General features: G+C 38.2%; 1 protein-coding gene across 11 annotated transcripts; it reads left to right on the forward strand.

Moving 5' to 3' along the window:
• Positions 1–12,445: 12,445 nt before the first annotated feature.
• Positions 12,446–41,124, forward strand: LOC115986797 (pantothenate kinase 1-like). 11 transcript variants are annotated; one of them, XM_031110110.1, is made up of 9 exons: positions 12,446–12,720; positions 13,866–13,985; positions 14,106–14,200; positions 14,299–14,392; positions 14,571–14,620; positions 14,873–14,909; positions 36,781–36,886; positions 37,263–37,297; positions 37,595–37,639. In XM_031110110.1, exons 2-9 carry the CDS (start codon positions 13,893–13,895, stop codon positions 37,622–37,624), a joined length of 540 nt encoding a protein of 179 aa, XP_030965970.1. In that variant the 5' UTR covers positions 12,446–12,720; positions 13,866–13,892; the 3' UTR covers positions 37,625–37,639. The 11 variants fall into 11 exon arrangements, 10 of the variants coding, with proteins under 10 accessions (XP_030965970.1, XP_030965971.1, XP_030965973.1 ...); XR_004090885.1 differs by lacking the exons at positions 37,263–37,297; positions 37,595–37,639 and adding exons at positions 37,672–37,736; positions 38,482–38,499 and having other exon boundaries at positions 12,448–12,720; XM_031110111.1 differs by lacking the exons at positions 36,781–36,886; positions 37,263–37,297; positions 37,595–37,639 and adding exons at positions 37,672–37,736; positions 40,857–41,124 and having other exon boundaries at positions 12,447–12,720.
• The last annotated feature ends 13,760 nt before the right edge of the window (positions 41,125–54,884 follow it).

The following is a 54,884-nucleotide window of genomic DNA, read 5'->3' on the forward strand; positions in this document are numbered from 1 at the left end:
TAAGATTTGGGCTGAGCGTGCTGTGATTTTAGATGAGATTGATCTTGCCATTAGGGCTAACTTTGAGTCTAGAGGTTGGTTGTCTCTCTTAGAGATAGATCATCCACCCCCAACTGCCTTAATTAGAGAGTTCTTGTCGAATCTCTCTTGCCACGTCTATGATTCCAACACCCTTGTTAGGAGTTGGATACGAGGTGTTGAGTTCACCATTACTCCTTGGGTAGTGGCTGAAACTCTTGGGGTTCCGGTTGTTCGGGAGTTTGACTATCCCTATGATGAGTCTCTTCCCTTAGATGTTGTCATGTCATACATCACTGGGTCTTCTATCCAATGGGGTTCTGATTCTCGAATCACGACCGCTAAGCTTACCGAGACTGCCTATCTTTTCTTTAGGATAGCGTGTCATTCGTTGTGGCCTATTTCTCATCTCCACACCATCCCTCTAGAGAGATGTGTGTTTTTGTATGCGTTTGTTTCTGGTGCGTCTATCAGTTTCCCACATCTGTTCCTTTGTTCTTTGAATGAGGTTCATAGGAGTTCTGCCGTAGGGCATGCGCTTATTCATCCTATTTTCATTCATAGGATTCTGTTGTTTCTGGGTCTAGATGGTTTTCCTTCCAGTGAGCCTGTTCATGTTGTTGCTTCCATAGGTGCCACCTTTCTTAGGTAAAGGGCTGCTCACTTGAGAGTTGCTCCTTCGCGTCCTAGAGGTGTGTCATCTGGTGTTGTTCCTCCTCCTCCCTCTTCTACAGGTGCTAATGTTGCTAAGATATTTGGTGGTGCTGCTGCTGATGCTGATGTTCCTCTACCGACAACTACGGATGATTCAGACATTCGACGTACGTTGGATCATGTCTTGACCGTTCAGGCGACTCATGGACAGATTTTGGTGGACGTGCTCGATGAGATCCGTGCTTTGCGTGCGGAGTTGGCACAGTTTCGACGATCTTCACCACCACCTCCCTTTTGATGATGGATTTTGTTTGCCCTTTGGCATTAAGTCACAAAAAGGGGGAGTACATATTTTAGCTTGTAGAGTTTTGTCTTCAGGGGGAGAGTATTTTTGTTAGTTGGAGCTTGTGGAGTTTAGATTATATCTAGGTGCTTCACATTGTTTTTTTTTTTTTTTTTTTTTTTTTTTAATCTTTTTAGCTTTTGCCATATTTTTGTTGGGATATTCATGTTAGGGGGATTTACTTTTATTGCTTTATATGTTTCTTGTTTTCAACTGTTTATTGATTTATATTTATGAGTTTTTCATTGATATATGTCTTTATTGTGTGTTGTTTGAAATCAAGAATTTATTTTGTTTACTTGCATTTTTCCACACATGCAGTTATGCATTTTGTTTAATGTTTCAGGAAATATACAGGTTGATTCAATTGAGTTGCTGTCTACACTTGCAACTGATGGATAGTAGTTAGGATTGAGTTTGTTTTATGAGCATTATTTGTGTAAAGGGCTTTTCTTTGTAAACTTTGAGTTTCTAGTTGTGTTTTGTCACAGATTGCCAAAGAGGGATTTTGTTAGGTTCTAAAAACTTTGGTTTTTATGTATTTAGAACTCTAATGTGTATTGTTGGCAAACCATGATCAAAACAATGTGTTTAGAAGTGTTTTAGTCTTGATCAAAGTTGTATATTTTATGTAAAGTTGGAATCGAGCTAATGTAGAAGTTACTATGCATTTCTGCCTGGCTCGATCGATCGAAGCTTAGGCTCGATAGATCGAATCTCGGACAGAATGCGTTTTTCTGTAGATTTCCAACTCAGCCCTAGTTGTTTAAAACGTTTAGGGTTTTCTAATTTGTCCCAAGTATAAAAGGCAAACCCTAGCCACGTTTTAGTGTTACTCATATTGCTGTTTGTGTAAATCTCTTATGAGATCTAGAGGAGCTTTCCTTTACACAAACTTAGGGTTTTCAAGGAGGAGATTTTATCTGCACCTTGATGATCAACTCGATTGCTGCCATTGGAGCCTAAAGAACACAAGCGGGTGTGCTTGTATCTGGTGGTGATTCCAAGAAAGAAGGAGTCCGTGGATTCGGGGCTTGCACGTGGTCGTGTCAATAAGTTCTACTTGTGGGTAGCAATAAGAAGTCGAGCGTGGGGGCTTGTAAGTCTTATTGTATGAACTTCGATTCTTTCAAGATAGTGGATTCAAGTTTAGCTTGAGGATAGTTAGGTCAAATCCTCCCTAGGTTTTTATCGATTTGGTTTCCTGGGTGATCATATCTTTGTGTTATTTGTCTTTTCGCTGCTTTGCATGATGTGATTGTTTTGATTGTGATAACCTAGTTTTGATAAATTGGACTAAGTAACAACTTGGCTAATTACCTAGGTTAATCCAATTGTGTTTTTAAGGAGTCTAAAAATTATCATACCTATTAATCTTTGATCACCTTGAAATGTTGTAAGTATGAAAAATATATGAAGATAATGTAATTTAACAGTAGATTTATCAAAATTCACATCGAATTAAGAAATATAGGGCTGAGTTCATGTTACACCTGATGTAACTCTAAAAAATGTTACACTAACCAATAACTTATTATTGAATTCATATTTTGAAAATCCAACCATTGGATTACAGTTTCTATATGTTCGTAACATGTATGCCAACTTTCATGCCAATCAAGTGTAATTTACCATTTGAACTATAAACTCATCTTTTATGCATTATTTTAAACTACAAAAATTTGAATTTAAACAATTGATTGATGACATGACTATTAATCTTTGATCACCTTGAAATTTTGTAAGCATAAAAAATATATGAAGATAATGTAATCTAACAATAGATTTGTCAAAATTCACATTGAATTAAGAAATATAGGGTTGAGTTTACGTTACACCTAATATAACTCTAAAAAATGTTACACCAACCAATAACTTGTTCTTGAATTCATATTTTGAAAATCCAACCGTTGGAGTACATGTTTTATATGTTCTTAACATGCATGCCAATTTTCATGCCAATTAGATGTAATTTACCATTTGATCTTTAAACTCATCTTTTATGCATTATTTTAAACTACAAAAACTTGAATTTAAACAATTAATTGATGACGTAACTATTAATCTTTGATCACCTTGATATTTTGTAAGTATGAAAAATATATGAAGATAATGTAATCTAACAGTAGATTTGTCAAAATTCAGATTGAATTAAGAAATATAGGGTTGGGTTTAACTTACATCTAATGTAACTCTAAAAAATGTTACACCAACCAATAACTTATTATTGAATTCATATTTTGAAAATTCAACCGTTGGATTACATGTTTTATATGTTCTTAACATGCATGCCAATTTTCATGCCAATTGGGTGTAATTTACCATTTGATCCTTAAGTGGGAAGGTGAAAAAAAACAGAGGAAAATTTTGGGGCTAGGAAATTCAAAGGTCTATAGCAGCGGTCTAACCCACCGCTATAACTAAGTAAAAATGCCGCAAAAATGAGTCCCTATTGCGGCGGTCATACAAAACGCTACTACAGCTCTCATATTGAGGCGTTTTTCTCTACGTCGCTATAGCATCTGTGCAAGATGATGTATTTATTGCGACGGGTTTCAGGAGCACTGCTATATCTACGTTACCACCGTTAAAACATATATATGGTGGTGGTTTTATGTCCTACCGCTGTATGACGCTGCAAAAGATAATACCTATAGTAGCGGTACCAAAAAATGCCGCAATAGACCCTATGTACAGCGACGGTCCCAAAAAACGCCGCAATAGGCGACATATAGTGGTGTTTTTTGCACCTGCCACAAAAAAACCACAACAATAGTACAGATTTCTTGTAGTGTGCTCAAATCCAAATTACCTTAGAAATCCACTTTTACTGGTTCTCAAAAGTATATTCATCCTTTTTTTTCCACACACTTAACTTTGGATGTATATATATATTTTTTCTAAAATTCTTATTTGTATCAGCGCATTGCAAACTTGAAGACAAATGAAACAGACCAGTCTCCTTTCAATTTAGTTTGCAATGCAATTTCTACCTTGACATTTGTGTGTGTCTATATATATATATATATTAAGTGTGTAAAAAAAAAAAAAAAGGATGAATATGTGTATATATATATATATATATATATTTAAAGGAATCATTGAGTATATCCAGATTGTTCCAATTGATGGTTATGATCTTTTTTTTTTTTTTTTTTTTTTTTTTTTTTTTTTTTTTTTTTGAGAAACAAACACACACAAGGGAGAGGGAAAGATCTTTGGTTCATGGGTTTTGTTTATTATCATATAGCAGTATAATAGGTGCTAGTGTATTAGAACATGTTTTATGTTTAATTTCTAGATGGATTATGATACTTTTAAATAAGATTGATATCATCGATCATGTCACTGTGAAATAAAGTTCATCTAAAGAGTACATTCAGATTGTTCCAATTGATGGTTATGATTTTTGGTACATGGGTTTTGTTTATTATCATAAAACGGTATAATAGGTGCTAGTGTATTAGAAGAGTGACAATAATTGTTAAATTTTTGTTTACCTTTATCTTTAAGTATTAGTATATATCAAAATTCTTTGTTTCTTCTTATTATATTTATTTTTTTGCTTTCCATTTTTAGAGGAATTTTATTCTTTAAAAATAAGCATCATTAACCTTTTCTTTTCTTTCTCTTATTTTTTTTTTTAAAATTTATAATAAGGACATAACTCTATTTCCATTGTTATTTTTCTTTCAAATCAAAACTTCCCGTATTAGATTGATAACAAATCTATGATTAATTGGGAAAGATTTTATTAAAATAAAAAATGGTAAAGAAATTAAAAAGGAATTGATTTTTTTTTTACGTAAAAAGAAACAACCGTTTTGCTTCACTTCATTATAATTTTTTTTAATAGAGACTATAATTTCTTTTAGTTATTACCAAAAAGGTTAAAAAAAAAAAAAAATATATCGTACAATGCACAGACCAATAGCTAGTTCAAGTATTAAATTACGACACTTTTATTATGTCATGTGTAGTTATTTCTCACTTCTAACGGCTTTTTTTTTTTTTTTTTTTTTTAAGTTTCAACTTATGGCGTTCACTCTTAATAATAGCTATTTTTTATCAGACCAAGATATTAGTCAGTTTTTGGTGTAGGCGAGGATTGAACCCTAAATTTTTTATTCAATTATCAGAGACTTTACTTTACTAGTTGAGTTAACTGAAACCCATAATTCACTTTTAAAAGCTATTTAGCAATTTAGTTACCAAAATGAGGATAACAAATGCAATGCATTTCATCATTATAGTTTGTCAAACACTAACGACAAAACATTTTTGTTAATTAAAGCTCATTATCACAAAAGCTTTCATTCCAATCCGATAGTTTCTTCCACTTGGATTTCTATCTTTCATTGGAACCTTAAAAAATTTATATTTTTACATGTATTAACAGACTCTAGAACTCTACTGTTTATTTATTTTTGCTAAAGAAAAACACAATAAACGCCCAAAACACCAACAAATAGAGAGAAACAAAGACAACAGATCACATAGGGACTGAACAAGAGATTCCATTTGTAGAACCCTATTGTTGAAGTATTACTTTTTTGGGAGAGTTACACTCTCCTCCTTTGTGGTTTGGAGGAATAACACTCCACTCCAAACCTTAAGGGAATAAACACTTCCTTCCTTTGAGGTTTGAAAAAATTAACACTTTGCTCATTTTATTTATATTAGTAACAAAATATTCTAAATTTCTATAAGAATCTATTTACTAAAATTTAACCAGGGTTAATAAAAAAACTAATTAATTTAGAATAAACATGTAAAATTATTAAGTACCAAAACACTTGCAAAGTCAAATCTCTCAATAACCTATTGAAAAAAGAAAAAAGAAATAATAAGAAAAAGTCATACTTAATACTTTTAAAATACAATTTAATTAAAAGTTTAAATCAATTAATTTTAATTATGAAATGAAGGATAAATTTTTTGAAATCTTCCCTTAAACAAATGGTAGGTGTAGTTGCACGATTTTCCTGGCCCAAATTCGATTGATCAGACCCTGGCCCAAAGCGCAACCCACAATAAATATTTGTAGAGGATGGGTCAAAGAACTTGGTCTCAGTGAGTCTATTCGGTCTGATACATGGACAACATTGTTGCAGCAAATAAAAACACCAGAATGGATCTCTCATGTATAAGTTTATTTCTTTAGTTCCTCATACAGAATTTTCCGTCCCCTTCTTTGTGGGACTCCACTACATTATATAGTTCCTCTCCTCTCATCCTAACCTTACATTTGTTGATCATCCAAGCATCTACTTGAGTACCTGTCCCATCAGACGCTCTCATCTTTCCCTTTGTGAGTTGCAGAGGCCAAGGCGGTACTGTTCAGGGGTCATTTCCTCATTAATGCGGCCAAGAGGGTGGTTGGGGCGCAATTAATGTGGTGGCAGCTCCCCATGAGATATTTTGGATTTTATTCATTTTATATGTTGGGAGGATGAACTGAAGTGGCTGGGAGAGCTCCTCGTCTGGGTTTCGTGATGTCCGAGGAGGAATTACTCCTCGGACAGGCTTCCTTGGCGTCTATTGGGGTTGAGTAATGTTTTATACGTGGTTTCTCTTCGGACAGGACGCTCCTCGGACGGGCCTGAATTTGGATTTGGCCCATTATTTCTAGGCCGGGCCCCACAGTAGGTTAGCACAAAACATTTTTAATATTATTAATTTAATAAAATTTGATTAAGTGGATGTCAAGGAAGGAAAGTGTTTTTCTCTGTCAAGTTTGGAGTGAAGTATCATTATTTCCTCAAACCTGAAGAAAGGAAGTTTAATTACCCCATATTAATTTAACAAATTTTAGTCAATTGAGATGTCAAAGGAGGGGATGAAGTGTTTTTTTTCTCTCAATTTTAGAGTGAAGTGTCATTTTCCTAAACTTCAAGAGAGGAAAGAATAATTATTTCAACGAATAAAATGTTTTAGCATCAAATAATGGATTCCTTTCAAATCTTGCCAACAAGGAAGCGTGAGAATGTTTCTCAAAAAAAAAGGAAGCGTGAGAATACTACTAATTCATAGAAAAGAAAGCCATGTCCTGTCCTGTCTGCCCCCCAATTTGACAGAATTCTCTACAGTTTGTGAAAATAAGAGGAGAGGTGAAAGCCACCATCCATTTGTGCAGAATATTTTGACCGTTGAACTTCAAACTATGAAGGACCTAGAAGAATTGTTTACCAAAAAAAAAAAAAAAAGGACCTAGAAGAATGGTCAGATATATGTCACATGGGAAATGAGTAAAGCAAGAAGGAATAATAGAAAAATCTTTTAATTTAAATTACCAAAGAGACAGTAGCACCTTTTCAAATTTAAATATTTTAGATAATATCAGAGCATTTCCATTAGCTCTCTCATAAAAAATGTCATTTTAACACATCAAAAACTTACTTTATCATTTTAACACATCATTTTACAACATGTCATTTATCAGATGTTCTATACTTCAATTCTATACATTAAAATAATATTTACTATACGTTAAAATAATATATTAATTACTCCCTATCATCCTCATCCTCATCGTCAACAACAACGGCACAACCACCACTGCTGCAACAACACTGACAACCACTACCGGCACAAACCCACATCCACCAACACCACCTCAATTAAAAAAAAAAAAAAAAAAAAAAAAAGACCACACACACACAACCAAAGAGATCGGCACAACAAATCCCACATCAAACACAACCAGAGAGATGAAAAAAACACAACCAAATCAAAAAAACCCACATCCCAAATCAAACAAACCCAAAAGCAAAACCCCCCACTGCAGGCTGATTAAGAGAAATCCGATGGTGGGAGGTTCTGATGACGTGTGGATGGCACGACAAGCTCGGCGGCGTGGTGTGGCGTGGTGATCAGGCCATGGGTTGTTATGGATGTGGTGGGTCGGGTTTGTGTGGCTCTGTTGGTGGACGGCGATCTGAGAGTGTAGATCGGGTTTGTGTGGCTGTGTTGGTGGACGGTGATTTGAGAGTGTAGATCAGGTTCGTGTGGCGTGGCGTGGCGTGGCTTGATGCTCCGGCCTAGGTTTCGTCGGAGAGGGAGGCAGTGACGTGGAGTAGAGAGAGAGAGAGAGAGAGAGAGAGAGAGAGAGAGAGAGAGAGCAAAGAAATGAAGTGAGAGAGAGAGCAGATACATTTCAGTGAAGGAATAAGGAGACAGAGGGAAGAAAAAGGAATGAGGAGACAGAGGCAGTGGGCCCAGCGAGAATAAAAAGTAATATAAATTATAGTAAAGGTAAATAGTACGCTCTCAAATTTGAGAGCGTACTGTAGCATGTTCTAAAAAAAATGGCATGTATAGAACACCTGATGAAGCTCATATTTTGGAGTTTGATGTGTCAAATGCCAAATATTATAGCATTTAACACATTTAGCACACCTGATGAGAGTGCTCTCATAATGTCATCACTTACATTTTTTGTTTCTTAGTTTTCTTCTGTGAGCTAGTTAAACATTGGTGTGGAACGAAAACAAATGACACCAGAGTGTCCCATGATCAAAAGAATAACTTAATAAAAAACCTTAGCATTTTTAATTCATTTTCTAAATTAATTCTAGAATTATCACAAAACATTACCCGACAAGTTATATACCATTGAAAATTTTTATGTCTCTAGTTTGCAATGCATCTAAATGTGTGCAATTTAAAATATCTAGAAGAAGCTAGTTATGGTCATTTTACTATAGATTATCAGGACTAATTAAATGCACTCAAGAAATAGTGATGGATTCTATTACATGGAATCGCCACTTGTAAATGGAAATATTAAGAACCACGTTACATATTTCTTTGTTTACAAAATACTATATCAATTACAAGAAAATATGTTACAAGCTCTTTATGACCTATTGACAATCTCCGAGGATGAAAGTTACATAGAATAGACTACATAGCTTATAGTCCCAAATTTAAGTTAGGAGGTGTTAAGCACCCCCTAGCACTATTTAAAGATTTGTCTCTTAATGCATATTGTCCAATAACAATTCACCATACACTTATCAAATGAAATTACAACGAGCAATTACTCAAAATATACATTTTCAATGCTCACCATGTGTTAAAAAATAATTTAAAACCAACTATTATAAAATTATATTTGAGGTTAAAACCTACATCGTATATAGATTAAACCTACATGTGTCACAATTTAGGGATTCAAGTGAGGGAGATTGTGATGCATTTGATTGATTGAATATTATTCGAGTGTATGTTGTGGGATGTGTGCTTGAGTACCCACATTAGGCATATATATATATATATATATATATATATATATATTGGGGTGATCTTAGTTTTTTTAACTACATTAGATTTTAATTGTGACTAAACTAGTCATTTTGAGATATAGCACATATGTGACTAGAGTTTTGTTTTGTTTTTTTTTTTTTTGGGTCATTAATTAAACATACAATCTTTGTCTTAGGCAAATACATGTTTTCCACATATGGAGCCAAATGATGATTCAGATGATTATAGGTCCAAACTCGATGAAGGCACCTACACAGTGTGAAAGGAAGAAAGTCTAAAACAGAAGCTTCTGTTTCCAAGGTTTCATTTTGGGCGAACTAAAATATTGGGCCCAATATGACAGATAGAACATGTCGTATTTCGGTGGCCTGCTCAGCCCATCCCTCACGAAATCCATCAAATATTTCTCTTTTCTTTCTTTCTTTATTTTTTTTCCCCGTGACAAAAAGAGTTCTCTTTTACCAAATCTATTGAGTCTATCTTGATGACTACTAAAGATAAAAAAAAGTAAAAGAGAAACGGGCCCTGGCCCTGGGAGAAACCCTCCTCCCTAACATTTTGGGAGTGCTCGTTAGTTTTTTTTTTTTTTTTATTTGAGGGAAGTAAAAGGGGACTCGTGTGTAGCAGTTATTGTCCCACATCCCACAGTACAGTTGGGTAAACTCATGGGTACCACCAGCTCGAACTGGAACTTGAAAACTCCGAACCCACACATACTCCAGGTTCTATTGGTTTCTAGGACTTCCAAAAATTATAATTACAGTCCTCGTGAGAACTCAAATCTAAGATGTGGTGAAACCCTCAACAGTCACCTACCAGTTCTACCATACCTACTGGTGGTAATGCTCGTTAGTTGTTACTATAAAGGAATGTCCAAATACATGCAAAGCAAGCTGTATGACCCTAACATTTTGGAAGTGCTAGTTAGTTGTTAGCTTTTCTTCATTTATTTCTTAATTCAATCCTTAGATCTTTCCAATTACAAATAAAATGTATTTTGTCAAAGCATATACCAACACATGAAAAATATGGCCCTAACAAAGAAAATTGCTTTAAGGAAAAAGAAATAGCTTACTCGACTTAATCTTCCAGAAAATAAACAATCCTTTCATAGGATCAGGTTAATTAGCTGGTCCTCCAAATCAATGAGTATATTTTCATTAAAAAAAAAAATGAATAAGTATAATGTAATCACCAAAAACATAAACTCTTGCAGCACTCTATCTATATGTTGTACATTCACTCATTCACATTTTTAAAGCCTTTTGACATGATGGAAAATAAAATAAAATTCTTCACATTCATATTAAACATTTTTTTTTCCTTGGGCATGAATCACGCCAGTTGACAGCAAATGATTCGTGACAAAGGTGGCATGGTCTCAAGGGAAGTCCAAATTTGATCTGCCGCTGTAAAACCGTACTTAGGAATATTTGCCTGCCTATTTTCAAATTCATGTATGTATTGAATGTTAGTTTAAGAACAATTTATTTAGGGTTTTTTTTTTTTTTTTTGATGAAAACTTTAGGAACAATTTATTTAATTTTTTGTTGAAAACTTTTTGCTCAAAATATTATAGATAAATGTTAAAAGCTAAATAAAATAAAGTGATATACATATTTTTGAAAGTATTATAGTAAGATAAAAGTAAAGCGAAATCCGTAATAGACAAAAAGCACCTTTGTAAAAAAAATCGCAAACAGTTACTTTCCCTAACATTTTTGACAAAAAAGTTATTCCGACTACTAGTTAAGTTTGAATGGGATCTTTGTAAGACTCGCAAATAATACATAATTTAAGCAATAAGCCAGCTGATAACTGCTAGCTCCTAAACACACATTAATGATTCATGCAAGGGATAGAGACAAATTGCTTTCTTGCATAAATTCAATATCCAATTAATCTAGCCCCTAGGAAGTGCCACGGCACACATGCTACTCGTACGAACACCAAAAACAAAGTCATGAGTCACATTTATACAAAAACAATAATTAATTAAGAACAAAATTGCCAAAGACTCTGATAATCATTCTCCCTTAATTTCTTTATACTTTTTTTTTTTTTTTTAAACTTTCCTATTCTTAGAATCCCACCTTCTTTTTCTCCACTATCTAACTAAATAATAATATTAAAAAAGAAAAAAAAATATTAAACGGTTTTTTTTTAAAATTTAATTTTTTTTAATAAACAATTCAAAAAAACTGCTGTTATACAATCAAGTATAATCAATCGACACATTCAATTCATCCGGTAAAGCAGACAAAAACATCCAAACGCAGCCATAATGTCACAAAAAACAGAACCACATAACACAGGTTTTGTTCAAGAATTTTTTTGTTTATTTATATAAAATTTTAATCATGAAATGAAACTCTTTGAAACGGAGAACATCCTATGTTGTAAGAGTCATCACCGACTCTAACAGGAGATCGATGTTTTATATGTTCTTGAAGTAACTTGCAAATGTGCCATACTGTGTGTTTGCATATATTTAGGATGACTATGAATTAAGACAAAGATAACATCTCACTTTAGCTTTGGATTTTAATTCTCATACATCCACTATTTTTCATTTCTTTTTTCACATTTACTTTTATATGTTAAAATAAGGACATTATATATATATATATATGTGGTTGGGTTCAAGTTACATTTGATGTAACTCTAAACAATGTTACACCGTCCAATAACATGTTATTGAATTAATATTTTGAAAATCCAACCGTTGAATTATATGTTCTATATGTCACTACAAAAAACGCGAGCTGTAGCTGCTTTTTTTTAAACAGCGTTTAAAAAAATGCGGCTATAAGGGTACTTTTGAGCCGCATTTGGAAAAAACGCAGCTACACCAGCCGCGTTTAGCGAACGCAGTCCAAAGATCAGCTCTGAGCTGCGTTTTTTGATGTTTGAGCTGCGTTTTTGTGGGTTGGACTTAGGCCACATTTTAAAAACGCGGCTATAGACCAATCCTTTTTTTTTTTTAAAAAAAATATATTTCCTAAAGCCGCGTTTAAGAAACACGGCCTAAGTCCTACCTAGTGCTGCATTTTTTATAAATGCGGCTACAACTATATACCTAAGCCGCGTTTTATATAAACGCAGTTTAAAGCATGTCTGTAGCTGCGTTTGTTTAAACACGGCTACAGGTTTGATATAAATTAAAGAAAAAAAAAAAAAAACCCCTAAACTACTCTCTGATCTCTAGCCCGATCTCTCACCTTCTCCCTCTCTCTCTCCCTTGAACTCCCAAACCCTCACCTTCAACCCACCCCTCTCTGATCTCATTTTTGAGCTATGGAAAATTTTGTGATCCATAGCTCAACCCTTCCTACTCTCTTTCACCACCGATCCTTGTGCCTCTTACGCCACTGATCAAGCTCGATGTGCCGCCACTGACGAAGTCTGTCCTGCCGCCGATCTACTAACTATTCAAGGTATATCTCTCTCAATGTTTCCTTCTCTTCTCTCTCACTCTGGTCGATGGTTTTAGGGTGGTCTGTGATGGTGGGGTTGATCTGGGTTTTTGACGGTTTGTGGTGTGGGTTGATCTAGGTTGTGTGGTGGTCTTTGATGTGGTTTGGTGGTGTGGGTGTGGGGTTTTGATTTGTGTGGGAGTGGGTTTTAGGTTGGTGGGTTGCGGTGGGTCTGGGTCGTGGTGGGTTGTGGTGGCATGGGGGTTTTGGTTGTGGAGGTGCAGTGATGGCATAGGGCCGTAGTTGTGCCTGGGTTCCGATGGGTTTGGGTTGGATTTTTGGAATGGGTTTGATTTTGGGTGGGTTCTGATGATGTTGCCGTGGTGGTAGGGTGGGTTGTTGCTGTGATGGTGTCTAGTGGTTGCGAGATCTGCGTGGGTCTGGTGGTTGCTGATTCGGCGTGATTCTGGTTGTGAGATCAGTGCTGGGTTTTGTTGGCTGTGTCTGGTGGTTCTCTTTATACTATAATCTTTAAAGCATTTTTGTTATGGGATTTGTTAAAGATTTTTTTTTTTTTTTTTTTATTTAAACTTTGAAAGTTGTATTTGATTAGATCTGTTTAGAATTTATTATTTGGTGGTTCTGCTTTGATTTTTACTTTATTGGATTGCTTGAGTTGGTTGGGATTTATGTGGATAAAATAATGGTAGTCAGTTTGTGTTATGAACTGTACTGAGAAAATTGAATTGGTATTCATTTTTGTGTCTTGAATGTTTAGGTGGGGTAGCTTGGTAGTGGATGCCAATTATGTCATGCCAATTAAATTGAAAGATGGAATAAAATTTTCATATTTTGGTTGAAGATCGTGCTTCTGAGAGATCGAAATGTTATTGCGTGGTTTTCATTGTTGCTTCCAAAACATTTGCATGAAAATGAACAAAAATAAATAATTTTTTTATGCTTTGTAGAAAAGTTACTTTTGTGCTCAAGATTTGCTGTTAGTAGTTATATCTTAATCCCATTGTAGCCGAATAAGTAATAACAATGATGATGCATGTGAAGAGAATACTTACTTACCAAAAGGTTCATTATTTGTTGTTCTTTTCCTCCATTACTTGGTGCTTCTTAAAATAGTTAACTAGATCTTTTACCATGTTTTTTAGTAGGCGATTTGCCATGAAGCTTTCATACACATGGAGGGTCAGAAAGAATTTGTGCAAATTGACCACAATGATTTGTTTCCTTATCTTCTTGTCAATATTGGATCTGGTGGTAGTATGATCAAGGTACCTTTGTCTTTTTTGTTTTTGTTTTTTCCTCTGCAGTTTATTAACTGATAATTGCCAAGCTAAACAATGGTAATAACTTTCTAAATTAATCTATGCTTTTGATTCGAGTTGTGGTAGGTTGATGGGGATGGGAAATTTCAGTGGGTTAGTGGGACAAATGTTGGTGGTGGTACTTACTGGGGCTTGGGAAGGCTGTTAACAAAATGCAAGAGGTCATTGTGATTTCTATTCAATTTTGTAGTGTTTTTATGTCTCCATTTGTGTCTAAAGTTTTTGATGAAGTTCTTGCATTACTTAATTCCATTTTCAGTTTTGATGAGTTGCTAGAGCTGAGTCAAAGGGGAGATAATAGGACCATAGACATGCTTGTTGGAGATATTTACAGTGGTATGGATTACTCTAAGGTATATGTTAATCTTAATTTCCATTCCTTCTATTCTGGGATATATAATCTGTACGTGCCATAGAAAATCCTTAGGTTCTTTGAATTGATCTAGATATTTATTTATAGATTATATTAGCCAGAGTTTTTTTTTTTTAATAATCCATTACTAAGTATTTTCCAACCTTAAATCTTTATAGATTGGTCTCTCTGCATCAACTATTGCTTCTAGTTTTGGCAAGGCTATAAGGTATATTACTAACCATTATATCTTGGTACTTTTTACATTTTCAGTTTTTTAAAATTTTTAACAATATATTAGTTTTCTTGTTTATCTGTCTCTCTCTATTGAGTAATCTATGGTATCAAAGTGTGTTTTTTTGCATGTAAACAAGAGAGCTATCATGTGTAGAAGAGCTGTAAGAGTAAATTCACAATTAAAATCCCATAAGAGATTTGCAAATGCATTTCTAACATACTGCCAATTGGTTGATAATGCCAGGTTATATTGCACGAATGCTTTGGAAGGCCCACCTAAGGTACACCTAGCATACCTCCTCTTTCTTTGTGTAGTGACAAGAACCTTAGTTAAAGCCAAAGCTTCTTGTCTTTATGCAGCCTACAAGCTTTAGACAGTAAGAGCCTAAAGATATGGAATGTTGCATATGTAGTTGAATTAGTTTATTAAAACTTCTATTGAAAACCTTTATTTATATATAGAATTAAAAAATCAAGCATCATGTTGACATCAAAGATATGTTTGCGAAAAAAGAGAGATCTGTGCTATAGAATATTGTTTATTCCATAATGCGAAACTTTGTCTTCTTCTAGTAGTATAGAGCAATTGAATATATGCTTATTTTTTTCTTACAAAGTGTGGATGGTTTCACGTAAGGAAGGGATGGTGCCAGCCTTTTTGATGGGGATGCCAAATAGTTCAGTGTCTTTTTGAGTTGAGGCATTTGTAGGGCAGTTTTATGTAGAAAGTGAGAAAGGGGTGCCTTTGCCACATGCCTTTTTTCCTTGCTCATCAGTTTGTAGATATGCAGGCTTGTAGAAAGTGAGAAAGTGAGAAAGTGGGTAGTCTGTTTTTCAACTGTCAATAATTAGGAAATTACATTTTCTTGTGGGTGACCTTCTTATGGTGGTGTTGTTGAAGAGGTTTTGTTTGCATTCTGATTATGGAGTTGTATACTTTAATTTTGAAAATTATTATCAATACTAGCATTATCAATTTAACTAGGAACAATATTAAGGCAAAGTTAGTCATTGTAGTGAAGGTGGATGCAGTTAGTAATGGTTGATGTATAATATGTTTCTGTGGTTGGCTTGGTTGTAGAGGTTTGCCATATTAAAAAATTTTATATAGATGGAGTTTAGATGGGAGATAAAGCAAATAGTTGATGATACTGTGTGGATGTTAGCTTTATTTTTTTTCATGTTTAATTTAATTTTAAGTTTTAGTATATTTTATTATTTTTGAATGGTAAAAAATTTAGGTTCATGTTTGGAAGTGTTGGTTGGGATGTAATAAGTTTTGAAAGCAGGGAGTTGTGAAGGTGATTCACTTGTATATATAGCAGGAAGTTGTGATAGCAGGGGAAAAAAATTTAAAAAAAAAAACATGCAGCCGCGTTTAAAGCGCAGCTCAAACCGGTCCAGTAGCCGCGTCTTTAAAAACACGGCTACAGGACAGCTTTGAGCTGCGTTTTAAACGCAGCTATAAACTCTTATTCAGCGACATTGGAACAACCTGAAGCCGCATTTTTAAAACGCGGCTATAGGTCCGAAGCCTTAGCCGCGTTGCCAAACGCAGCTCAAAGCTGTCCTGTAGCCGCGTTTCTCAGAAACACGGCTATAGGTCAGGGTCTATTGCTGCGTTTCTCAGAACGCAGCTACAGGACTGAATCCTATAGCCGCAGTTAGAAAACGCGGCTAGAGGGCAGACCTTTAGCTGCGGTTACAAAAACACGGCTATAGGCTTTGTGCTGCGCTGTTTGAACCGCGTTTGCAAACGCAACTATAGGAAATGCGGCTCTATCCTATAGCCGCGTTTTTGGGGTCTATAGCTGCGTTTTTTAAACGCGACTATAGACCCTTTTTTTTTGTAGTGTGTTTTTAACATACATGCCAATTTTTATATCAATCGGATGTTATTTACTATTTAATCTATAAACTCATCTTTTATATATTATTTTAAACTACAAAAACTTGTATTTTAACAATTGATTGATGACATGACTACTAATCTTTGATCATCTTAAAATTTTGTAAGCATGAAGAATATACAAAGATAATATAATCTAATGGTAAATTTGTCAATATTTGCATCCAATTAAAAAGTATTGAATAGTGTAACATTACTTAAAGTTACATCAAGTGTAACTTGAACTGAACTTATCTATATATATATAGGGTTGAATTCAAGTTATATCTAGTGTAACTTTAAGTAATGTTACACCACTCAATAACTTGTTATAGAATTTATATTTTGAAAATACCACCATTGAATTACATGTTCTATATGTACTTAACATTTATGCCAATTTTTATGTTAATTGGATGTCATTTACCATTCGATCCTAAACTCATTTTTTATGCATTATTTTAAAGTACAAAAACTTGAATTTAAATAATTGATTGTTGACATAGCTATTAATCTTTGAACATCTTGAAATTTTGCAAGCTTGGAGAATATACAAAGATAATGTAATCTAACGGTGGATTCGTCAAAATTTACATCCAATTAAAAAATATTGAGTGGTATAATATTACTTCAAGTTACACTAGGTGTAACTTGAACCCAACTCATATATATATATATATATATATATTTCCGTAACAATTATGAATATGTATATGAGATAATAATGTAAACTAGTATGATTGAATTTTTTTCCTTTAGCAATTATTGTGTTTTTAAGTTTCGATGTGTGAACTAGGAACAACGAGTATTGTAGGCATATCATCATGGATGAGTTGTTTTTTTTTACTTTGTATTTTTGACATTTGCATGCTATGTACATGTAGAAGTGACAAATTCTCTTTACGACCTATAACATCTATAAAAGCATTCACTCATTCACAGACCTCTCATTCCAACTCTACCTTTGCGTAAACTTTGTTCCAAATGGCCAATTCAACTCCACTTCTCTTCCAGCCCAACTTGGCCGAGTCAGAAAGCAGCCCTCCACCTCTAGAGAAACACCATCCATCCCTTGATTCCACCATTGAAAGGTGTATAGGAGATTTTGGGTGGGCCCAATTTTTCCAAACCATACTTGTATCCTTTGCATGGCTATTTGATGGACAACAAACATTCATTAGTGTCTTCACTGACCAATACCCAACATGGCACTGTACTGCTCATCAACTTGGTTGCAACTCATTCTCCAACATTTGCTATCATCCAAAGAATTCATGGGCATGGGAGTGGCCTTCCTATACATAAATCATATCAGAATGGAACTTAGAGTGTTCTTGTTCCATTATCACTAGGTTACCTGCATCATCTTTCTTCATGGGTTGCCTAGTGGGTGGACTCATTCTTGCCACACTTGCTGATTCCTCACTTGGTCGCAAAAACATGCTCTCTTTCATGCTTAACCGTACATGAAAGAGATATATATAAAAACAACTACTCACTAATACATATTTTTCAATTGCTAGTGAGTTAATTATTTTTTATTGATATGTCTCACACTTATTAGATTTAATTCAGCTGACATGGTATCCATAAAAAATACCTTCTCTTCTAGGAGTGCACTTCTACTAAAGGTTCCACATATAATTACAAGAAACAAAAGATGTACAATATCTTATAAAATAAAATAAAAAATAGACACTGCATATATTTCTAGTTGACTTGAGTTGCTACCTTCCACTTTTTGCTGACCGGTCCGACACTCTGTTTGCCTCACCATAGGTATGATGTAGATGGACCATCTAGGCCTGTTTAGTAGTATGTTTTAAGTATTGTTGTTTAAAATAATGTAAAAATTAAGGTTTATAAAGTGTTATGAAAATACGTGTTTATAAATATTTATAATGCAAAAAATGTGTTTGATACCATGTTTCAAACAAAATATTTTAAAATCTAAAAAAATATAATTGTGTGTTTGGTATGTATATGTATTTTTTTTTAAGTGGTAACTTTCTAACAAGCACAATTATTTTACTAATATTTATTAGAGTACAAGTGAGAGAGAACGGAGGAAAAGAGAGAATAAAAAAAGAAAAAGATGAGGTGTGCATGAGAGGGGGAGAGAGAGATGTTGTTATGTTAAATCTTATCAAATGGGTCTCGTACTTTCCTAAATATTTACAAAAGTGAGTAATCTTATTTTAAAACTAAAAACTAGTAAAAGAAATTTTCTAAATTCAGTGTTTAAACACCCTAAAATAAAAAACGTAATTCAAACACTCTAAAATGAAATCCCTTACCAAACACTTTTTTTTTTTTTTTTTTGACCCAAAATTTTCAATGTTTAAATATTAAAAACGTTTGTTTTGAACTACCTTACCAAAAGCCCTGCTCCCTTGCCAAAGAATCCTAAAATCACAAATTAAGAAGCCAATTCTTACCTTCTTTCCACCAGTCTAACTAAAAAAAAAAAAAAATAAATAAAAAAAGGAAAAGGGTGTAGAGAACAAGCTAACAGGCAACAGTAACAGCTCGTAGATTAAACGTTTTTGGTTTTTGTTTTGAATAAAAAATACCAAAAATGTGCGTTTGTGCAATCAAGTATAATCAATCGATATGTTCATTCGGCAAAGGGGACAAAAACTTCCAAAAGCAGCCATGATGTGACAGAAAAACAGAACATAACACAGGTTTTATTCAAAAATTTATTTGTTTATCACTAAAAAATTTAAAAATTATATAGTTGTTATTTAAGAAAATTGAAACTTTAAAAAATTATATATGAAGAAATTGAGGAACTACAAATCAATCCTGTGTAAGTCTCTTTCATATATAATTTTTTTAAGTTCGTGTCTAAAGTGTAAACAGCAATAAATAAATATATATATATATATATATATGGAAAGAGAATTTCGAACTATAATGTCTGTTTTTTATTATTGCCTTTTATCATTAAATAAAAAAACTAATTGATTTTCGGTATAGGTGGGGATAGAACTCTATATTTCTTATTCGACAATTAGAAACTTTATCAATTAAGTTAATTGAAACTCAAGATAACAACAAATCTTTGAATTCCGTTTGTTTCCACAAGATGTAGTGCTTCCTACTAATTAAAGAAGTTTACTGAAGTAACTGAACTAGAATTAGTTCATTTGTAAAAATAAATAAGAATATTTACTTACCTATGAGTTACAATCCTATTTTTTCTTTGTCCAAAAAAAAAAAAAATAATAATAAATACATGGATCCTACAATGGTTATATAATTGAACAACATCAAATCAAAACCTAGAGCAATATATGGTCTGAAAGTACCTGTACAGCACAAGGGTCTCCAGGCCCATTTAGGCCACAAACTTCAATCCTACAATGCGGCCCATGGTTCCAACCCTTTTGTTCGAAGCTACGCCTTAAGCCTGCTAAGGCCATGGGCCCAGGATCCATGCCACTATGTTCAACCCAAGGCCCGTTGGCCATGCGATCTTGAACTGTACACTTCACGGTTCATAGTCAAAGACTTGCCCAGCCAGCACATCCTAACCGAGAATGTGATTGCTCGGGGATGCTATGTCTCAGTTGCCCAGTATTGCCCTAGGAAATATCGCTGCCGAACGTCCCCCTTGAGGTGGGAACTAGTTCCAAAGCCACTACTCCCACTCCTAGCTAAACACCCACTTAAAGGCAATGGAATAGGACCTCCATGCCCACTAACAATAAAAAATAATCATAACCCCTCCACTAATCTTGAGCTATAAATAAGAGATGAGAATGAGGAAGAGGGAGGTTGGCAATTCTTGAGAGAACATTGAGAGAAAAGAGCAGTTACTCTAAGACAAAAAGTGACTCTGTGAGGTAGAGAGAAGGGTTCGAGTAACAGGGGTGTACTCAGGCTGCTGAGTATAGAACCACCCACAGTAGGAAACCCAAAAGCCCACAAAACAAATAGGTTGTAAGCCCAAGTAGAGGTTAGGCCCAATAGCCATACGCTTGGTGCCCATAATTGGCACCATCTGTGGGGATCTCCTACAAAGTTGTGGTTCGACTGAGATTCACGCCCAGGAAATGTCTGATAGACGTTCAGGGAGTTATGTTGAAAGGGGCTATGGGGGGTCTTCTCAGGGATCCACTTGGTGGGAAAGAAGGTAGAAGAGATGCAAAGCTAGGGAGTATGAGGAAAGGCAATCCAGCCTTGGCAAAAGATCATTCCAAACGTACGGAACAATGTCCAGCACTTCAAGGCGTAATCGCTTCAACAGAAGGGATGGAGAGCTTGAGTAAAGGGATAAGGAACTTGAACGTCTTCGTAGGTTGAGGGATTTGGAGTTGCAAGCAAAAGGCAGGCGTCACAGAAGGGACCACAATGACTGAGGAGAAAGATCGGCTAGTGTGAAGGATCACCGTGGAACAAGGTCCCATCAATCCAGGTCTCATCGACACTGGGATCGCTCACGGGAATATGAAGACCGGGATTCGATTTCCCCAGAGGAGAGGCGACCCCGGAATAAGGCCATGGACGCTATAAGCCGCACATTACACCGAGCTGCCCGATCATCATTCTCTAGGGACATTGAAAGGGCACCTATGCCGAGCAGGTTTACACAGCCGCCATTTAATTCCTATGACAAAAAGACAGACCCGGTGGAGCATGTAAGTCATTATATTCAAATGATGTCTTTGCACACTCATAATGATGCACTGATGTGCAAAGTTTTTCCCTCAAGCCTAGGTCCCAGTGCTTTGAGGTGGTTCAATGAGTTAAGGAAAGGCTTGATTCACAGTTTTTTTGAATTAATTCAAGAGATTGGTGTCTAGTTCATGACCTGCAGCCTAGTTTCGCAGCCCGTTGACGCGTTGCTCTCAATGAGAATGGGGGCTGGAGAAACCTTCCACGATTACGCTAGTCGGTACTGGGAGCTGTACAATGAGATCAGCGGGGGTAGTGAAAAAATTGCGGTGAGTACCTTTCGAATGGGGTTGCTAAAGGAATTCGAACTACGGGACTCATTGACAAGGAGGCCTCCCGAGGATATGAGGCAGTTGATGAGGCATATCGAAGAGTATAAACGATTGGAAGATGATCGATTGCAGAGCAAGGGCAAGGCCCCGACCATAAATCATCCTCGGCATATCAGTTTACAATCCAGGCCTCGGAAGGATTTGAGGATTGAAGAGTCGAGGCCACAAATGGGGGAAGTGAATGTAGCCTTCAAGGAGCCGGTGCACAGGATTGTGGATCGAATCAAGAATGAGCCATACTTCTGGTGACCGAACAAGATGGGGAGCGACCCTTTAAGGAGAAATCAGAATTTGTACTGTACTTATCATAGGGACAAGGGGCACACCACCGAACAGTGTAGAGTGTTAAAAGATCATTTAGAGCAATTAGTGAAGGTGGGGTATTTGAAAGAGTTTGTGGTAGACCCTAGGAATTAGGAAGTCGGGTAGGGTGCTTGGCCTCGTGGGAATCCTTTCCCGCCCCTCTTGGGGTAATAGAAGTCATCCACGCTGCCCTGAAGGGCCCTCAGGTGTCAAAGGCAAGGGGGTGTTGGCTGTGGTATCGGCGGAAGGCAACACAGATGAGTAGCCCTTAGAGAAGAAATTGAAGTACACTCGAGAGCTCATTGCCTTCAATGATGATGATGATCTGGAAGGTACGATGATGTATCCCGACCTGTTCAAAAGGGTCGGCCTTAAGAATGAAGATCTCTACAGGTACGATACACCCTTGATGGGGTTTGGCGGTCGCATGGTGATCCCAGAAGGGCAGATCTGGCTTCCCGTAAGTATGGAAGGCAAGGAGATTGTTAGGTTCTAAGTTATTTGGAACTATTTTATTAGAACTTTATTTTGTAATGTTGGTAAACCATGATCAAAATAGGTTTAGACTTGTTTTAGACTTGCTTAAAGTGTGTTTATGTGTAAAATTGGAATAAAATGTACTGCAAAATTTATTGATTAAATTTGCTTGGCTCGATTGATTGAGAATTATACTCAACCTATCGAAAGTCGTGCAGATTGTTTTTCTATAGAATTTTCCAACTTAGCCCAAGCCCGTTTGACATGTAGGGTTTTATGTTTTCTCTTAAGTATAAAAGGGAAAACCCTAGCCACGTTTTAGGTTGCTCCTTATGCTGTGTGTGTGAATCTTTTGTGAGATTAAGAGGTATTTGCCTTCACACATACTTAGGGTTTCCTAGATTCAAGATTATGTCAAGAACTTGGTGATCATTTAGTTGCTGCATTCAAGAGTTTAAAGATATACAAGTGGGTGTGCTTGTGCTTGCTTGGAATTCAAGAAAGAAGTAGTCCGTGGACTCGGAGCTGTCACGTGGTCGTGGTAGTAAATTTCTTACTCAAGGTAGTAATAAGATGTTAGTGGTCTAAGTCGTTATTGTGTAAACTTCAATTCTTTCATAGTGAATTCAGTTTTTCTTGAGGATAGGTAGGTTAAATCCTCCCCAGGTTTTTACCCGTTTGGTTTCCTGAGTCATCATATCTTTGTGTTCTTTATTTTCTATACTTTACATTGATATGATTTATATGTGTTAACATAGATTTGATAATTTGACTAAGTAATCACTTGGCTAAATAACTAGGTTAATCTGGTTGTGTTTTAAGGGGTCTAAAAACAAACAAGTGGTATCAAAGCAGGTTGCTCTCTTGTTAAAGATCCTTTGATCTCTGAGTTGATCATTGACCTCGGTTGTCATGGAACACGGACACTCTCTTGTTATTCCACTTCACTTTGATGAGAATAACTATGCTTATTGGAAAGTAAGGATGAAAGCATTCTTGAAATCTATTGATGAGAGAGTTTGGAACTCCGTTGAATACGGATGAGAGAAGCCCACTACTCTTGTCAATGAGTGGCAAACTTCTCAAAAAGAAGCAGTCGCGTTCAATAGCAAAGCTATGAATGCTATCTGTAATGCTGTTTCTATGGAGGAATTTAAGAGAATTTCTAATGTTGAGGTTGCTCATACTACTTAGAATATCCTCCAGACTATGCATGAAGGCACAAAGACAGATTTATTAGGGATGTCTGATGATGAATCTTTTGATGAATTCTATGCTAAGCTTAATGATATTGTTAATTCTGCATATAATCCGGGTGAAATCTATAATCAACCTAAAATTGTTAAGAAGATTCTTAGATCTTTAACTGAGGATTTTAAACCCAAAGTGACTGCCATCACTGAAAGTAAAGATGTAGACTCCATCCCTGTTGATGAACTTGTAGGATTTCTTCAGTCCTATGAGTTGGACCTACCTAAGACTAGCAAATCCAAATCAATGGCTCTTAAGTCTGTTGATGATGTTGATATGAGTGGATTTAATGATGAGCTCTCTGCTACAGAGATTGCTTACCTTGCCAAGAACTTTAGAAACTTTCTTAGGAACAATAACAAAAGGGCAAGAGGTAAGAACACTGCTAAACCTAGAACTTTTAGGAGGAATGATCCCACTAAGGTTAATAACACTAAAAAACCTAAAGAAAAAGTAGGTCAACTCTCTAATAATTCTATGGGTGAACAATGTTTTGGGTGTCAAGGGTATTGTCATGTTAAATCTGAATGTCCTACATTCTTGAGGTCTAAGGGTAAGGCTATAGCTGTAACCCTTAGTGATGATGAAGTTTCTGATAATGAGTCTGGTAGTAATGAGGATGGAAACTTCATTGCTTTCACTGCTACTGTTGTAGTTGATGAAAGTGTTGCTGTTGAGGAGAACCCTTCTAATGGGGAACTCTCTGAGGATACAGATTTACAAGAAACCTACAATAAACTTTGCAAAGTTGTTGCAAAGGATGCTATGAGTGTTGATTTAGGCTTAAAGAGAATTACATCTCTTGAACTTGAAAAGAAAAATTTGCTTGTGAAACTGTTTGATGCTAATGAATTGTTGAATAATGTGAAGATTGAGAACATGCTTTTGCTTGATAAAGTTAAGAATTTGGAACTTGAATTATCTATTGCTAGAGAACAAACTGATAGGTCTGCAAGCTCCAAACTTGATCACATGCTGAGTATTCAAAAGTCTCCCTTTGACAAAACTGGCCTAAGTTTTGTAGAAAGCATCTTTGTGCCTGCACCCCATTCCACAAATTTTGTTCCTTCTTCTTCTTCCGAAACCCCTATGAGTGAGGTTGTCAAACCTTCTACGAGTGAGGCTGCTAAATCTGTAGAAGTTACACCTCCTAGGAAGATTAGAGTTGATCTTCAAGAGTCTAAACCTAAGGCTCATAACCCTCCTAAGGGCAAGTTGCATGATAAGCCTATTTGAGTTTGTCATTTTTGTGGAAAGTCTGGGTACATTCGTCCAAACTGTTTCAAGTTGCAAGCTGCTAAGTGAGCAAATAAACCAAAAGTACTTGTGCCTCAAGCACAAGATCCTATGATACTCATTGGTGAGTTGGTAAAGACTTTAAACCTTTATTCCAATCTTGGATTGCTCAGAATTCTAATGTGAGTAAGAACTCCAATGCTCGAGGTGCATCTAAAAAGTTTTGGATACAAAAGGCTCAATCTAATTGAGTCTCTCTAACATGGTCCTTGTACTTCATCGCTCTACTCTTTGTGACCATTGCTCTTTGTTATTTATTTATTTTTTTTTTGTTTTCTTTGTTTCTAGGATTTGCATTGCATAACATTCATGCATTTCATTCAAGGTTTTTTTTTTTTTTTTTTTTTTTTTTTTTTTTTTTAATATAAATTAAAAAAAACAAACAAAAAACAAAAAGGAAAAAGGAAGCAAAATGTGTTTTGCATTATTTTCTTGGATTTGAAATCAAGGTTGGCCAATTTATTTTTACATAACATATTTATGTACTTTGTTTAGCTTAGAAGAGCTTATTTATTGCATTTTACTAGTTAAAGTCTTGTAGTGCATGTTGTGTGGGACGATGTTTATAGTTTTTTATCACATGATCTTGATCTTGATGTCACATGCTTTTGAATGTCGAACTTGAACTTATTGAGAAATGAATAAATAACCATCTCACCACTGTTTACTAGCTAATCATGAACACCTTAGTGCATATTGTAAGATTCTGTGCTCGAGGAAGTGTAGCACATGCACAAAAAGAACATAAAGTGTAACCTCGGTTTAAATGCTAAAATTGGTGTGTACATTATTTGGCTTTAATAACTTCAAAATAAAATAAAATTGGTGTGTACATTATCCTGGCTATTATAAATAAGTTTCTGATCAAATAAAATTTGTGTGTACAATATGAGGAAAATCAAGAAACTTACATGATTGTGAGTTTTTATTCTAGGAGATGTGGGAGTTATATGATGTAACTCTTTAGGTGATAGTCTCTTTCAAATCTATTTGATGAATTTTGTAGAAATTGTGCTTGATTTCTATTTCCATATTACCTTACATGTATCTCAAGTCTTTGCTAGTTGCACACACTACACAAATTACTCTTTGTTAAACTTTGTACATGGTATTGTGTGTGATTTTGGTTTGGCCAACCAAGTTTGAAATTTCCTTGAATATTATGCAAAACATGTTTAATGTTTGAGAATTTAAGGAGAATTGATTAAAAATCTTAATTTTTGGAAGACTGGGTTCAATTCTTGTGTTTTTGAAAAGCATTTCATCTCATACTCATGCATTTTATTTCTAAAATTCATTGCTTTGAGGAGTTTCTGCATAAAATTGCTTTGTTTTTTCAAAACTTTTCTTTTTTCAAGAATTTGGATTAATCGAACTTGTTTTTTGACCGATCGAAATTGCGATTAAAAATTTTGGTCAGCCTTTGTCTGTTTCGATCGATGCTTGATTGCTAATGGATCAATTGAAGCATTTTCGATCAATTGAATATATTTTTCAATCAATCGAAAATCGTGATGAGAGTTTTTTTAAAACCTTTTGTTTTCACATGTTTTACAATATTTCAAACTTTTCCAAAACCTTTTCTCTCTCATTCGATCAATCAAGGCTACCAAAGTAATTTTTTTTTTCATTTTCCTCCAAAAGTTTTGCAAGGTTTTTCTCCTCTAAAGCTGGTAAGACCTTTTTACCCTTCCTTTTGCATTTATTTTCATGTTTCATGCATTAAATCATGCATTTTGGGGAAAATTTCGAACTAATGGATTTTTGGGATTTTTGATCATTCAAGCTGTTTTTCTTAAAATTGATTAATGGATTTTTGATATAAGATGCTATATAACTATTCTTGATGGTTTAATTTGATCAATTTGGTGTTTTGTGAGAAATTGAAAATTCTAGGGCTTGAATGTACCCATATTGGGGTTTTTGTTCAATTTGGTTTAAATTGATGAAATTGGCTAGTTAGATTGACTCATTTGATCATTATATTGTGTTATCTATCTTGTGTAATGATCACTTGGTCAATTTCTTTAAAAACTTGAACAAGTGGTTTTTCATTTTTTGAGGTTTTTGTTATAAACTCTATGCTTAAGCCAATTTTGTGATTTTAAACTTCAATTGAACTTATTCTCACTGCATTAGACCATGCATCATGACATTATACTGTTCATGCATCATATAGATTGTTATTTCTATATTTTTTTATGCTAACTTGCAATCTGCCCTTGGTTTTTTTTTTTTTTTTTTTTTTTTTTTTTTTTTTTTTCTTTTCTATGTGTCCTTCCTATCCTTAGCACTATGTCTTAGAAGGCTAGAGCCAATAGGAAAGCTTCCTCTTCATCTTCTCCTTCCTTTGAGAGTGAGCGTTTCCTGAGTGAGAAACACCTAGAGACTTTTGAGAAGCTAAACCTTAAGAGAAACATTTAGGCTGAGAGAAAGGTTTTGTTCGATGAGCTTGATTCTGCCATTAGGGCTAATTTTGAGCGTAAGGGCTAGCTACCATTGTTGGATTTTGATCATCCACCTCCAGCTACCCTAATTAGAGAGTTCTACTCGAACTTCTCTATCCACATCTATGATTCCAACACTTTAGTAAAGAGTTGGATACGAGGTGAAGAGTACACCATTACTCCTTCGATAGCGGCTGATGCTCTTAGGTTACCTGTGAGCATCCTGTCTACCCCTATAATGAGTCTCCACCTCTTGATGACATCATGTCATACATCACTGGGTCTTCTATCCAGTGGGGTTCTGATCCTCGGATCACTACTACTGAGCTCACTGAGACTCATTATCTCTTCTTTAGGATTGTCTGTCATTTCTTGTGGCCTATCTCTCATCTGCACACCATGCCTTTGGAGCGTTGTGCATTTTTGTACGCCCTTGTTACTGATGCTCCTATTAGTTTTCCTCATCTGTTTCTTCGTTTTGTGACTGAGGTTTATAAGAGTTCTTCTACTGCTCATGCTCTTTTCTTTCTTGTCTTTATCCATAGGATTTTGTTACATTTAGGGTTAGAGGATTTCCCCGCGTTTGAGCCCGTTCACATTATCGCTCCCATAGGTGCCACCTTTCTTAGGCAAAGGGCTGCTCAATTGAGAGCAAGCTCTAAACATCTTAGGGTTGAGCCTTCCGGTGTCGCATCCCCTCCTCCCACTTCTACAGGTAATACTTCGGCTAAGGCGTCTGTTGATCTTGCTGCTATTCCTCCACCGTCTACTTCAGATGATTCAGACATTCGACGTACGTTAGAGACTGTCATGACCGTTTAGGCGGCTCATGGTTAGCTTTTGGTGGACTTGCTTGATGAGATCTGTGTTTTATGAGCAGAGTTGGAGCATTTTAGACGATCACCTCTGCCACCTCCTTTTGATGATGGACTATGATTGCCCTTTGGCATTCCATCACAAAAAGGGGTAGTACATTTGTCGAGGGTTTTTGTAGTTAGGGGGAGATTTTTTGTATTTTGTGGAGCTTATGTAGCTATTAGATTGTATCTAGGTGCTTCATCATGTATTTACATTTTTTGGCTCATGATGTATTTTTTATTTTGTTTGGGCTATTCATGTTAGGGGGAGATTTTTTTTTTTTTTTTTTTTTTTCTCACATTGTTTATTGATTTATATTTATGAGTTATTCATGATATATGTCTTTATTTTGTGTTGTGTGTTATCGATAATTTATTTTTGATTTACTTGTATTTTCCACACATGCGTTTATGCGTTTGTTTAGTGTTTCAAGAAATATACAGGTTGATTCAGTCGTGCTGCTATCTACACTTGCAACTGATAGATAGTAGTTAGGTTGAATTTGTTGTAATGGGCAATATTTGTTATTATAGGCTGTTCTTTGTAAACTTTGAGCTTTTTGTTAAGTTTTTGTTTTGTCACGGCTTGCCAAAGGGGGAGTTTGTTAGGTTCGAAGTTATTAGGAACTAATGTATTAGAACTTCATTTTGTAATGTTGGCAAACCATGATCAAAATAGGTTTTAGTCTTGTTTAAGATTTGCTCAAAGTGTGTTTATATGTAAAGTTGGAATCGAGTGTACTGCACAATTTATTGGTTAAATTTGCCTGGCTCGATCAATCGAGAATTAAATTCGACCGATCGAAAGTCATGCAGATTTTTTTTTTTTCTGCAGAATTTTCCAACTCAGCCCAAGCCCGTTTGACATGTAGGGTTTTATGTTTTGTCTTAAGTATAAAAGGGAAAACCCTAACCACGTTTTAAGTTGCTCCTTCTGCTGTGTGTGTGAATATTTTGTGAGATCAAGAGGTATTTGCCTTCACACATACTTAGGGTTTCCAAGATTCAAGATTATGCCAAGAACTTGGTGATCATTCAGTTGCTGCATTCAAGAGCTTAAAGATACACAAGCGGGTGTGCTTGTGCTTGTTGGGAATTCAAGAAAGAAGTAGTCCATGGACTCAGAGCTGTCACGTGATCGTGGTAGTAAGTTTCCTACTCGAGGTAGCAATAGGATGTTAGTGGTTTAAGTTGCTATTATGTAAACTTCAATTCTTTCATAGTGAATTCGATTTACCTTGAGGATAGCTAGGTTAAATCCTCCCCAGGTTTTTATCGGCTTGGTTTCCTAGGTCATCATATCTTTGTATTCTTTATTTTCCGCACTTTACATTGATATGATTTATATGTATTATCCTGGATCTGATAATTTGACTAAGTAATCACTTGGCTAAATAACTAGGTTAATCTGGTTGTGTTTTAAGGGGTCTAAAAACAAACAGAGGTGATGGTAACGTTCGTAGTGGTTGCTTCCTTCTCCCTGTACACTGCGATCCTAGGAAGGCCCTGGATTCATGCCATGGGGGCTATACCGTCCACCTTGCATGTAAAGGTGAAGTTCTGCACCGAGTAGGAATTGTCGTAGTTAGGGGCAATCAGCAAGTAGCTAGACAGTACCTGGTGGCCACATTTAATTGAGGAATCAAGCAAAATGAGTCAACTGAGGATACTCCTTTATAGCAATTACAGGGTCCCTGAGGACTTGGTAAGAGTGAAGATATTGTTGGATGAGGACAAGAGTTTTTTGATTGGAGTAAGTGTGAAGGGCGAAGAGATGGTAGAGATGCTGCTGTTCCTTGTGCAGAATGTATACGTGTTTGCTTAGAGCCCATATGAGGTGCCCAGGGTGGACCCCGAGGTCATAGTTCACAAGCTCAACGTGGGTCCCTTGCATCCTCCCAAGAAGCAAAAGCCGAGGAGATCGGCTAAGGAGCACATTGATGCTGTCAAGCAAAAGGTCAAGAGATTAAAGGAAGCCAGGGCTATAAAAGATATTTTCTTCCCGGAGTGGCTTGTGAATACCATGGTATTAAAAAAGAAGAATGATGAATGGAGGGTTTGCATTGACTTCACCGACCTAAATCGAGCATGTCCAAAGGATCCATATCCTATGCCAAAGATTGATCAGCTGGTAGACGCCACCTATGAACACTCGAGGATGAGTTTTTTAGACGCATTTCAGGGCTATCATCAAATCGCCTTGGCCACCAAGGATCAAGAGAAGACAATGATTTCACTTGACACTAACTACCATTATACCGTAATGCCATTTAGTTTGAAAAATTTTGGGGCCATGTATCAACGGATGATGACAAGAATGTTCAAAGACAAAATCAGGCGTACTGTTGAGGTGTATATTGATGATATGGTGGTAAAACGCAAACGGGAAATATAGCACATCAATGATCTTAAAGTAGTGTTCGAAGTACTTCGGCGGCACAGGTTGCATCTCAATGTCGATAAGTGTGCTTTCGGAGTGGGGGCTGGTAAGTTCCTAGGATACTTGATCACTAACCAAGGAATAAAAGTCAATCATGACTAGATTGAAGCACTAAAACGCCTCAAACCACCGAGCAATCCAAAGGAAATCCAAGTACTGACTGGTATGTTAGCTGCCCTTAATTGGTTTATTTCCAAATTCGCTGACCGGTGCTATCCATTTTACTAGCTTTTGAAGAAGTGGAAGGAGTTCCAGTAGAGTGAGGAGTGCGACAAGGCTTTTCAAGAATTGAAAGAATATTTAATACGAGCACCAATGTTGACAACACCAGAACCTAGGGAGGATTTGCACCAAGGAGTGCAACAGCTAGTATACTACATCAGTAAAACCATAGTTGATGCTAAGGCAAGGTACTTGCCCTTGAAGAAGTTGGTGTTAGCACTAGTGCACGCCAAGCGGAAGCTACCCCATTACTTTCAAGCTCACACCATTAATGTATTGACCGAGTATCCTCTGCAGTCGCTATTGAAGAGGTCTGACTTCATGGGAAGGATAGCTAAGTGGGGAACTCGGTTGGGTTCTTTTGATATTAGGTACAGGCCAAGGAGCTCGATGAAGGGTCAGATCCTCGCTGATTTTGTTGTAGAGTTCTCCTTGAGAGGGGGAAAGGAGATGGTTTGCCTTGTAGAAGTAATCCTGTGGAAGGTATTTGTGGACAGTGCTTCCAACGCATTAGGAGCCAGAGTTGGGATCGTAGTCATCACCCCTAAAGGAAAAAATTGGAGCATTCCTTTAGGTTAGGCTTTAGGGCCTCCAACAATGAAGCCATGTATGAGGCCTTGTTGGCCGGGTTGAGGGTTGCATCAGATCTAGGTGCTAAGGTGGTAGAGGTCTATTCGAATTCTCAGTTGGTGGTCAATTAGGTACAAGGAAGCTTTAAGTCCAAAGAAGCTTACGGTTGGTGAAGCAAACAATGGACCGCTTACCGAAGATCAAAGTGGTTCAGGTGGCAAAGGGGTAGAATCGGCACGTTGACTCTTTGGCCATGTTGGCGTCATCATCAACCGAGGGAATTTCTCGATTGATAAAAGTGGAATGAGTAGCAGAACCAAGTATTAGTGTAGGAGTAGGAGTTTCACTGGTGGTAACGGTCGAACTGTGTCGGATGGATCCAATCATCAACTTCTTAGTCAAAGATCGTGTGCCAGCTGATGAGAAGGAAGTAGAGAAAGTACGCCGGACAACTACTCGGTATTGGTTGTCTACTGATCGTAAGCTATATTGAAAATCTTTTTGACGGGCCCTACCTACAGTGCTTGCACCCTAGCAAGTTTGTGGAACTCCTAGTCGAGCTACATAACAGCTGTGCGGCAATCACGTGGGGGGACGTTCGTTAGCTCACCGAGCAATGACCCAAGGATTTTGGTGGCCACGAATGCAAAAGGATGCTAACGAGTATGCACGGAAATGTGAGCAATGCTAGAGGCACGCCATTATGATCCACCAACCGGCAGGGAACTTGAATCCCATTAGTAGCCCCTAGCTCTTTCCACAGTAGGGGCTAGATATTGTTGGTCCATTCCCCTGGGCAACTAGAAACAGAAGATTTGTCCTAGTAGCCATGGATTACTTCACCAAATGGGTAGAGGCTGAGGCATTGGCGAACATCCGGGACGTGGACATTAAAAAGGTTGTATGGAGGAATATATTGACGAGGCTTGGGGTACCAGAGTCCCTAGTGTCAAATAACGGGTTGCAATTTGACAGCAAAGCTTTCCGTGAATTTTATAGCAACCTTGGCATCATAAATCGGTATTTCATCCTGGCGTATTTGTAGAGCAATGACCAAGCTAAGGCCACCAACAAGGCCATTGTGAACGGGTTGAAGAGGAGGTTGGAAGGTGCTAAGGGTAGGTGGGCAAAGGAATTGCCCAACGTTCTATGGGCATACCAAACTACCAAGAAAAGGTCCACGGGAGAAACCCTGTTCTCCCTAACATATAGAGTAGAAGCAGTCATACCGGCAAAAGTGAACTTGTGCAATGCTCGGATTTCCGAATACAGTCCCGCCGAGAATTCAGAGTTGATGCTGAAATAGTTGAACTTGTTGGAAGAACGCTGGGAATCAGCAACTATACGGTTGGTAGAGTATCAATAAAAACAAGCCCGGAGATACAACAGGAACGTGAGGAAAAGGGAGTTTGGAACGGGAGATCTGGTACTTCAGAAGGTAGTAGGGAATACACGAGACGTCAACGCAGGGAAGTTAGCACCAACTTGGGAGAGACCATATAGAGTTACCACCATTGTAGGTGTAGGGGCGTATTACTTGGAGGATTTCGATGAAAAACCACTTTCTCGGCCATGAAATGCCAACAATCTGAAGAAATTCTACCATTGATTATCAGTACACGGGTGCATATTGAGTGTAATGTTGTGCATCGTTAATTAATACAAATTTGATGTTTATCCATGCAGGTGTATTTGTATTAATACTTCCATCGTCATTGACTCATTAGCCCCAGTCAGTATACGTAAAGGGGGCTAAGGCAAAATATCCTAAGGACGGAAACTGTCCTTGGTTCGATTTTCATCACCAATTAGGTGGAAACCTAGCACTAAAATAACCTAAGGTCGGAAGCCTGTCCCTGGGTTGATTTTTATCACCAAGCAGGTGAAAACCTTATTTCAAATTATTCTAATGACAGAAGCCTTTCCTTGGTTCGATTTTCATCTCCAAGCAAGTGGAAACCTTGCACTAAAATATCCTAAGGACGGAAGCCTGTCCCCAGGTCAATTTTCATTACTGGGTAGGTGAAAACCTTATTTCGAATTATTCTAAGGACAGAAGCCTGTCCTCGATTCAATTTTCATCATCGAGCAGGTGGAAACCTTGCACTAAAATATCCTAAGGACGGAAACCTGTCCTCGGGTTGATTTTCATCACCGGGCAGGTGAAAACCTTATTTCGAATTATTCTAAGAACAAAAACCTATCCTCGGTTCAATTTTCATCACGGAATAGGTGGAAACCTAGCACTAAAATATCCTAAGGACAAAAGCTTGTCCTCGAGCCGATTTTCATCACCAGGCAGGTGAAAACCTTATTTCAAATTATTCTAAGGACAGAAGTCTGTCCCCAGGTTGATTTTCATCACCGGGAAAGTGAAAACCTTATTTCAAATTATCATAAGGACAGAAGCCTGTCCTTGGTTCGATTTTCATCACCGAGCAGGTGGAAACCTTGCACTAGAATATCCTAAGGATGGAAACCAGTCCTTGGTTCAATTTTCATTACCGAGCATATGGAAAACCCTACATTAACCTTACAAGCTTTTTGGCCTTGCATTGAATTTTCCTCGATAAACCTTGTTAAGGGTCATTTGTGAGAATCCAAGTAGAAAGAAGAAAAGCCCAACGACAAGGGCAGCAAAGAATTGGCAAGTGGGCTTAAAGAAGCTCGGAAAGAGAGAAATAGCATACCCATGGGCAGTATATGATGTAGAAAAGTAAGAAAGGGCCGCCACAGGCCCAAAGTAATACAAACAAAGAAAGTAAGGGGTTAATGGCAGGCCCATGAACCCCAAGGATGAGAATAAGGTAATTGGGCCAGGGAAGCCCAATGAAGTTAGTAAAAGCCCATGGAAATGCATAGTTAGTAAAAGGGCCAAGGAAGCCCAAAGAAAGCAAGTGGGCCAAGGATGCCCAAGAGAAAGACAAAAAGGACATAGGAGCCCATAAATAGGAAAACCAATGGCCATACCAAGCCACTGGGGAAAAGAGTAAACGGCTGGTCTAAAGAGGCCCAGTAGGATTGAGTCATTATAGCAGGAATAACAGAATAATATGGTAGGAAATGAGGGCAATCAAGAAGTGGGCCAAAGAAATATAAGGCCCATTATCAAATAAGGCCCAGCTCCTAAGAGGACTGGGAAATCAAAAAGCAGCCCATATAAAATGTCAAAGAAAATGAACGGCATGCTATGCAAGTAAGTCTTCAAACCACGGTAGACGAATGTGCAGTAGGCAGATTTTGGACAAATATGGAAGGAAGGCATGCGCAAGGCCTAGGCACCACCAGCCTGTACCCAGCCAATATAAGACATGGTGAGGTCAGAGATTCAGAGGGTATGATTTAGTGGTGGGGAGAAGGGAAAAATCTATTTTTGAGGTTTCAGCTCAGGTTCTTTCAGGGAAGTGTCCTGCTGGGATGACTTACTACCTAAAAGAAGCAAGCTAAGTTGGAACCACTAGGTGCATGCCATGAGAGATAGGGAGAGAGAAAGAACCCAGATCGTAGTAGGAAAGGGTGCCACGACAGACAAACAAACAAAATACCCTTCTTTGTCTGGTGATGAGGGGGTGGCACACAGACGGACCAGTGGTGGTTGGCCAGTACACCCAAACCAGACAAAGGAGGTTAAGGGCTAAAATAGTAAAATCTGATCACAGCAGACACTATAAAAGGAGAACCTTGCCGTGAACAAAAAACAGAGAAGAACGGAAATCATAACTAAGAAATAGGAATTCAAAAAGAGAGACTAGAAAATAGAAAAGAAATGAGTGGGAGGGAAAGAAGGAAAACAACCAAAAAGAAAATAAAGTGAGAATTAGAATGGTAGGCATGCATCGGTAGATTGATTCCCTCTCTCCCTCACGAAATACTACTCTCTGTTAAAACCAAAAGGGGTCTCTGTGCATCAACCATTCAGGTCCGTTTCTCTCAGGGTAGTTAATCTCCATGGTAGGATTTTTCCTAAGAGATTAATTGCGTTGAGAAGGAACGTTCTTTCCTCTTTGGTTTTGCTCCTACGGACCAAATTTTAGTCAATTTCTTCATCTTCTGATTAACCTATACATATTACTATTTGCTCCCTTTTGTTCTGTTCCTTTCTTTCTGTAAAAGTGATTATTATTACTGTGATTGTGTTTGGGGATTATTTGGTCATTTCCTACTAAGTAGCCAAATATATATATATATATATATATATATTTTTTTTTTATTATGTTTGTCTGCCACAACTTGTCTGAAATAGCTCTGCCTACCGCAAGCATGTTCCTGGCAAACTAGGCTTAGTTTGCGCACAAGCCAAACCAAATTGAGTTACAGCTGGACCGGTCCCAACTCCCTTATCCAGAAAACTTGGGTCTAGTGTAGCAGGAAGTAGCCCAACACTACTAGCACAGCCCACCACTTTACAAACCTAAACATATCAAATTTAGTTCTTATTACCAAGGAGCCAATTCTTTCTCAATAAAGACTGGTTCTTCCGGACTGGTCCCAGCCATCATACGGGCACATATATGATTTACCCTATTGAGGATAAATGAGAAATCAGTTTCAATCACCATTTAGAAGCAAACTAAGAGCGAACTACCCAACCATTTAGAATATCATATACTATATATAATAGCAGAAGCTGAGAGAAAGTAGATTCCTACAATTAAGGAGGTGTTGACAAATAGGAAAAGTGTCTATCTAAAATTCAGACACGTGTACAGTTTAATCTTTAAAAAATCGTATGGTGCATCGTTTGGAGGGGCATCCTATCACAGCCCGATGGTCTTTGAGTATAAATAAAATACTAACCGCTTAAATGGGTAAATTACATTCAAAAGGCTTGCCCGTATACAGAAAGAAAGTGGCAGAGTTCGTAAGAATTGTCGGAACAGCATATTCTGTTCATGGCTGAGTGTAATATCTGTTGCTATTTCTGTGATGTATGTCCATGGCTGTATTTCTGCTACTGCATATTCTGTTTTCTGCAGAACAGGTTCAGGATTTTCTGCATAATCTGTGCTTACAGGGGGGCTGAGTGTAATATTTGTTGTTGTTTCTGTTATGTATGTCCATGGGTTGTATTTCTGTTGCTGCATATTTTCACATTTTAATGATGTTCAGTCTCTCCGATAGGCACCTCTTCTTTGTCCCACAAATTTTTTTCCCTAATTTAAATGGTTAATTTGACATGCTTACTATTTTTTTTAATCTCTGTTTTCTGTTATTAATTGTTGTGTTTGGTTTTGGGGACACAACTTCAAAGCATAAATACCTAGAACCATCTGAAAACCAAAATTGCAAGTTGTTTTTTATTTTTGTTTTACCTACTGCTTCCAATTTGTGCTCTGTATTTTCTTTATTTCATATATTTCTTTCTTTTTTGGCTTTCACTTTTAAGGAAACAAAGGTCTCTTCTCACAAAACCTTGCAGCAAGTTGTTCTCCTTGGTCCAACACAGATTCTGATGTGTACCTCTCATTTCTTTCAAGACTTTGTTTGCTCAAGTAATCAATTTTATTTCTCTCCTAACTCATTATTATTCTCAACTTTATTCCCATCATCTATTAGAGTTTCAATTTTCATTTGATTTGGAATTTGTTCTTCTCAGATTGAAGTTGCTGATTTATGCCCAATATGTTTAGAATGGGAATTTAATCTAAAGTTAATTGATATGCACTTGAATATTGTCCAGGCAACTTTGGTTAGATATGGGCTCAAATTGAAAATTTTGAAGTACTAATACATACGTGTTTAGGAAGTTTTTTTGTTACATTTGAATTTCACAATGATTCATTAAGTGTTGTTTCTTTTACATGTACACAAGCTGTTTGATAAAATTCTTAAGTGATGTTTGTTGGCCTTTTTTATTCCCTTCCCCAGTGATGCTATTAGCCCAAAGCACCGACTCCTTCAAGGTCACTCGTTTCCTCCCTTTTCGACAGAATTGCATAATATAATTGTGAATCGTTTTAACTTTTATTTAGTTTTACTAATTCTTTTTATTCTCAAATTGCTTTTAGTTCAAGTATTGTTTATTTCAAAAGTCAATTTGGATTATAAGACTAAAATCTGCACCTAAGAATTAGTTAAATTGTTTGTTCGTTTTTCATATTTCAATTTGCTTCCAATAAGGTTCCATTTCTTTATTTCAGCAATTTTTTTTTATTTTTTTTATTTTTTTATTTTTTTATTGTTGTTGTGTTTGGCTGCAGAGAAAGTCTCTGATATTTTCAGAAGTATAATATGAGATTTTTTGATTGATTTGATGGTTGGGTTGTGTACATGAAAGCTTCTTAGAGAGCAGCTTGGCTATTGTTGGTGGCAGTGTCCAATTAATGAGGAAGGATTGTCAAGGTAATAAAAAGTTTCCACCTACTCTTGAGTGTGAAAGGATTGTGGGCTGTTTTTTATTATTTGGTTTTTATGGGTTTTCTTAATTCTTTCATGTTAAAGTTTATTGCATTGATTTTAGCAATGCTAATGAATTTTTTTGGGGGGAGGGTTTGTATATAGTATGATTGATAAAATTCCTCAATGAAGGAGTGGTATTGGTATACTATATAGATTAAAAAAGAGTTGTAGCTGTAGTTTCCTTTATTTTAATTTTTGTTTGTTAGCCCACCAAGGAGATTAAATTTAATCTCAAACTATTGATATTGAACCATTCTTTTATATTGTTATTTTTAATATTGTAAGAGCCTATTGCATTATCAATAGAGAATTTGTTGTGTCAAGGATATTTAAAAAAGAATTTCGGACCCATTAGATTGAGAAGTCTTTTTTACTCATAAGCCTAACTTTTAGTTACTTCTTGAAGTATTTTTCTATAAAGCTTGGTTTTTATTTATGCAGTAAGTTTTGGATTTCTATTGCTTTAGTTTCTATAGGTCACATTTGTATGTGCAATTTATCTTTTTAATAAAAGCTTATAGAAATTGCAATTGGTAAATCAATTTCGCAAACACATTTACGTCTTTCATTAGGTTTGGTGATAATATGTTTTTTCTTTCAAAGATTGCCTTTTAAAAGTATTGTTTGCTAATTTGTGGGTTGAAAAAATAGCACTTGAATAGTTTTTTTATTTTTTTTTTATTTACAGAGTTGGTCTAAAAATTTCCACAGTCAGGGTGGGATGCAAAATTGGGTGTGGATACATAGCTTGAGGTCATTCACAGCGAAAGCTCCTACCTATGCCTTGGAATTTTTTTAAGAGCATGCTCTGTAGTAAGGAATTATTATCTTCAACTATAAGATTTAAAATATATATATATATATTGTTTCTTTAGCCAATCTGATTATTTTGGTTTTGATTTAATAATATTTTTCTTAGTTTTCTTTTTGGAAGGCATAACAAATTGAAGATATACTATATGATAGTAGGTCTAAAACAAAACTAAAAAATTAAACTAAAATCAAAGTAGAAATTTTATTCATATATATATATATATATATATATTGTTTTGCTTTCAAAGTTGGCTAAATTAATAATAGTCTATCATGTGTTGGATGGAATTCATGATATATGTAATGGTTAGTGGAACTCATTTGCTGTTTTATATATCAATGTTTAGTATTTTTAAAATAGGCAAATACTTCCATTCTTCATATTTTTATAATAGGCCTTGATGCCTACAACGTCCCATTAAAGATTATGCCACTTAGTTTAGTGTTTTGAAGTGCATTGTTTTCCCATAACGTTGTACTATAACAAGAATAACTCAAGATTTTGGTTATTGTGTTTTTCATATCACAGAGGTGTTACAATGTATATTTTCTTTATTTGTAAGTAGTCAATTTACGTATTTGCAAGCAAATTTAGTAAGGACAATTGAAATGATTTGTTGGTGGTAATGTAGTTGAGAAGATTTTGGATTCATAAGTCAAACTTTTTTTTAAAAAAAATGTGAGCTAATGTAATTTTTTTTATTCAAGTTTTTCTTATATATTGTTCAATATACATTTGGCAGTCAAACAGATTCATTTCGAACTGAATAAATTTTTTATTTTAGTTGTTTTCAATAACTGAAATTTACTTTGCTTTTGGACAAATTCTATCATTTCATCAGCAATAAAATAGTGCAGAAAACCAGGGTACAATGCACAATTAACCAACACAAGAAGATATTTTGAGTAGTTTGGAGTTGTTGGAGTGGGTGCCGTTATAGGAAATTCAGTGTTTCTTCCAATGGTTGCTATACAAAAAAAAAAAAAAAAAAAAAAAAAAAAAAAAAAGACAATTTGAAAATCCTCTAGAAGTTGAACTAGTAGTTGTTTTGCATTGCTAGAATTTTGCTCATGTAGAACAGAAAAAGGCTTATATTTTATAAGGTTATTCAGGAATTGTTGCTTTGGTATATGAATGAAAATAATTAATTATTTACTGAGTTTTGATTTTTTTTTTATACATATTCTGGTGTATTTAATAAAACCCAATTTTTGGATATATAAATTCAAGTGCTATTTGAGAAGAATAGAAAGTAGTTTGTACCAACTAAGAAATTTTTTTTCTCATGTTGTTTGTGCAGAAATGAAAGTGTTTTTCTCTCAAAGTTCTTTTTGATAAGTAATTAAAGTAGAATTAATAGTCTATCTAAAGTGAAGGAAATGTCTATACGTGGTGAAAAGAAGAAATTTTACCTCTATTCTCTGATAGTCTGATGTAAAAAGTTAAGAAAACAGAAAATATCCAAACTGCTTGACGTGTTTAAATGTTTTAAAGATGAGATTTTAGATGCAATTCCTCTAGCATGTATGTGCTTCAACTTTGGACATCGGTTTAGTATAATTTTCTAAAGAAACACTTGAATTACAACTAATCAAAAAATAAAACCATTTGAATTACAAGAACTATGTGCTTTTAATTATTTAAAAAAAAAAAATTCTCTTGACACTATAATGCTTATGACCATTACACACTTGAAACTTCCATAGTGGAAATTTGGTGGCTAGGATTGTAAGATGCACTCTTAGAATTCAGACTACAAAAGGTTGAGCAAATTGTAACTTGGCAGAGAAAAAATATGAATTTATTTTTCTTTTCCAATTTTGTTTTAGGTTCTTTGTTCTTTTATGGTTTTCAACTTTTCACAGATTTAATTTAGATGTTGTTTATATATTAAAAATTTCAATTGTTAACCATGTTTGATGCTTTATTTATTTATATCTATTTAAGACTAGAACAACAATCTTTGGCATCTACATCAATCTGTTGCTTAGTGCTAAGGCTATAAAAGATCTTATAATACTTATAAGTACATCAAGGTTCTTTTTTATATCAGTTATGCTTTCTCTTATCAATCACTTACTTTCTACCAATAGAAATTAAAATATTGTTTTTTTGTATTTATACATTGGAATTTTACCTTATATTATTATTGAATATGTTCTCCTTACATGGAGCTCAAAAGGTTGTATTAGTTCCTATTATTTCAAAGGTTACATTTAAATAGGTCTTCATTATGCTATTGCCTCCAGTTGGACAACAATCACCCATTTAGCACACCAAAGAATCCATTTGAGGGGGTTCTACATATGTGCTATAGTTTTTGCAAGTGGTTGATGATGACTCAATTCATCCAAGTGAAACATAGCTGGCATTTATAGTACATCAGGCCTAGCTAGAATATGGCTTTGCTCACTAGATGTTTTTTTGGTTAATAAGTACTTAGACTTTATTTTTTGCTATGGGGAATTTTGGACTTTTGACATTGTTATTGAACCTGACTCTACATCGCACAATTGTAATTTTTATTTTTTGAATTAATTGGCATTATTAAAACAAAGCCTTTAATAAACATATTAATTGTTGTATTTTATTGTATTGTTTATGTCAATTTGATGGTATTTTAAAAGTGTAAAATTTTCCCCGCGCATTGCGCGGGTTAAATGCTAGTATATATAAAAGAAGAAGAAAATGAAAGAATACAACAGAAAGAATATCGTAGCAAACATTTGTAAACATGATTAAAGCAAGCAAATAAAGGCTAAACCAATGTTTTGTCACCATAGCCCGACGACAATAGGAAAATAAGACTTAGTAAAACGAGAGCTAAATTATTGTTCAGCCACCACAACCCGGTGATTATAGGCAAACCCATAAAATAAAAGTAAAAGAAAAACTTCAATTAAACATAAATAGGAAATAAAAGGTGAAACATAAAGGTTAAATGGAGGCATTGTCGAGCATAAGTTGGATAACATCATTAGGCGCATTCCTAGTTGGTTGATCGGTAGTTGGCGTATGTCTTTGTCCATCCTCTACAGCATAAAGGTTGCTAGTGACCTCAGGATCGTCTATTTCCACATGAGTGTCAATGGCGTGGACCAACTCCCTCATGTTGAGGGTCTCCTTTTCATCGACGGCATCAGCTTGGCTGTGGACAAGGGGGGCAGGAGCTGGGTAGGGGATTTGCTCGGGATTCCTCAGTGGGGAATCCTTTGCCACCCCCATGGCTTGTAGAGCTGCCAGCCACCCTTCGCTGAACCCGTGACTCCGAGCTTGGTGGATGACGGGCTCCACAGAATTTTTAGTATCCACGAAGCCCAGATTGTACACCTCTGCTCAAAGGCATTTAGGGCTGCCTTAAGGTCTACAATCTCGTCTGCTTGGGCCAATGTTAGGCTTTTCACCTCTGCTAGTTTGAGCTCTATGCCTCCTAACTTGTCCTCCACATTGGCAAATTTCTTTTCAACTACCGCTCGGGCATTCTCGACAGCTTGGGCCCTCTTCTCAGCAGCATCAACCACTTTGCCCTCTCCTCTGCCACGTCTTTCAGTTCCTTCTCCCTCTTCGTGTCCTTGGCCATCTCCCTCATTCTCTCACCATGAATGTGAGTCAATTGCATGGCCTGGTAACACAACAATAATAAGATATCACAAGTGCATAGGAAAAGGAAATACGCATGCAAACGAAATAAATGAAAAGTAAAGGGAAGGGTTACCGCTATTATGTGCCACTAAAGTCGTTTTGCCATTGACTCCTTAGTATTCTCCAAGAAAATGTTGACATCCTTGGGCAAGAGGAGGCCCTGCACTAGGCTCTCGGTAACCCACCCCCAAATCCTCACGCTGGCAATTGCTGGCAAAGGCTCATTGTCGAGCTTGAAGGAGGGTTGCCATCCCACCTCAAGCCTGGAGGAGGACACGATGTTTCTATTGACCTGGGAGGATGGCTGGGAGGCACCAGTTGGTTCCCGGATTAAAATGTCGCCAGATGCTTGAGGAGGAGTCTTTAAAGGAGGAGGCAGATGTGGATCAGCAATGTGCTGTTTCTTTTTTGCATGGCCGGAGGGAGGAGATAGAGGTCTACTCTCTATCAAGAGGCTGTTGGGATTGAGAGGTTGAGCGTGTGCCAGGCAAGAACCGATCAACGGTTAGGGCTTGTCTGGTTACCATATCTTCACCCAAATCAGCTGTTGCTTCTAAGGGGTGGGTCAGGTCGGCTACTTCTAGCTCAGTAACCTGAGCTAGAGTGTCAAGCTCCTCAACGGGTATGTGGGCTTTATGGCTCTAGGACACGTGCTCAGCTAACTCGTCCCTCATTGGGGCAAGGTCCTTTGCGGTAATGTAACGGGGGCTGAGATCCCGAGCTTCACCAGTGGTCAATGAAGGCGGGAGAAAATTGGCATGCCAGATGTTTGTTAAGGTCTAAAAAGGGTCATAGTGAAATAAGCCCAAAAAAGAAGAACAAGTCAAGCCCAAAAGGAAAAAATTCAGGCTAAGCCCAAAGTAATAGATACGGGAGACCCATGAGGGAATAAAAGAAAGGCCTAGAAGATCCTGAAGCCCAGAAAAAAAGAAGCATCCGAAAAAAAAGAAGACCACGGCAAAGTATAAAGAAGCAAGGATCCTCAGGAACCATCAATAAGCACGGATCCCTTCAGGCACAAAGAAAAAGGAAGACTGGGACAGATCGATAGAAAGAAGACAGAAGAAGAAAACAAGAAATAAAAGCAAAACGCGAGCGACCTCTCATGGCACAGACAGAAAAGGCCTCGGGGAACCAGGATAGGGAAGAAGAATGATAACAAATGACTTTCAAAATGGCAGAATAGGATTCCGCCCAAATAGGAAAGAAAAGGGAAAAGTGGAAGACGCCAGAAATGGGGATGTCAAGAAGGGCATACCTCAGCACGTCCCGAAGAAGATGGCCAACCAGAAGCTTTCAAAAGAATCAGAACTGAGAGAAGGAAAGAATGAGAAAAAACGGAAAAGGGACTTACTGAGATGATAGGGACAGAACATGCTCTGTTTGCAAAAGAGCAAAACAGGGGAACCAACGGTTCCCCGGGAAGCCCAGAAAACTCCATTATAAAAGGAGGGGATGGGTTGTGAAGAAGGCAGCGAGAAAAAAAGAAAGAAACACAAGAAAGAAGAAATTCTCTAGGAAAAAACTATCAGAAAATCTGTGTAAGAAAGAAAAATACTAAGGGAAAAACAAAGATTGCTTCCCGGTATCCTGTAAAAGCCGCTATTGCACCTACTCGGATTCAACGAGAATCAAACTTTGCAAGTTTTAAAGGCTGAAATAGCCATTCAAGACTGCAATTTTTGAGCTTGACTGAACCTTGTATCACGTCCTAGTGAGCTTTCTGTAATCAAACAGATAACGTATTATTGAAACATTGCTTCATATTTCCCAGGATCCCCATAACACTATTTTTATCACTTTGCTAATCCTGTTTCTTTCCTTCTGAATTTACCTTGTTAATTTTTGGCACTCTTCGATATCATTGTTTGTCATTTTCTTTATATTGTCAAGAGTATTCTCTGCATCCTACTTGATTCTTAAACAGCTCGTTAGCTGCGGTGAGTCAAGGCCCGGTCCACCAAATCCTCCTTTTCATTTAGGCCCGGGATCCTTGGGCCTGAGTGTCACGAAAAAGGCACTCTCACATTTTGGCGACTCTGCTGGGGATTGGGCAAAGAAGAAGGAAGAAGCAACCCCTTCATAGAGAATGCCTCCAAGACAAAGAAACAGCAAAGGAACTAATGTGCCACCTACGGCCTCTGAGCTCGTAGGAGAAAACGAGGTAGCTTCCAGGCAAGGAGGTGGGATACTCTTGGTAGAATAGGAGGTTGTGTCAGAACAAAGACACACAAGGCAGGAACCAGACCTCATGGCCAGGATGACAGCAATGTTAAAGGATCTGGAGCAAGAAGTTCGTCTTCTCAAAGAGGTCAGGACACAGGAAATCAGAGACAATGTTCCCCCTACTGGCCACCAAGATGGGATGCAGCCAGAAGGAGGGTCAGCAGTGGGAGGAAGTGCCAACCCTCAGTACTTGACACTGGCAGACGTCAATGCCCTCTTGGAGCAAGAAAGGGAAAAACTCTCAGGGATCCCCAAGCAATTCTCTCGGGATCCCCCGTTCCCTCCAGAACTTCTTGGCAAACCATACCCTAAGGGGTACGAACCCCCAAAGTTCCATCCTTTCGATGGGAGGAATGGAAGTGTCGTGGAACATGTGAGTAGGTTTGTCCACACTATGGGCCCCTATGCAGGAGACAGAGAATTATGTCTAAGGGAATTCGCCAAATCCTTAGTGGATAGGGCATACACTTGGTACACCACGCTGAGACTCGGGTCCATCAAAACCTGGGATGAGATGATGGAAAAATTCTGCGCCAAATATTACCCTGGTGAAGACAAAATCACTTTCCAGAACCTGCAAATGGTGAGGCAGAGACCTGGAGAAGATCCTGTTCAATTCATTAAAAGATTCGAAGATGTGTCCCTAGACTGCTATGGAGACCATGAAGAAAAGGAGCTCGTGGAAACCTGTATATCCAACATGCTTTTTGATTACAGGCTCAACCTTGAAAATCTATGTATCACACAGTTTGCTGACCTGCTACAGAGAACTAGAAGGACGGCGCAAACCATGAGAACAAAAAGGCTGCCCGTGTCCCAAGCTATGACAGCATCAGTAGGAGAGAAAAGGAAGAGACCAGATGGGAAGGCGTTTGAGGAACCACCAGTGATTCCATGTACAGCTGAGGAGTTAAGCCATGTCCTAGATAAATGGATTGGAGATGGGGCTGTTAGGCCATTCACTGTGTCCAGGCCACCAACTGAAGAAGAAAGGAAGAATCCTTTATTTTGCAGAATCCATAATTATGTCAAGCACTCCACCAAGGATTGCTGGACCCTTCGCAGACTCTTCCACAAAAAGTTGAGAGAAGGAACCTTGGAGCTCACTTAGAAGGAGCCAGAAGTGCAGATGAACCCCTTGCCTAACCACAAAGGAAAAAGGGTGGTAGCAGTAGTAATACATGGGAACCAGGCAGAAGCAGGAGAATCTGAAGGATCCTTCCACCCGAGCACAGTCAGAACCCTCCAGAAGAATCCTAAGTTCAGGTCACTATTCAATCAATTAGGATTCGGACTAGGAGCAAGAATGGTGGCCACAGAGTCTCTTATGAGCATAGCAGCAGATTCAGGGATGGAATGCTTTACAGCTGAGTCACATGCTAGTCGAGATTTCCTGGAGACAACCAATGCAATAACCTTCACTGATGAAGACATGGAGATTGAGCACCCAGACCACCGTAGACCCCTTTATCTAATGGCCACCATAAACGGCGTTCAAGTCAGAAGAGCACTAGTGGATACGGGGGCATCACTCAACCTCATAGCCTTAAGTACCCTGGAAGCTGTTGGCTTAGTTGACAGAAGGATCTTGGGGGCTCCCATGGAAATAACAGGATTTGGAGGATCGGTAGAATCAACAGAAGGATACGTGCAGCTAGCCTTAAGGGTGGGGCCAATAGTAGCTCTGACAAGGTTTCATCTGATTAATGCAGAAGTTTCTTATCACGTGTTGTTGGGACGCCCGTGGCTTCATAAACATCGCCTTATTCCATCCACGTTCCATCAATGCATTAAAGGGAGACTGAATGGGAGGCCCATAAGGATCCCTGCCAACCATAATCTTTTCAGTCAGGGAGAAGTGAACTTTGCAGAAACGATGTTTTATGATGAGTTGGAGCCAGATGATGAGAACCCCGCCCCAAGGACCCCAGGGGCACCTATCCTAGAAGAAGAAGAAGGAGGGAGGGGCACCCGTGACCTGAGGAACCTTCTAGAAAGAAAAAGACAAAAGAGGGAGCCCAGCTCTTCAGGATCTCGAGAATGTGTGGTGGCACTGGAACCTGGGGGAAGGCTAATCTATCGTTTGTGAAGGTGCGCGGGACCCGAATGCATTGTGCAGGAAGGTCCCGGACCACCAAGCTGCATGATGGCCTAAGAAGAAATCCCAGAAAAACCAGTTAAGGAGGCCCAGATTCAGCCTGAGGAAGAATTAAAGGAAGTAGATTTAGGGACAAAACCAGGATCCCGAAAACCTGTCTTCATTAGCAGTTAATTGGTGGCTCAAGAAAGAGAACAACTGGTAACCTTGCTTCAAAAATACAGAGATGTGTTTGCATGGACCTATGATGAGATGCTTGGTCTAGACCCAGGGTTGGTAGTCCATTCTCTTAATGTGGACTCAGGGATGAGGCCAGTAGTCCAACCAGCTAGGGTCTTCGACACTGAGGTAGAAGCTCAAATAGTTCAAGAGGTCAAGAAATTGCTAACAGCTGGTTTTATCAAACCCATCCAACACCTAAAATGGCTTTCCAACACTGTACCTGTGAAGAAGAAAAATGGTCAAATCCGTTGCTGTGTAGACTTTCGCAACTTGAACAAGGCATGTCCTAAAGATGAGTTCCCCTTGCCCAATATCGACCTCCTTGTAGATTCAGCCGCAGGAAACTCAATGTTTTCATTTATGGATGGGTACAGTGGATACAACCAAATCCGCATGGCAGCCAAAGATGCAGAGAAGACGGCATTCAGAACTCCGATTGGGAACTTTTACTACACTGTAATGCCCTTTGGCCTCAAAAATGAGGGGGCTACGTATCAGCGGACCATGACAGCCATTTTCCATGACATGATGCATGAGGAGATGGAAGATTATGTAGATGATATTGTGGTCAAGTCAAAAACCAGAACATGACATTTCCAAGTACTTGAGCAAGTCTTTGAAAGATGCGGGAAGTACAAGTTACGTATGAACCCCATGAAGTGCGCCTTTGGAGTGTCTGCTGGAAAGTTCCTTGGGTTCCTGGTACATCACAAAGGCATAAGCGTGGATCCAGCCAAGGCCATAGCTATCGTCACAATGAGAAGACCAACTACTGTTAGGAAACTCAAGAGCTTCCTGAGAAGGGTCTCTTATATTAGGAGATTTGTGCCTGGTTTAGCCTTAGCTACAGCAAGCCTATCCAAACTATTGAAAAAGGGGAATGAATTTACCTGGGGGATAGAGCAGCAGGAAGCCTTCCAAAGAATTCAGGGCATCATGAATCATTTGCCCACCCTCCAGGCACCAGTACGTGGGCGACCTCTGTTGCTATACTTAGCATTAAACTCTCAGGCAATAGGAGCTTTGCTGGCACAAGAAGATGATCAAGGAAATGAGCAGCCCGTATATTATGTAAGCAGAACACTCAAGGATACCGAAACCAGGTACCCCAGAATAGAGAAAGCCTGCCTAGTGATCATTTATGCATCCCAAAGGTTGAAGAGGTACTTCTCAGCTCACCAAATCCTCTTGGTAACCAAGTCCCACCCCATAAAAGCACTCCTGCACCAGCCTCTTCTCACAGGAAGGATAGCACAATGGCTAGTGTTGCTCTCACAATATGATATAGGTATAAGAACTCTCAAGGCTGTCAAGAGCCAGGCCATAGCAGATTTGCTAGCTCAATTCCCAGGAAAGGAGGAAGGCCCGCTGAGCGAAGAAATCCCTGGTGAGGTAGCAGTGATGGAGATCCCAGGGAAGATATGGACCATGAGGTTTGACGGGTCGGCTACAGCAACTTCAAATGGGGTAGGAATTGTACTAAGTTGTGAAAATGGGGATATCATGCCCCTGTCTTTCAAGCTTGGTTTCTCATGCTCTAATAATGTAGCTGAATATGAGGCATACTTAACTGGGTTGATTATAGCACTCAGCATAGGAGTGAAACATATGAGAGTGTTGGGAGATTCCAATCTTGTAGTCTCCCAAGTGAAAGGTGACTTTGCATTACGGGAACAAAGCTTAGCAGCCTACAGGACTTGGGCACAAAGGCTGGAGATGGAATTTTAAACCTTCAGCATAGAGTACACTCAAAGAAGTGAAAACAGGTTTGCTGATGCGCTCGCCACCCTGGGATCCCAAATACCATTTAATGGGAGGGATACGCTGATAAAAATAGGAAGGCAGGAACATTCTATTGTAAGGATCCTCCAAGGGATGTACCCCGGGGAGTCCAAACAGTGGGACTGGAGGGATGAAGTCAAAGAAAAGATGAAAGAAGTAGGCCCTAGAGGGAACATCAAAGAACTAATGAATTACACTCAGATAGAAGGAGAATTGTATAGAAGGCTGCCAGGAGGAATATTGTCCAGATGTATCGCCAAGAAGGAAGGAAAGTCGAAACTAGAAGAATTACACGCCTAAGCATGTGGAGTTGCAGAAAAGGTCAGCCTATACAGAAGGATGCAACGCATGGGGTATTACTGGCCAGACATGGACAAGGAAGCAGCGATCATACAGGGGAAATGCCAGAAATGTCGTTTGGCAATTGATAAAGAAGAAAGCTACACGGTATTTATTGCAGAAGATTGGCGGGTTCCTTTCATAGGATACCTGGCTCAGGGGATCCTGCCAACTGATAGGAAACTGGCCCACAAGCTCAAAAAGCTAGCCTGCAGGTATTTCTTGCAAAACGACATTTTATTCAAAAAGGGATACCATGGGGATCCCCTCAGGTGCCTGGGACCAAAGGAAGCTAGAGAAGTAGTCAGAGAGGTGCACTCTGGAGATTGTGGAAGTCACCCAGGGAAGAGAAGGCTGTACAAGCAGTTACTGTTGTTGGGATATTACTGGCCAACGATGAAAAGAGACTCTGAGGAGCTGGTCAAAACATGTCATGCTTGCCAAGTCCTGGGAGATGCAATTCACACTCACCCAAATGTCCTACAGGATATGATGACGCCATGGCCTTTTCATACTTGGGGGCTCGATCTCATAGGGCCTATAAATCCTCCATCCAACGGTTATATATGGATCCTGGCAGCAACGGAGTACTTTACAAAATGGGTAGAGGCCATCCCTTTGAAAAAAGCTACTGGAGCAGCTGTAACAAATTTCACTCGAGACCACATCATTACAAGGTTCGGGATCCCCAGAAGATTGATCAGTGACAATGGAACCCCATTCATAAACAAAGATATGAAGGGATTAACTGAAGCATATCACATCAAGCATGGAAGATCTACCCCATACTACCCACAAGGAAACGGCCAAGTTGAAGCTACTAATAGGGTAATATTGAAAATTTTTAAGAAAATGAAGCATGAGTATGGAGGAAAATGGAGTGACCATCTGGCAGATGTGCTTTGGGCATGTAGAAGCTCTGTAAAGACAGCCACAGGATTCTCCCCATTCTTCCTGGTTTATGGAACAGAAGCCATCAGCCCTGTGGAGTTAGTCATTCCTACACCAAGGGTAGTTCTGGAGGAAAATCAAGGAGAGAGTGAGGACGCAAGCAATGAAAAGAGGCTAGCAGATCTGGAAGGAGTAGAAGAAGAAAGAGAGCTGGCCAAGAAAAGGAGCCAGAGATACCAGCAAAGAATGACCAGAGCATATGCGCAAGCAGTACGCCCAAGAGTGTTCATTAAAGGGTAATTAGTACTAAGGATGGCGGAGCACGTGAGGAAGAACCTGCCAGGGCCTTCCAAGTTCACCCCAAAATGGGAAGGACCCTACATCATCAATGTAGCTCATGAGAGTGGGTATTATTACCTTGCCAAAGAAGATGGAACAGTCCTGATAGAGCCCATAAACGGGAAATAGTTGAAGCAATACTATGCATAAAGACAAGGGGATCCCGGTACCTCAGGGTCCTTTTACCAGCTTCACTATCTGCTAAGTTCTTTTTTTTATTTTTTTATTTTTTTATTTTTTTTTTATTTTATTTTTATTTTTTTTTCAGCCTTTAGCATAAATTCTGGTCTAAGATAATTTTGTTCAGGAACATGTGATAGATTGACACTTTGTGGTCAATACTGCACCAAAAGACTTTTTCTTTGTTCCTTTAAAAATGACCATGTTTTAATGAAGTTCCTGTTTCTTCAACATTTAAGTTTTTCTTTAAATACTACAAAGACCAAATTTGGATAGATTTAAGGAAGGATACCTGAGTCAAGGAAAAAAGAGAGTATGTAATACCCTTTTACATATGGCCCAGGATCTACCTCACAAATAATTTCAGATATCCCACTAACAGTCCCAAGTGCATAGGTCTAGGATCACAGAATAAAAGTAAAATATCTAGGATACCTAGCCTAGCACTTGGCAAAAGGAGAACCTGTCAAAGTTCATGAACTGGGACCGTATCTCAAAAAAAATATATACATAGGAAAGGATACCAGTGTACCCAGTTCAGTACTTGCATAATAGATTACCGGGTACCTGGACCAGAATTTACAGTGAAGCCTGTGGAAACCATGGTCCAGGACTCAGGAAAGAAAAGAGTCATAGGAAATAAAAGGCAATATACCTAAGAAAAAAGGCAGATTCACATACTAAGAAATGAGAAGCAGTTTTGAAACACAAAAAAAAAGAGAAAGCAAAGAGTAGAGCAATGTTCAAAAAAAAACTTATACAACCCCAAATTGTTTATGTAAATCTAAAAAAAATAAGCTAAGGAATGAGGCCGGCCAACAGGGAGGCATCCGGAGAAATAACAGGCATGAACAAAGTAGAAAGGATCCTCTGCCGCTTGACCTTCAAGTCTTGTAAAACCTTGTGAGCATGAGCCAAAGCTTCCTCAGCAGCAGCTATCTCAGTGTCTACACTCTTGAATGATTGCCTCTGAAACAGCATATGAGCCAGCAGACGCAAGTGATCCAGCAGAAAAGACAAATTGAACTTGGCCTCCAGAAGGTCTTGCACCACCCCTCTCCACTCCAGAAGCTTTTCTTCAGACAAGGAATCTATAGAGGAATTCCTTAGGGAAATCAGCACAACACACAGCAACTCCATCAAAATATTGCCTAGAAAAACGCCTCCCCTAAAGCCACTGGTGAAATCCCCGTGACTCTTGAGCAGACTTTCTAGCAGCGGCAGGCCTTCCACAGGAACAGAGAAGCGCAGGAAGCTGCCATAAGAAGACCCAAAAACATGGAAGTGGCTGGCAGGCAGACTGTTGAATTCCAAGAGATCAAAGCGAGTCAGGAAAGAGGAAAGCCTCGAATCAAGATCTGAGGCAGCCATTTTCGAGGCATCCCCCATCACTGTGTCACCATTTGCAGAGACAGGAGGACTTGCAGCCTTTTGCTCTGAATGAAGGCCAGCAACTTGGACAGGTCTCACAATTCCTTCAGGGATAACGGGCTCAGAACCTGCAAAGCCTGTATCAATATTCAAAAAAAAAAGAAAAGAAAAGGAAGAACAGATTTAGTCTTTTAAAAAAAAAGGGGGAAAAGAAGAACAAACCGGTTCCAGCTTCTTGGGGCAGAGCCTCTTCTTCCTGATCTCCTGACTTCCCCGAAGATTCTGGGAAGGAACATAAGGCAGGTTGAAGAAAAGGTGAAGGACCAATGGCAAAGTGGCTAAAGGAAGGAATAGATGCAGGGGGCTTCGCCATATATAAAAAAAAAAAAGAGGAGGGGAAAGAAAAAAAAAAGGGGAGGAAGAAAAGGAAACACGATGGGAGTAGCTTGCACTCACCTTCTGAGCTTTCTGATTCTAAAGAAGAGGCAACACTGGGAGCGGATTTCTCACTGGTTTGACCTAAAAGGAAAAAGAAAAGGAGGAACTCAAAAAAGGAAAAAGAAAAGGAGGAACTCAAAAAAAAAAAAACTGGAAAAGAAAATAAGAATATAACGTTATCTCAAGGAAACAAGGCTTACCTGTTTGTTTGGATAAAGGAGTGTCTCCCAAAGCACCTTTATCTGACAAGGGTTGAGGAAACACAGTCCTGATAGGACTAGGAGTGCGTTCAAGATGGGGACTTTGAGATGACGGGACCCTAGAAGCTTTGGGATCCTGAGAATCCTGGGAACCTTGCATCGGTTACCCGGTTTCCTCAGCTGGATCATCAGTAGGGGGCTCCTCCCCCATAACAGGAAAAACAACAGAAAGAGCTGTGATAGTTTCCTCCCCCAGAGCCTTGTCAGTCATAGGAGGGGATACCTCCACCTAAAGGAAGAAGAAGCGGAGAAGGCAGTGCCAAGTGAAAAAAAAAAAACACAACAGCGGGAAATGCTAACAACACAATGTCAGAACAAAAGGGAAAGAACAAAAGAAGGGGGGGAACACACATACCACGTCGTCTCCAGAAGATTGGCTCTTACCCTTCTTGTGATCAGACTTGCGCTTGGACTGCAAAGGAAATCACCATTCGTCAGCAAAATAGAAATAAGTGCAACAAGGTGAACAGATAAAAAAAAAAAGAGAGAAGAAGGAAAGAAGTCTTGCCCTTTTCTCTCTCTCTACAGATTCTCTGGAAGTCTTTTGCTTACTACGAGTACGCCCAGAGTGTCCTAAAGGAGGCTGGGATACCAAACCAGAGGATCCTAAAGAACCATGGACTGAAGCAGTCACAGGAACCTGGGAAAAAGAAGACTCTACCTTGGTCTTCTTCCGGGTCCTTGAAACCAAAGGTTCCTTGACATCCTTGCCTTCCTGAGATGCCAAGTGTGCTTGAGATTTCCCCGTTTTCCTTCTTTTCGCCTCAGAACCTATCTCCATACCCCCTGTACTTTCACCAACATCAACAGCTTTCATTTTCTTCGGCCTGACATCCTTACCTTTACTCGGAGCAGTGGCAGCACTTATTGTCTCCATTGCACCTTTCTTGATGGGCACTCTAGAGGAAGCACCAATGATGAGACTATCACCCAGCCAAGTCTCAGGAAAATCCTGTCCATAAGCCACCCAACCTCCCCTGGAGGCATGCCACTCTGCGAACCCAGTCTTACTGCTTGCAACAGCAGAAACAATCCCAGCAGTAGGAAGGGATAAACGTCTATTGGATGTCGGAGCAGAAATAATGCTAGGATTTGGGGCTTCCCGAACTGTACCAGAGCCAACATAGTCAACAAAAGACTTTTGTACTCTTCTCCAATAACTGGTATAGCCACTAGAAACAAAGACTCCTCTCTGGGAGTTAGGCACTGCAAATTGGGGGCTCCTCCGTGACCAATAAGAAAAAGCCTGCAGCCTCAGGAAAGGATCCAAGGAAGGAAGGGATGGCACCACATCCTTAAAGACTAGAGGAATCTCCTGGTCAAAACCAAATTGTCGGAGCACCCGGTGTGCTAAATAATGAGTATATTTTGGGCCACTTGAAGAAGACACAGGAAGCCAGGAGGGGCTAATGCAGGCAAGATAAGCCAGACTGCCCTCATCACCACGGCGCAAGTCAAAGGTATTACCTGTAGAAGATAAAAAAGAAGACAACACAGAATCAAACGCAAAGCCAGGACCAAACTCACGAGGGGATCTCCAATGTAAGCTCCCTGCTTGGTCAAATAACTCCACAAGATTGAGGCCACCACCTTTCAAGCTAATCCAACGAAAAATAATGGGAAAGGCATCAGTAGAATTGCCACAAAGACCCTTCACTATGTCGGGGGATCCTTGGAACTTGTCCTTCACAAATTTCAAATTCCTACACTTGGCCAAAGTAGCTGCAGAACGGTCCCACATGAAAATCTGAAGAATAGCACAGTGAAGAGATGAAGTGATCACATAACAAGAATCACCCTCAGTCTCATCTCCATGAAGCTGGTCCAATTGAGAGTAAACATGACCCAAAAACAGAGGGGCCAAAGGATACTGGGTACCTCGAGCCAACTTGATTGCCAACGGAAAAAACGAAGACTTAACTCCGTACCCAGGGAACTCACTAAACAAAAACTTACTAAGCCAAAAAGCCAGAAAACCGGCCCACCTCACTTCCTTATCTTTCTCACGAGAGAGGGTCATCACCCATCTCCCCATCCTAGCCGGCTTACCACCAGAAGAGGCAGCGCGACCACCAAAATGACCAAACAATTTATCTTCTACCACGAGATCCTCACCAGAAAGGTTAATATCAAAGGGGCTCTCTTCACCAAACACCGGGAGGAGGAAGTTATTAACCACATCTTCCAAGGTAATTGTCAATTCACCAGTAGAAAAGAAAAAAGTATGAAGGGAAGGGCACCAACAACGTACCAGATGCCTGAGCCCTTTGGCATCTCTGAAACCCTCAAGTTTTCTGGAAATAGCCACTGCCTTTAGGATACCTGCGTGCTCCAAGCGACCCACAAACTCGGCATCAGACAGCTCCTTGTCTACCCATATAGGCCAGCCCTGAATCTTTCCCGGAACAAAATCAAAGAAAATAGGAACCGCCTCTCAGATTCCTTGTCTAATCTGGAGATCGAAAATCTCTCTAGGATCAGGAACCTGG

The sequence above is a fragment of the Quercus lobata genome, chromosome 4 (genome assembly GCF_001633185.2).
Source record: "Quercus lobata isolate SW786 chromosome 4, ValleyOak3.0 Primary Assembly, whole genome shotgun sequence".
NCBI lineage: Eukaryota > Viridiplantae > Streptophyta > Magnoliopsida > Fagales > Fagaceae > Quercus > Quercus lobata.

Excerpts from the sequence above, each read along its gene's own strand:
- LOC115986797 (XM_031110109.1), top strand. The coding sequence starts at position 13,893 with ATGGAGGGTCAGAAAGAATTTGTGCAAATTGACCACAATGATTTGTTT. Across the intron at positions 13,986-14,105 it reads CTGGTGGTAGTATGATCAAG|GTTGATGGGGATGGGAAATT; the intron begins GTACCTTTGTCT and ends GAGTTGTGGTAG. Across the intron at positions 14,621-14,872 it reads AGTTTTGGCAAGGCTATAAG|GTTATATTGCACGAATGCTT; the intron begins GTATATTACTAA and ends TGATAATGCCAG.